Raw genomic sequence first — 72089 nt, 5'->3', positions numbered from 1 at the left:
CTTTTTATTACCAATTCCTTTGGGCATCTAGGGAATGGTGCTCCAGTACCTCACTTATTTTGTTGCCACTAATGTCTTATACTACCAATTAATATGCTAAAAAAAGTTCGTTAAATTGAATGGACTTGGAAATGTTGCCACCAAGTGTTTTCATCAATGGCCCTTTTTACAGCTGATATTGTTTGATCGGATCACAAGTAGACGAGGGAAACACATACCCGTTAAATGGATGGACTTTTTCAGATCTTTCGATCTAATGAAAGAAATTTACATATGAATGTGATCGGAGATGACGAAGAACACGCGGAGAGCAGCAACTTTTGTATCTGCTCTGAATGCTGCAAGAATGCTGTGAGTGCACGTTAGGAAACCAATCTTGGGTCTTCAGTCGAGTTTAAATCTCGTCTTTCTAGCGCTCTTCCAATAACGGTCAGTAATGACCCCGGTTACACCTGTATTTAGCATTGTGCACTTGTGATCAACAAATACACTTCTTAAAGGAGTAGTTCACCTTTAAAAAAAAAACTTTTGCTGATTATTTACTCACTCCCATGTCATCCAAGATGTCCATGTCTTTCTTTCTTCAGTTTCTTCAGGTTTTTGATGAAAACATTCCAGGATTTTCTCCATATAATGGACTTCATTGGGAACCAAACGGTTCAAGGTCCAAATGAGAGTTTCAGTGCAGCTTCAAAGGGCTTTAAACGACACCAGACGATGAATAAGGGTCTTATCTAGGACCCTTCGAGTCATGACTCGAAAAAAGATTCGTTCATTTTGATGAACGAGTTTTAACAGGAGTCACGAACGCGCATCACAGAACAGAGCAAGGCGAGCATTTGTGCTTATAAAACTTAAACTTTGTTATTTATTTTTGAAATGACCGATCGTTTCGCTAGATAAGACCCTTATTCATCGCCTGGTGTCGTTTAAAGTCAGAACTTTGAAGCTGCACTGAAACTCTCATTTGGACCTTGAACCGTTTGGTTCGGATTGAAGTCCATTATATGGGGAAAATCCTGGAATGTTTTCATGAAAAACCTTAATTTCTTTTCAACTAAAGAAAGAAAGACATCTTGGATGACAGTTCTAGTATCGCAGCTCTTTTGTGTAAAAGTAATTACCTGAATTATTCTTGATTCTGAATGGTTGTTGAATATGTCAAGGTTCAAGACCAGTTTTTCTGAATTGTTGCAATATCAATATTCGCATCCATATCTGAAACATGGAATTTCTAATGATAAATAAAGTGTATGAATTACTTGCAATAGCTAAGAAAGAGTAATGTGTGTATGCTTGCTTTTGACAGACAGAGTCCACCTTTACTAGAGAGAAAACTGAATGAGTAGAGCTGCCTTGTCAGTAGATATAGAAGATGAATACCTCTGGAGAGCCTGCTAGCCTACCTGCTGTTTGCTGTTTGGTCAGGAATGTTATAGTGCAGCCCAGGAGAGCGCAATAGTATGTATATATTTAAAAATAGATGTATACATCAAAGTGCATTCAAGATGTCTGAAATCCCTTGTGGTGTATTCTTTTGCCTCTCATTCTTTCTTTCACATTCAATTGCCCTTTCTCCATTTCTTTGGTCCTAGAAGAGCTAGAAGTTGATGTTTGAATGCTTTGTTGGATTGCGCATCTTGATTAGCGCCACACATGAATAAGGTTTGTCGTTGTGCAGGGAATGATGGAGCTGACATGAATGTATCCTTTGATCTGGAATTTTAATGACTGCCTCGAATGGTTTTATCAAGGTATGCCGTCAATGAGGCACTCTTGGTTTCCATGTCAGACTGGTCAGGTATGTTCGTCCTATTTATCTGTGGTGCCTTTTGCTTGTTTCAAATCACTACAGCTGTGGTAATGCTGGACCGAGGAACTCTCCGGCTGATTGGACATTTCTTGGCCCTCGATACTGTGCCTTGGCTACCTCCTTTGAAAATTCAACTCATTTTGGAGATACGCAAGCCTCGACTGTCTGCTGATGAGATTCCGATTCCCTTGGGAACCAGTATTTACACAATGTGTGTGTGTTGAGCATTACTGTAAACATGATTTATGTGTGGTAACGGGTATATGCTACAAATGCTTAGGTTATTGTAACATCTTTAAAGGGTTAATTCACTTTGAAATTAATGTTTGATATGTTTTATCTTACCTCGAGGGCATCCAATATGTATGTCTTTGTTTCCACAGTATTTTCAATTTTGATATTTTTAGGTCAAACCGTTATAGTCAGTCATATAATGCAGGTATATGGGGTCCACCTCAAAAGAGCATGCACAGAGAAGTCAAAATTAAACTTGATTTAATGACTCATAAATGTAAGTACTGATGGCCTAATACACGAAAAGAGCGGTTTGTGTGAGACAACAAACAGTATTTTTTAATCGTTTTTACCTCTTGTAAGCACAGCCACAAAGCGCCCGCGCCCTCAGATCACTTGGACATGGCTATGATTATAAGAGGTAAAAACGATATAAATACTGTCCGTTTTCTCACACAAACCGCTCGTTTCGTGTCTTAGGCCATCAATGTGTACTTACATTTACGAGTCATTAAATCATGTTTAATTTACACTTCTCTGTGCATGCTCTTTGAGGTGGACCCCATAGGTCTCCATTATATGATTGACCTGAAATACTGTGGAAACAAAGACACCTACATCTTGGATGCCCTTGAGGTAAGCTAAAACATATCAAAAATTAATTTCAAAGTGAACTATCCCTTTTGTTTATAAGATCTATTTTCTCTACTTGATCATTAAATATAACTTTTGATGCAAAAATGAAGTCATCAGTCAACATATTTTCCTTCTGTTGGCATTTAACACCTGCTTATTTGTGTATATGAAGTGAAATTTACCCATGTTAAAATGTCCAAGCAGGTATAGATACAGTACATAATGCCACGTTGACAGGTCTGTAGTTTTTTCTTTCCTTTTATCCTTGTCTGTTTCATAGCATGTAGCCATTCAGAGGACAGAGGAAGGTGTTTTAATGGCTCTTTATCATCATATCCACCCTGATGAGAAACGGTGAAAGATCATATATGTAATGTCACATTTCTACCGCTCTGGCTGTGTGTGCAGGTGGAACAATATAAAGACAAACACATCACACACAGCCCTCTGCCCTCTGGTGCATCATGGGAGAGGAGAGGGGCTTCAGGGCGCACCTCCGTCGCTTTAGGCTGTCCTTGTTAGGAAGCTGTCAATCAAAAAGAAGACCCGGCGAACTTGCCTCAGCATGTTGTAACCTTCTGGAAGAGAGAGAGATTGAGGAGCGTGTATAATATATATTTCCTGAGGAAGCCGATTTAAGAACAGTCCTACTCATTAAGCACAGGTTTAAGATGGGGAAAAAGTGGCTGATGACCCTTTAAAGGGCGAATGACGGGGTTCATGCCGACATGTAAAAAGCACAGGTCATCTTTTTCACCTTAGTGGCAAACAGGCAAAATTAGTCAAGGTAAGTGAATAGACACGGTCATGGATGCACACTGCCATCCAGTGGTGGAGGATGGAGATTCATTAAATCATTTAGGCCTTTTTATTTCTGGTATCAAGCTTTTAAGTGAAGGGTCTAATATTTACTGTGTTTGTCTGATTGTTTTATTGTAGTTTATAAAAGAAAAATAGAACTGAAGACATTTATGAACGTTTGCAATTTTAAAGATGCATGTCAATGGACAAGTTATGTTGCATGGGACGTACTGTATCAGGACGTTAATCCAAAGTCACCTGCATTTTTGATTGCATCATAGGCCTAAATATTATTAATATTTCATAAAATGTTACTAGAGGCATGAAATTGATGTTTTGTGTGCCTTTGATATGAGATGGTTGATGTTTTTTGCTTCTATCAAAAAGTAAATGAACTGAGGTACCTACGTTAAAAATAGGTGTTGAACAGCTGTATTATGGGATTTACCTACATGCTTGGATTGTAATATATATATATATATATATATATATATATATATAAACACTCAGAAAATGTCAACAGTTCGAAATTTTTGTTCCTTTCATACATTTTACTGAGTGAGGAAGTGAAACAACTCCTGTCCTCACGTCACCGCACAAGTTCTTGTAAATGAACGAGACTTGAGCTACTTTTGAAAAATAAAAATAACCCGTATTCAAATGGGCGTCCAGACATTTTTAACACTGTGGTAGATCTATAAAACTAAAGACATGCCACACATAGTGCTAGATATCACGCACTCACATCCATTTCCTAATGTCTATGCTGTACTTGCGTTCTTCTTGACAAGGGCGAGTTATAACACATAATCTACCACAACAAGAAAACAATACTTATTTTCACATGCTATTCACAGTAGATGCTTTCGGGTTAATCTGAATTCTGTTTTATAGCTAATCTACCACAACAAGAAAACAATACTTATTTTCACATGATATTCACAGTAATTTGATGCTTTCGGGTTAATCTGAATTCTGTTTTGAATGGAGATGCTTTAATATGAAGGGAAATATGTTCTGGATTTGATTTGTTTTAATAGTGAAATATATACTTGACAGTATGGTAAATGTCTAAAGCAGTGTTTGTCAAGACTCGCATTATATTACTCTTGCTCATACTATTACTTTTCATTTTACTATTGTTTGAAAAATTATAATATGCATAAAAAAGTGCGACATTAAATTCACCTCGAGTTCGACCAAAGCTAAAGTTTAGCTACTTGCTAAATGCTTTGACCAGTTTTGGGAGTATCGCATTACAAGTCACGCAAGCTATGTAATCAGATTTATTCGAGTTACTTTTTGTTTCTCAAAATAGAATAAAAATGTTTAAATGCTAGGCTAAACTTTAGCTACATTAACGCAAATATACTTTGTATTTAATCTCACGTTATTAACCAATGTCTTTGCTGCGGACCTTTGATGAATTGACCTTACCAATAAGCAAAAAATGACTTTAGATAAGCCACATTTGTGATTCATTTTTAAACTTTCTTCTCCTGAATAGGCTTTATGCACAGCTGCACTACTTCCTGAACTTCAGCCAGCTCCTTGTTTCCTGTATGCCATTATTGGCCAAACTTGATTAATTCAGGTGTGTCTGATTATTGTTGCCGTGACTAATGAGATCAGTCACACCTGAATTAAGTGCATAAAGCCAATTCCTATGGGCTCTATGCACGGCGTTATTTCCGGTGAAGGATTAAGGATGCTCGATAACTTCCGCCGATCATAGAGTCCAATGCAATACCGAGAATTTATATTGAATTTTATACTCCATGGTTATACTAATGAAACGTTAGTCACAAAAACAGATAAAACAGACACCCCTCGTTGTGTTTATGCTTCTTTTTAAAATTATATTAAATAAACATAACTATATATAAAATTACATCTAAACGTATGTACGTTTCGTTTCAAAGACGGGAGGACAGTAAATATTGAAGACTCTGCCATAATCCCGTTTTCTCCGGTTTTCCTCCGCTTTAATCTACACAACCGGAAATGGACGAGCATCCTTACGTCAAATGCGGAACTTATGCGTGCATTTTTTTTTTTTTTTTTTTTTTTTTTTTTTTTTTGCAAGTTTATTACAAACTCTCGTGGAGACAACATCAAAAAAACAGACCAGGCATCAACAATATGCAGATTGACAATGAAAAATAAATAAATAAAATAAATTAAAAGTAATACATAAAACAAGGCATAGTTTTCAAATAAATAATGTGTTACAGGATCAAAAACTTTTCAGCAGCATAACATACATCTTCTACAGTTTGTTTAGATTTCTTTACAAGGTTCAAGGAGGATAAAAACATAGAAAATTCATTTTTAAAACAGTTTACATTTGGCAATTGTTTTTTCCATTTATTTTTGTGAATGTGGTATTTACCCATAATGATGATAAGGTTAATCAAAATTGAAAGGTCCCTTGTTATTTTGGAATTATAAATTAGAATATCTTCGATGGTAAATTGTTCAAGTTCACTAATTTTATTTTTCAACCAGCTGTGGACATCTTGCCAGAACTTCCTGCTAACTGAGCAAAGGAAGAATAAATGTTCTGTTTGTTCTGGGTGTTCATGACAAAAATAGCCCATTATCCTGCAATCCAGAACGGCAGCACAGTTGAAAGTTTGTGTGAGCTGCGCCCTCTACAGTACAGGTATGAATCTGCATTTCCTTCAGTTTTAGACTTATTCATATTATCATCATCAAAAAACAAACAAGCTAGTCCAGCCCAGGTGAGAAAAAGTAATGCAAAAGTAACATAAATCATTACTCTCCATAAAAAAAGTAACTAACACAATTAGGGAGCAACAAAATATTGTAATGCATTTCTTTTAAAAGTAACTTTTATTTTAAAATATGTTATTAAAAAGCAAGTCAAAGTAAAATACATGACTACATGACTTTGCAATGTATAATATAGTATATTAATGCATTAGATTCATGTCTGTATTAGTTTTCATATGATACAATACTTTATATTTGATAAAAATGATACTCCATGACTGCCATATTTCTTCTTTTGAGAGAAGTAATCTGTATCATAATTTGCTGGCGCTCAGTTTTTGTGGGCGTCCCAGCATGCGTTTCACACCTTGTCATGACCTCATTCTCCACCTGACCTCATAAGAATGCCAGCTGCATTGCCAGGAACTTCCAGATGTCTTTGTTAGGTAAGAAATGAAGTACAAAATAAAAGCCCCCGCCCCCATCGGACAACATAAAGATCTCCACATTGTCTGTGGGATCAAATAGCTGTTCATAACAACTTAACACTTTCACTTTCAACAGTGGAAATCCAGAGATTTCACCATGGAGAAGCAGAGCAAAGAGGAAGAGTGCAGGGTTTGTGTAATCTTGTGGTGTGTTGTTTCTCAGGCCTGCCCCTTACGCTCATAGCCTACTGCAGCTGCTGCACACTCAGGTCACACCTCTTTATTTCCACTCACTTAAATGCTTCGTAGTTTAAAAATAGCAGAATTCATCACAGCTGCCGACACATCAGTGATCAGTGCGATTCTTTAAATAAGAATAGCCAAGCTGGCATAGATCATCAGCTGGACTTACAATGGGGAAATATATATATATATATATATATATATATATATATATATATATATATAAAATAGTGTTTTTAATATGGGCCGGTTTCACAGGCGGGGCTTAGACTAGGCCTTAGTTCAATTAGGACATTTAAGTAGCTTTCATAAACGTGCCTTAGGGGGAAAAACAAAACATTACTGGTGTGAATCTTGAGACAAAACCATGGCACTGACATATTTTAAGATATTTCGGTTAAAAAAGTTCGAGCATGCATTGTAGTCTGGGACTAGCTTTGGCATTGTTTGTGAAACCAGAATTGGGATTCTGCCATTGTATGTACTGTACACAACGCCATGCCCCTGAGATGTTTATGCAAGCAGGCGGTACACCATTGTGTGGACCAGTGCCAGACAGCATGAAACATGATAAATATGGTTGCAAGTGCAGCAAAGATTTCTTTCAGGTCAGAGGGCTGGTTCTGTCCTGAAGCAGTCCCTCCAAAGGTTGAAAGGTCTGAGAAAAACAGGGAACGGCAATCCAGCAGAATTAATTGGTACATGTGTAATTATTTTATCTGTCCACACAACAGCTTTCAGCCCAGGTTAGACCAATTTTGATCAAATGACACTTAGCTTAGCATGTGTGCTAAAAGTAGCCTACTGTTGAATTGCAGTGTTCTTCTCATGCGTTTTACAGCTGAATATTAGTTCACTTAAAAAAAAAAAAAAAACTTTAGCTGATAATTTACTCACCCCCATGTCATTCTTTCTTCAGTCAAAAAGAAATTAAGGTTTTTGATGAAAACATTTCAGGATTTTCTCCATATAATGCACTTCAATGGGAACCAAACGGTTCAAGCTCCAAAAGACAGTTTCAGTGCAAAATGTTCAAAGGGCTTTAAACGATTCCAGATGATGAATAAGGGTCTTATCAAGCGAAACGAGCGCTCATTAAAAAAAAAAAAAAAAAGTTTAAGTTTTATAAGCTCAAATGCTCACCTTGCTCTGTTCTGTGTGACTCTCCTGTTTGAACGTGTTTATCAAAATGAATGAATCTTTTTTAATGTCATTTGGTTCATTCAACGAACAAAATAAACGAGTTGACTTGGGAAAAGATTCGTTCTTTTTGATGAACGAGTTCGAACAGGAGAGTCACAAATGCGAGCAAGGCGACCATTTGAGCTTATAAAACTTAAACTTTGTTTTTTGTTTTTTAATGAACGATCGTTTCGCTTGATAAGACCCTTATTCATCGTCTGGAATCATTTAATGCCCTTTGAACAGTTTGCAGTTTGCACTGAAAGTGTCTTTTGGACCTTGAACTGTTTGGTTCCCATTGAAGTCCATTATATGGAGAAAAATGCTGTAATGTTTTCATCAAAAACCTTAATTTCTTTTCAACTGAAGAAAGAATGACATGGACATCTTGGATGACATGCGGGTGAGTAAATTACCAGCAAAAGTTTTTTTTTTTTTCTTTAAGATTATTTCTGTCAAGGCGCTCACACTGAAAGCTAAACGATCTAAACTAAGTTGTACAAAAAAAGGCTGTACAAAAATGTCTGATAATTTCTATTTTAATGTTTCTGTTGCAACCTGATGTTATAAAGATTTGATCTAAACGTTGTTGCTTGTGTAACTCATCACACATTTTTTGAGCAACAGACATAAATGATACCTCAAACCACACAGCTCGTTGAGTAGAAATGCTAATATTTAGCTTAGCGATCAGATTAGCAAAGCATAAAATACCTGAAAAATCCAAATTCATTGCCTGATTTAAAATCCCTCAAAATGTCTTTACGTCTGATATTGTAATTCGTCCTTTAGTTTGTTAATCTGACTGTGAAATAAACATTACCTGCGTTTGGCAAACTAACAGCACATTGTACTAGCTTAGCTTACTGCTAGCCTGCTAGTTTAACTTAAACCCCACCCAAATTTAGCCTATTAATAGCCTATTCATTTGTGTAATGATGTTCAGTGTTTTGTTTTTTATACTCGCGAGATTTGCTACTCGTGTTTTCTTCTGAAAATACTTTTGGTTTATTGTTAAGCACACAATCAACAACGCTGACCTTCCATGTGCTAGAAAAAGTTGCTTTAAGGTGTCAATGTTACATTGGTTTTTACACTTGTAGTGGGTCTATAGGTAAAGTTTTCTTGCTTCACACCACCACAGAATTACTCATCTGCAGTTTTTAGAAATGAGGGTGTGTTTACGTGTCTGATTCTGTATCTTATTTTGCATGAGAGAGAGAAAATACAGACTTCCGGAAGTGGTTGATCTACCTTTGAGGCAACCAACTACCCACCGCCTACTATTTGATTGTAGACCATGTCTGTTTTATGTCTGAGGTTTTATTCCTTGTTTTACACTTTCATATCGTATTTTTTCTTCCATTTGGCCAGATGTAATGTGTGTTTTATTTTTAAAAAAAGCTCATTTCAAGTGATGCCGTTTAATAAACACTCCCTCATCAATGCAGATATATTTAGCCCATGAACATTCACATAGTACTTGGTATCAATGACACAAGTTTTAACAGGAAGTTGATTTTTCAGTCTCGCATCGGCATTTCAGCTTTTCGGCACGCATCTTCTGAGTATTTAAGTGATGTGAGCGACAAAAAAAGTGGAAGAAATGATTCATTTTGCCTATGGTTTCTCTTAAAGTAGTATAGAGAAGTTAAAAAAAAGAGGAATTCACACACACACACACATAATTATCACTGTACTTTAGATGCATTGTATTAGATTTGGTCCTGAATCCTGATCTTAAATAATCAATCTCTTTGATAATCGGTCCCTCAAATATTTGAAGTCCATTACTCTGGTGTCTGTTAGTACAGTCAGTAGGTTGTCTTTTTGAGTTTTCATCTTTGCACGTCTCTTTGTCTCTGTGCTACTTCCTCAAACGGGCGGGAAACCAAAAAAAGAGAGGAGAGAAAAAAGAGCAGGCAAGGAAGTGGTATCTTGCAGCGCTGCCTACATGCAGAGGGCTTGGAAAGTGAGAAATAGTCGAGAAGCAACGCTGCTTAAGTTTTGTAAGCCACGCAAGAGAAGAAAATTGAGTTGGATGTCACATTGAGTCATTAAGGTTTACTGCGGGTAATAAAATATCAATATCACAATGTTTAATGAAACTTTTTAGTGAGTAGGCTACATGAGCTACTTTTCACAAAACAATCAGATTAGTTTGGTATTTTAAGCATCCAATCAGTGCATAAATTATGCTTGTCATACAAAGAGATCTTAAAATACAATATATGGATTGCATCATACTTAAGTTATAGGGTACAAACGGCTAAAGGAACCACCGCTTTTGTACCGTATCGTTTTTCTAAAATAGTTACAGTGTGAAAAACCCATTAAAGACTGTTATTTTTTGGAAGCAATGGTAAAATATATAATACTTGGTGGTTTTACGAAACGAGGAGGCAGTCACATTACTGGGTTTGGAGTTTATTAAGTTACTGTCCTTTTCAGACCATAGGTCAGATTCTCTATATAGGATTGCCGCATTTATCATAAAGGTCACAGGCACGTTAAAAAAGACAAGAGTGCCGCCTCGCTCACAGATCATTAGTTTGTAACCAATCTAATCTAATTTCGATCAACCCAGGCTGATACAGTAGATCATGACTTATGTGTGAATATTTGCTTTTATTTCGTCCTCGTCAGGTTCTCACTGCCATCTCACTGATCCCAAAATGTATTTAATCACTCCTTTATCCCATATTCTATAATGTTCCTTGGTGTAATTTATCTTCCAAAAATCCCCAAAAAATTTACAAGGCACTTCCCCTAGAGAAAATGCCCTTCTTTTGGTACAGTATGTTCACTAAGGTTATTAGTTGGCCTTAGTGGACATCCCAAAGTTCACATGACAAAGTTGTTCTAAAAATGTAAACATTTTTCATTTGTGGTTTTGAAAATTCTGAATATACAGACAAAAACGATCCTCATTCACTCGACAGATCCCCGTTCTTATTCCAAAGCGCCATATAGGACGCTTTTGCAAAAGCGTAAATATCCAACGCACATGGCACCCTTTAACGTGAAATGAGACGCAGATATATTTGGGCAGAAGGCGCCCCCTAGTGGTCTAACCCTTACCCTGCACCTTACCTAAACTTAACCATAACCGAAGCGTCTCATTAGACGTTAAAGGGTGCCATGTGCGTTGGATATTTACGCTTTTGCAAAAGCGTCCTATATGGCGCTTTGGGATGAGAACGCGTTGATAATTCATGCCAGGCCAGTCGGCACGTAGCCTACGCACATATAGACTGAACACGTAATACACATGCGCATAACGTCATTACTTTTACATATTGACGTTTTTCGAGTTTACTTGGACAACACAGTTGTCTTGTTGCCAAACGGACAAAACGGATTTGGTTTTCTCAAACCTGATCACGCAACTATAATATAACGCGTAAAAAACGTCTGTTTCTTTCGATGGATGCACATGCTGGCTTCCTAACAATACATCACAACAGCGATACTCATTAAAACACGAACAAAACTGTCAGTCCTTGTAAACTTTGTTCAATGCGAGTGCTGTTTGCTCGAACATGACCAGGTAATTGCGTCATCATTATTCGGGTGTTGATCGGTCGCGAGCACAGGTGAGAAATGAACTGCACACATTGTGTTAAACTCATGTAAGCCTTTCCAATTTAAACATTCAAGAGCAAGACTTGAAAGAGAACTTGCACGTGCTGTGATAAGATTTGTGTGTGCGCGTGTGCGTACATCGAAGCGCGCAAACCTGGACCAATCATATTATTTTTTTATTTATTTTATTTATTTAATATGGACATAACAATAACATTGGACGAACCAGATGCATTGTTTAAAGTTTAATAGCACATGTGCTAATTTTCAACACCTGTCCATAGGGACTTTTAGTACAGATAAAAACACATTATTAAACAAACAAAAAAAAAATCATTAGACATGGGAACAACTTTGGCCCGATTTCAGCCACTGTTTAAGGTCTCTGGTAAAGATGTTAATATTCTTCTGACTCAAATATTGAGTCCTCTTTCAAGTCTTATGCTTGAATGGACAAATTCACACACAAAATATGTCCGTCTTGATGATTATCCTAGCAGTCTGTTATGCCTTAAGTGAACTTATACAGCCGAGAAAGACAACACATGTAATAGTGGCAGTGTTTTGGATCTGTACATTGTCTTAAAGTGACAGCAACCTAATATCCCTGCTATCTGTGTTTTTAATGTTAACAGGATCCAATGCAGTTTTTTTAGATTAACTGAACAGATTTAGAGTTATTGAAATGGTTATATGACTTCTTTCGGGTTGAATGGTTGCCGTCTCGCCGTTTGCGGGTGTGATATGTCCCCATTGAAACATCTCGCGGCACGGATGTACCAATACAAAGGGTGGTTGCCTCAACATGTATTGTGCCATTTTCTGATAATTGTATACAGTAATAATAAGTATTATAATAAATAACAATACATTTACACAGCCTTCGCACGATCAATAATAATACAAACAAATGTTCTATTTAAAAAAATTGAGTTTCCTTTGCAACGCCTCGTACGCATTTAATGGTTCTGGTAGGCACGTACGCAGCAGTTCGCGGCTCGCGTGATTCTTCAAACTACATGAGCAGCAGGTAACGTTTAAGCTAATACAGAAAATTACATTTAATCTACCATGCTACTCTAAAAGTTGCAGCGGCATGTAACTTATACTTAACTATCTATAATACAAGTATAACTCGATTTCAGACGCATTCTGAGTGACAGTGTCATTCGTTTTTATCCAAGGCCATAGCAAGTGTTATTAGCTTAGGGAAGTAATGTTACATCTAGTTAAATGAAATCTTAAGTCCATGTCCAACTCTAAATTGTAAGGAATTTAGATCTTTGATTTCATAGTAGGCCTAACGCTTTACAATAAGGTTAATTTGTTCGTTATTCATGTATGAACCATGAGCAACACATTTGTGACCGTGTTTGTTAATCTTAGTTAATACTACAACTGTTAGGCTTATTTTTTTATTCATGCTGTCACAGTCATTGCATTAACTAATGATAAAAAATACAACTTTTGATTTGAATGTTTTAGTAAATGCTGAAATTAATATTAACGAAGATTATTAAATGCTGTAGAAGTGCAGTTCGTTTTTAATTAATGAAAACTTATTGTAAAGTGTTATTGATTCGTGATAGCTAACACGTTCATACATGTAATACATACATTAAATTTACAACATCAACAAAACTAAAAATGATTTTCCCATAATTACCTTCTTGCTTCTCACTGTTTTGTTTGGTAAAGTAAATAATATTAAGTAACCATAATTTCCCTATTTTCATTTGATGTATTATGCTTTCTAATTGCCACTGCATATATGGAGTAAAATTTATAAAAATTTAGCAAATGCTGTCTGACTAATTTAATTTATTATCTTTGTATCTAACAATTACGGCTTCATTGATGACATTTACTTGAATGGTTCACACATTCAAGAGAAGGTGATTTTAATTCAAAATCTTTTGAAGATGCTGCTCACTATGAAGGCAGGTCGTCAAAAGCAAAAGCAAAAATGAGACAATTCTCTCATTTCCCATTTGAAGGACATGACACAGTACAAGGCGAGAGATGTGTGGCGTAGATGAAAATGCAACTTCCTGTTAAGAAAGGGCCTTAACGCAAAGCTGAAGGGGAGAGTGTCTCTGGCACTGCTCTGCTGTCTCAAGACCCAAAAAACAGCTTAAGGATTTTTTTGGAAGGTGAACACTCACCGGCAACCGGACCGACTGATTAGACGCATAAGAACACGTAAGATTACATGAAAACAGAGCAAGAGAGACCAGAAAGCCATTACGCATTCTAATGGTTAACCTAGATCTGTGTCTTTTTCAAATAGGACATATGGTGTCTTTGAACCCTTGGATATGGCGAGATATTTTGCACTAGGACCCTTGGTTTTGGTCCTATGCTTGGTCCTATGTAAGTACAAAATTGTATAGGTTTTTATATATAGACATATATACATTTTTACTGGTGAATGTGTGTTTATATGGCATGTGTGTACTATATATGTAAATATACGTTTTTTTATTTGGCATTTTGTGACTGATTTTGAGAATTAATGGTGTAGATTCATTCATAGTTTGGTCCAGTTTTTGTTTTGTGTAATATAGCACATCTCTCTGGATAGTACATATAGTTTACTGAATCTCATTTACAATCATAGTCATAAGTTAAGTACTGAATTGGGGAATGAGTGTGTCCTCGAATCTTGACGGATGTCAATGATGATTTAAACCTTGGTGAGGAACAATTTATTTGAAGTGTTTATATCTGGAATTATTAGCAGTGTTATCGAGAATCGCTTTCAACGTTGACCAAGAAGGGGAATTTTCTTTCGACTGCCAAAGTGAGAAGTTGTTGCTTTGTAAAACATCAGAGTGGAGGCGAAATATTTCAAAAGAGCGCTTTGCAAAATGTTTAACTGGAATTTTCAGAAGGGTCTGTGGCGGACGGGACGCTTGCGAGGTGTGTTGGGCTCTAGTTTGTGTTACCTGGTAAAGGAGCTGTCAAAGATCAGGTTGCTTTGGGTGTGTCCCCTCGAGCTTGCTTGAGGTTCTGCTAGATGTGAACGATGTAGAGGCCGAGCTGTCAGTCAATCAAGCCACATTTTGATGCGTGGTGTTGACAATCTATTTGTTATTTTATTGAGTTCTGTTCTGCTGTCTTAAAAGTAAAGGCTCTTGGGTTGTTCCTGTGAAGAATCCTTTTTGTATCCAACCGAGACTTTTTTTTTTTTTTTTTTTTTTTTTACAGTTACCTTGTTACATGTAGTTACTATTGTAATAACTACAAGTTATGCATAATTACATGCAACTAACCCTATACCAAAACCTAATCATAACCATATAGTAAGTACATGTAGTCAATTCTACACTGACAATGACACCTTAAAATAAATCTATTTTTGTACATTTAGTAAAATAATGTAATAATATAATACAATACAATATATGTACATTTTTAATTGTAAATTATAGAGGTTTAATAATATTTTTATTAATGTAAATGAATAAGTAAATTCATATGAAATTACTATCCATATAATATAATAAGGTTTTCTTAGTAAATAACACTTTTTTGAAAATATTAATAAAAAAAATATGATTTTATAATATATTTGTTTATAATATTTTCAGCAAATTCATATTTGATTGCGGTATATATAATATTGTATAAATGTACATACACTGTAAAAAAAAATATTTCAGAGATTATCACAACATTTTTTTTCTTTTGTCAAATCAACTTAAATAATTTATTTAGCTCAGATAACATTTTTTTTTTAGTTTTTGATGATTAAATCAATCTCCTTCATTGTATTAACTCAATTTTCCATTTCAATCAACTTAAAATCAACTTATTTTTTTTAAGTTAAACCAACAATATTTTTTTACAGTGATAATCTAGATAATAAGGAATGTTCAGGAATAATAAGGAATAAGGAAGTAAATTACATTTTATTGAAAATATTATTATATTTTTTTCATCGGACTCTCTTTTGGGTGTCACGTTGCGTGATGCTCTTGATCATGATGCTTTGCTGCACAGGCCTCTGACCACTTCCTTGTTCCATTTTGAGCCGTTTTCTATGCCTCGTAAATTTGCCGGCTAAAATGGTGCTCGCGAGACTTGCTGAGGTCTTACCGTGCTGCATCTTAAATGTCTTTTGACTAAATATAAAAGTGTTGTGGGTTGAGACCGGATGAGAATCCTTGTGACTGCACTGTACATGCAAATCGCATAGAAAAGGAAGCCAGAGATCGAAAGATGGGCCTATATCATATGTGAGACTGAGGCCTAAGAGTTAATGCTCAGGGGAATATTCATGAAATCAGTATTTGAAATTGCTTTTCAGGCTTGTTTGGATGTCTTTATTTGCCTGTAGTTTTATTTAAAGGGTTAGCTCATCTGAAAATGAAAACTCTGTCATCATTTACTCATCCTCATTTCGTTCCAAACATGTATGACTTTCTTTCTTCTGTGGAATGCAAAAGAAGATATTAGGCTGAATGTTCATGCTGCACCTTTCCATACAGTGAAAGTTAATGGTGACCAAAGGCTGTTAAAGGGATAGCTCACCAATAAATAAATAAATTCTGTCATCATACAAACCTGTTTCTTTTCTTTGAGTTCGTTTCGTCTGCCGAACACAAAGGAAAATATTTTGAAGAATGTTGGCAACCAAACAGTTGATGGACAGAATTTATTTATTCTTGGGTGCACTATCGCTTTAAGCATTAAAATTACTAAATCCATTTTAGTTCATAGTTAGTAGTTCATAGCGCTATATTCATACAATAGGTTTTTTTTTTTTTTTTGTGAGGAACAGACCAAAATTTAAAGTAGTTCACTTTTTAAAAAACTTTTGCTGATAATTTACTCACCCCCATGTCATCCAAGATGTCCATGTCATTCTTTCTTCAGTCGAAAAGAAATTAAGGTTTTTGATGAAAACATTCCAGGATTTTTCTCCATATAATGCACTTTACTGGGAACCAAATGGTTCAAGGTCCAAAAGACAGTTTCAGTGCAAACTGCAAACTGTTCAAAGGGCTTTAAACGATTCAAGACCATAAATAAGGGTCCTATCAAGCGAAACGATCGCTCATTTAAAAAATAAATAACAAAGTTTAAGTTTTATAAGCTCAAATGGTCGCCTTGCTCTGTTCTGTGTGATTCTCCTGTTTGAACTCGTTCATCAAAATGAACGAATCTTTTTCTGAGTCAATTCGTTCGATTCATTCGTTAGATGAACCAAATGACTCGGAAAAAAATTTGTTCATTTTGATAAACGAGTTCGAACAGGAGATTCACGTCACAGAACAGAGCAAGGCGAGCATTTGAGCTTATAAAACTTAAACTTTGTTATTTATTTTTTTAAATGAGCGATCTTTTCGCTTGATAAGAACCTTATTCATCGTCTGGAATCGTTTAAAACCCTTTGAACAGTTTGCAGTTTGCACTGAAACTCTCAGTTGGACCTTGAACTGTTTGGTTGCCAATGAAGTGCATTATATGGAGAAAATCCTGGAATGTTTTCACCAAAAACCTTAATTTCTTTTCAACTGAAGAAAGAATGACATGGACATCTTGGATGACATGGGGGTGAATAAATTATCAGCAAAAGTTTTTTTCAGAAGTGAACTACTCCTTTAAGTCTTAAAATAATTAAATCCACATACAAATCTCTCTAAATGTGTGTCCCATTTTAAATGGACTTTTAGTGGGTGATGCTTTTTGTGTCATTTCCATCACTTTAAACATCCAATATAGCATATTTGTGTACTATCAACAAATGAACAATATACTGTAGATTTAGAATGATATGCAAGTGAGTAAATGATGACAGAATTATCTTTCTTTGTGTGCGAAATCAATAGTAATATGAATGATGCAAAACTGATTTATATATATAATATATATATATATATATATATATATATATATATATATATAATATGAACAAATCAACCTGTCTCCTTTGCACCAAAAAAGTCATTCAAAGGGGCAAATCAGGTCAAATGAACTCCTTCAGTTATCAACTGCACATTACGTGTGAAACCACAGAGGTAACAATTAAAGAATTGTCTCCTGCTCAGCGTCTCGCATTAAAATGACTCGTATAGCTTCTTAACGTCCAATTTCTGTGTAAAAAAGTTGCTGCTTTAAGTACAATCAACTTGAATGTTCATGTCATTTCAACTTAAATTACATTAAACTGACTTGTCAGACATTAAGTGCACTGTATCGTCAAAACCCGATTTTCTTACATTTGTTCGATTGTTTTGTCATTGAATTAGTGTTGAATTCATGTCAGCATCTCATGAATGAGGCCGTTAAAGGCTTCCGTTTAAAGCCATATAGACGCATGCTTGATCTCTGCGGTAACTTTGTCACATTGCATTGACCGAAAGACCCACCTGCGTTATTTTGGGTTGTGGCGACTGCTTGGGGTCATTTGTCAGAAGAGGAGTTTATTGTTTTATCATTAGAATTTTTTTACAAAACAGAAATTTTTCAGAAAACCATTTTCTTGAATGCAATTGTAAATATATTTTCACCTATGACAATAAATGCAATTTTTTTAACCACTCTGTAAAAATGAATATGCTTTATCTAATCAAAAAAAAAAAAAAAAAATGTGGCAACAGATTACAAGCAATATTATTAATTAAATATAACAAATTAGAATTGAGTAATAATTTATCAAATTAATTCATTAAAAGTTACTCATTTGAAATGAGTAAAACTTACAACAACAACAAAAAAAAAAAACATAAATTGAAGTCACCATTATGGTGATCGGTGTTTGTTTTAGGTTTGTTTTAAAATGACGGTTTTCTCCTTCAGTGATTCTGCTTGTTAACATCAGGTGTCTTCAATGTGTAAAATAAAGAGTTCTTAATTAATCTTTGACGTCTGTCTGTTAGTGAGATATTTTTGTTTTTTGTTTTTTGTGTAAACTTTACTCATTTTAAATGGTTAATGTTTAAGGAATAATTTGATGAATTATTACTCAATTCTAATTTATTAAATTTAATTAACACGTTGCCTGTAATCTGTTGCCACAATTCTATTGATTAGATAAAGCACATTCATTTTTATAGTGTATGTAACTTTAACTAATGGGAGATACATGTCGCAACTTTGGTGTTAAAGTTAAAATAGTTGGTTTTAACTAGCATACTAAGAACTTTCATTTTATGTACTGTAGCTTTATGGCCTTTATTTTTTTACCAATTCTACCAAAATATCAATATACAAAAAATATGATAAACTTAAGTCAAATTATGCCTGCATTGAAATTGCATATTTTTTTTGTCAAAACGATGAAACGTATATAAAACTGAAAAGCATCTTTTACAATGTGGTGAAAGAATTTGAAAGTTTTAAAAAGGAATTATTTGAACGTTCATAGTCTAAACATGTGGATTATTGGGCCTTCTGTCTTAAAAACGAATCCGTATCGCCATTATTACTGAATCGACTTGATATACATTGTTTTAGAAGTCCATGTTTGTGGATGTAGTGCAGATTGGAGGTTTCTATAGCTCTTTAAAAACAGGTCAAACATCATCTTGCAGGAGATTTAGGTTCAGACTTCCCTACGATCACTGTTATCTGTTTGACAAGGCAGTCAAAATGAAAAGATTTAAAGTTTTTAAAAGGAATCCTCTGAAAACGAGATGGATAAAGCAACAATAATGATGTTTAAAGTCATTATTCTCTTGCTGCCATGTTCCATGTAATGGGTGGACCTGCTAAAACAGCCACTCTCAAAATGCACGCACCTCGAGTTGTGAACCAAGTCGAGCAAAACCACATCCGGCAAAGAAAGTAAGTGAAAAGGACTGACGCTCTGACGCTTCGAGAATAAACGCCAGTTAAAAGTTAAGGAAAGATATTTGGAAGTTTTTTCAGAATGCTAAAAGTGATATATCTCGGGTATCTTAGGGTTGCAAATCACCAAATCAATGGTATATCTTGGCCTTACATTAGAGCAATGCACTGATAGGCAATACCTATTTAGACTTGCAATGATGTAGTCAAAAGAAAGCGAGCTACATAGAAATAATTAGCATATCTATAGATGTATTATTATCTAAAGCACGAGTACATTTGAGCCTTCCCCCTTCCGCATTCGTTCTGTATATGAGTGACACGACTGTACATCGGCGAACAGAATAAAAAAGAAAGCAAAGTGCCTGTGCCTTGAGAAGGGGGAAGGGGTTTTGTCAAGCTACAGGAAGCTGTGGTTGAGAAACTGAAATAGTTTGTGTGCGCTCTGCGTTTCCATGGCAACCAGGTCGCACCACGTACAGACCAACTCCCTTCCCTATGTCCTGACCGAAGCCAATGGTTTTACACGGTGCCAGTCTTTCACTCGGTTTCAAAGAATTCAACTGCTTAAATATATTGTGTGAGTGTTTCGGTGTGCGATAGTTGACTTGTTTCTGAATTAAACAGCTTTTTTTCTTCTCATTTTTTTGTTTGGTTACTCTTTATTTTGATGGGCCCCTTTAGACATTCTCTTGACTGTAAGTAACACTGTACTACAAGTCAACTATTAGTAGACTTGTTAGGTGCTCATGTTAGTTAAATAAGTTGACATGTTGCAAACTTTCTTACAGTCAGTAGAATTGGAAGCATCACAATAAAGTGTAACCATTCATTTTGCTTGGTACCAAGATGTAAAATACAGCCTGTCTTGGTAAATAATTTAAAATATTGTCATTGATAGTTATGCTGTCGAGTTTTAAAGGGCAAATGTCTACACATTGCCTATATCATCTTGGATTTTTTTCTAAAAGAAGTTTCAAATGTTAAAACTGAGATTGGCTTCTACTTTTACCTTTTAAGATATTGGTTTCATCAACAGAGGTTTAATTTGAAAGTGTACATTTTGCTAGAGAACATGCTTCATTGGTCTTTTGTATATGTTTGTAGTGTTTGTATTTATGTCCTGTAGTTGACTTAAATAAAATAACCTTGCTTTTTCCTTTAGCCACAAGCCCCTCACCCACATGCATGACTTGTAAATAAAAATATTTAATGTAATTTTTGTAATTTCACTTGTTGTGGTTAATACTGATTTTGGTTTATTAAACTTTATAAAGACTGTTTTTGGATCCAGATTAAACTATATGATTATGTCAAATAGGTCCCGCTGAACCAAACACCGAATCTGTCACTACAGGTAACCACCCAACACTCATCACCACCCACAGCAGACACACACTCCAGCTTTACCTATGAACTCTGACCTCCATCCTTCTATCATTCTGCATTGCAATCTCACCACCCAACACTATCTCTGTCCTTCAAACTCACGTCATCATTGTGGTAAACAGTAACTGCAGTCATTGATTAGTATTAGGCTAATCTAAATCAATTGGATTTTATTTTTTTATTTGAATTATCTGTAAATGTAATCGTACTGCCAACAGATGTTTTGTGTTTTGGTGAGGTCATGATGCAGTAGTTTCAGTGCAATCACCCTTTGATTCCTAGAAATAATTCAATTAATTAAAAGTTCAGTCGCATAATGTAATTCTTATTCAGTTAATTAATAAAGTTTCATCTTACATTTTCCACAGTTTCACCAGGAGGTATGTGGGTTTTTTTTTTTTACCCATGTTACTTTTTACCCATGCTATTCCTGTTATGCCAGTGATGCTTTCTGTCGATTAAATCTATTGGTAGTGTGTGTATGTGTGTCAGTTTTTCTTTTAAATGAGCTGTACTTTTGGGTCAGAAATACATATGTGAGAATGTGATGTGCTGAGATATATTTTCACAAAATACAAGTGTCAATCTATCATTACAGTCACTCCCACCACGTCATCAGACACACCTGCATCTACCCCAGAAGGTAACGCTGACAACACCTCATCAAACTCACTCCTGCATTATTATTATTCCCTCACGCACAATCTCTCACACTCTGACCTCCATCTTCCTATCATGCCGTGCTACAAGCACACCATCACTGAGCAAGAGGTGTTATCTATCTATCTATCTATCTATCTATCTATCTATCTATCTATCTATCTATCTATCTATCTATCTATCTATCTATCTATCTATCTATCTCTCTCTCTCTCTCTCTCTCTCTCTCTCTCTCTCTCTCTCTCTCTCTCTCTCTCTCTCTCTCTCTCTATCTATCTATTTATTTATTTATTATGCTCTCATTTAGTGAATTATTTATCCTTTCATTTGTTTGTTTGACCCAAGCGAGCCCTTTTAGGCCACACCAGGCTTCACATTTACGATCATTTTGTATTGTTAATAATAATTTTTGTTTATCATAAAGATCCTGTGCTCAAACGACCCTGAAACCATGAGATCTAGATTTATGCACAGATTGCACATGGCAAGTTCTGCAACCATTAAAATACCAAATACCCCAAAAAATAAATAAAAATTGTAACTTAAAAATTAACACTTGACCAATCACAACAGACTGGGCTCTCTGACCAATCAGAGCAGAGTAGACCAATCACTAAAGACTGGGTCATCTGACCAATCAGAGCAGAGTAGACCAATCACAACAGACTGGGCCATCTGACCAATCAGAGCAGAGTAGACCAATCACAACAGACTGGGCCATCTGACCAATCAGAGCAGAGTAGACCCATCACAACAGACTGGGTCATCTGACCAATCAGAGCAGAATAGACCGATCACAACAGACTGGGCCATCTGACCAATCAGAGCAGAGTAGACCCATCACAACAGACTGGGCCGTCTGACCAATCAGAGCAGAGTAGACCAATCACAACAGACTGGGCCGTCTGACCAATCAGAGCAGAGTAGACCAATCACAACAGACTGGGCCGTCTGACCAATCAGAGCAGAGTAGACCAATCACAACAGACTGGGTCATCTGACCAATCAGAGCAGAGTAGACCAATCACAACAGACTGGGCCATCTGACCAATCAGAGCAGAGAAGACCAATCACAACAGACTGGGTCATCTGACCAATCAGAGCAGAGTAGACCAATCACAACAGACTGGGCCATCTGACCAATCAGAGCAGAGAAGACCAATCACAACAGACTGGGCTATGGTGACCAGACGTCACAAAAAATTCTGGACAGTCCCAAAATCTAAGCTGTTGTCCCTGAATCCATCCCTAATTGTCCTGAATTGAGTAGTTTTTTTCTGATAAAATATTTAAAATTGTCGTGGAGGTCTTTTTCTACCGTAGTTTCTCTTCTCGTTGTTTCTCTTTTTTTAAGTTCTACCGTAGGCGCGAATTTAGATATGCATTGATAAGCTCATTTCCATTGATTCGTTTGGTTGAGATGGCTGGAACCCCAACACACCGCTAAAAAGCAAAAATGTCTCTGCAGGTCCCGGGAGGACTGGGTGGGAAAGTATCCATGTATCCATAGTGGGCCTAACAATAATATATATATATATTCAAATGATACCCATTTCTAGAATTTCTTAAGCATCATTTCTCTTATATCTATACATTCCTCTGTAATCGTTTTTTAAATGATGAATTACATATGTGTTCTGACAACCCGGTCTCATCCCAAGACGTCATATAACTGACGTTTTCTTGACGTCTTTTGACCATACGTCAATATTCGCCTTTTTAGGGCCCCCTTAAACGTCGGTAGATGAGGTTATGGGATCCTAACTCTACCCCAGACCTAAACCTAACCCTAAACCTAACCCGACACCTAACTGACGTTAGTTGTATGACGGCCCGGGATCGCCATCTACCAACGTTTAAGGGGGCCCTAAAAAGGCGGATATTGACGTATGGTCAAAAGACGTCCCAAGACGTCAGTTATATGACTTTTTGGGATGAGACTGTGTTAGTTCTGACAGCATATCAAAAAAATATGAAAACATGAAAAAAACATCGCAAAATGCAAATAATAAAATGCAACCAGCCACATAATTGTGCATTTAGTAAAGCCCTTTAAAAAGCAGCAGAAAACCCTTCTCTTTGGCACAAAAGTGGTTCTGTTGATTCTCAGATAATTAATCAGTTAATTAATAAGGGTTTATCTTGCACTTTCGAAACCGAACAGTAACGGTAAGTTTCACTTTATGCGGATACTGATGCCTGATTTGAACTTATGGGTCAGAAATATAAATGATATGCTTGTCAATCTATCATTACAGTCACTCCCACCACGTCATCAGACACACCTGCATCTGCCACACCTGCACCTACCCCAAAAGGTAACGCTGACATCACCTCATCAAACTCACTCCTGCATTATTATTATTCTCTCACGCACAATCTCTCACACTCTGACCTCCATCTTCCTATCATGCTGTGCTACAAGCACACCATCACTGAGCAAGTGCTGCTATTCATTTATTTATATTTTATTTATTTATCATCTGAGACCCAAGCAAACCCATATATGCAGGCTTCACATTTAATATCCTGCAATACAGTAATATTAGTCATTTAATTTTGTTAATCAAAAGTTCAGTTCCTGTGCTTTAAATTAGCATTTGTTTAATTCATTCATTCATTATCATAATATAATATGCATTTGGTAATACTGAAATCTGTCCTGGGAACATTCCCGCACTCAACCCGTACAAGTGACCTACAGGGTACATGAAGGTGAATGTAGGTGGTCTGGTCTTCCAGTAATCGTAGATCCCATACTGGATGAGCTAAAATGATCTTGCTTTTCCCTTTAGTCACAGGCCCCTCACACTCACCCACCAATCCAGAAAACTCAATTTCACCCGATGAAGGTAATGATTATCTTCTTTTTTGAATTACTCTCTTGCAGTAAGTGTTTTATAGTCATTCGCAAGTAAGATTTTTCAAGGTGATAAAAGCTGAAATCTTTTTAAAATATCATTTGGAAGGTAAGAATACATATTGAAAAATTATATCAAAAACAATTATCACATATATCTATTAAAGTACCTTTTGTTATTTATATGCAACCAATAAAGTTTTGGTATTTTTGTGCAAATTCATATCATTTAATATCGCTAAGCCTTGTACAATATTGAATGTTAAATATCAATTCAATAAAATTCAGTACTTAGTAATATTTTAATATTTCATTAATATTTGCACACAATTATTTCATATTTTAGTTCATCTTTTTTTTTAATCATATCTATACATAAATGCAATATTTTGTTTGATCAAATGATCATAATCATGCAGGGACCAGTTCTTTCACACCAACCTCACCCCCAAGCAACCTCTCGCTACAAAAAGACACAGGTAACAGTGCGTTTAATGTTGTATTACATATTTTTTATTCATATATCTGTAAAAAAAAAAAAAACCAAAAAAAAAAAAAAAACGTATTTATGAGATTTAATTTGATCAAAATATCATAATCATGAAGGGCCCAATTCTACACCGAACCTGTCTCACACATCAACCTCACCTCCACGCACCTCCTCACAACAACCAGACACAGGTAACAGTGCGTTTAATGTTGTATTACATATTTTTTATTCATATATCTGTAAAAAAAAAAAAAAAAAAAAAAAAAAACGTATTTATGAGATTTAATTTGATCAAAATATCATAATCATGAAGGGCCCAATTCTACACCGAACCTGTCTCACACATCAACCTCACCTCCACGCACCTCCTCACAACAACCAGACACAGGTAACAGTGCGTTTAATGTTGTATTACATATTTTTTATTCATATATCTGTAAAAAAAAAAAAAAAAAAAACGTATTTATGAGATTTAATTTGATCAAAATATCATAATCATGAAGGGCCCAGTTCTACACCGAACCTGTCTCACACATCAACCTCACCCCCACGCACCTCCTCACAACAACACAACACAGGTAACAGTGCGTTTAATGTTGTATTACATATTTTTTATTCATATATCTGTAAAAAAAAAAAAAAAAACGTATTTATGAGATTTAATTTTATCAAAATATCATAATCATGAAGGGCCCAGTTCTACACCGAACCTGTCTCACACATCAACCTCACCTCCACGCACCTCCTCACAACAACCAGACACAAGTAACAGTGCGTTTAATGTTGTATTACATATTTTTATTCATATATCTGTAAAAAAAACCAAAAAAACGTATTTATGAGATTTAATTTGATCAAAATATCATAATCATGAAGGGCCCATTTCTACACCGAACCTGTCTCACACATCAACCTCACCCCCACGCACCTCCTCACAACAACCAGACACAGGTAACAGTGCGTTTAATGTTGTATTACATATTTTTATTCATATATCTGTAAAAAAAACCAAAAAAACGTATTTATGAGATTTAATTTGATCAAAATATCATAATCATGAAGGGCCCAGTTCTACACCGAACCTGTCTCACACATCAACCTCACCCCCACGCACCTCCTCACAACAACACAACACAGGTAACAGTGCGTTTAATGTTGTATTACATATTTTTTATTCATATATCTGTAAAAAAAAAAAAAAAACGTATTTATGAGATTTAATTTTATCAAAATATCATAATCATGAAGGGCCCAGTTCTACACCGAACCTGTCTCACACATCAACCTCACCTCCACGCACCTCCTCACAACAACCAGACACAAGTAACAGTGCGTTTAATGTTGTATTACATATTTTTATTCATATATCTGTAAAAAAAACCAAAAAAACGTATTTATGAGATTTAATTTGATCAAAATATCATAATCATGAAGGGCCCATTTCTACACCGAACCTGTCTCACACATCAACCTCACCCCCACGCACCTCCTCACAACAACCAGACACAGGTAACAGTGCGTTTAATGTTGTATTACATATTTTTATTCATATATCTGTAAAAAAAACCAAAAAAACGTATTTATGAGATTTAATTTGATCAAAATATCATAATCATGAAGGGCCCATTTCTACACCGAACCTGTCTCACACATCAACCTCACCCCCACGCACCTCCTCACAACAACCAGACACAGGTAACAGTGCGTTTAATGTTGTATTACATATTTTTTATTCATATATCTGTAAAAAAAAAAAAAAAAAAAAACATATTTATGAGATTTAATTTGATCAAAATATCATAATCATGAAGGGCCCAATTCTACACCGAACCTGTCTCACACATCAACCTCACCCCCACGCACCTCCTCACAACAACCAGACACAGGTAACAGTGCGTTTAATGTTGTATTACATATTTTTTATTCATATATCTGTAAAAAAAAAAAAAAAACGTATTTATGAGATTTAATTTGATCAAAATATCATAATCATGAAGGGCCCATTTCTACACCGAACCTGTCTCACACATCAACCTCACCCCCACGCACCTCCTCACAACAACCAGACACAGGTAACAGTGCGTTTAATGTTGTATTACATATTTTTTATTCATATATCTGTAAAAAAAAAAAAAAAACGTATTTATGAGATTTAATTTGATCAAAATATCATAATCATGAAGGGCCCAATTCTACACCGAACCTGTCTCACACATCAACCTCACCTCCACGCACCTCCTCACAACAACCAGACACAGGTAACAGTGCGTTTAATGTTGTATTACATATTTTTTATTCATATATCTGTAAAAAAAAAAAAAAAAAAACGTATTTATGAGATTTAATTTGATCAAAATATCATAATCATGAAGGGCCCAATTCTACACCGAACCTGTCTCACACATCAACCTCACCCCCACGCACCTCCTCACAACAACCAGACACAGGTAACAGTGCGTTTAATGTTGTATTACATATTTTTTATTCATATATCTGTAAAAAAAAAAAAAAAAAACGTATTTATGAGATTTAATTTGATCAAAATATCATAATCATGAAGGGCCCATTTCTACACCGAACCTGTCTCACACATCAACCTCACCTCCACGCACCTCCTCACAACAACCAGACACAAGTAACAGTGCGTTTAATGTTGTATTACATATTTTTTATTCATATATCTGTAAAAAAAAAAAAAAAAAAAAAACGTATTTATGAGATTTAATTTGATCAAAATATCATAATCATGAAGGGCCCAATTCTACACCGAACCTGTCTCACACATCAACCTCACCTCCACGCATCTCCTCACAACAACCAGACACAGGTAACAGTGCGTTTAATGTTGTATTACATATTTTTTATTCATATATCTGTAAAAAAAAAAAAAAAAAACGTATTTATGAGATTTAATTTGATCAAAATATCATAATCATGAAGGGCCCAATTCTACACCGAACCTGTCTCACACATCAACCTCACCTCCACGCACCTCCTCACAACAACCAGACACAGGTAACAGTGCGTTTAATGTTGTATTACATATTTTTTATTCATATATCTGTAAAAAAAAAAAAAAAAAAAACGTATTGATAAGATTTAATTTGATCAAAATATCATAATCATGAAGGGCCCAATTCTACACCGAACCTGTCTCACACATCAACCTCACCTCCACGCACCTCCTCACAACAACCAGACACAGGTAACAGTGCGTTTAATGTTGTATTACATATTTTTATTCATATATCTGTAAAAAAAAAACCAAAAAAACGTATTTATGAGATTTAATTTGATCAAAATATCATAATCATGAAGGGCCCATTTCTACACCGAACCTGTCTCACACATCAACCTCACCTCCACGCACCTCCTCACAACAACCAGACACAGGTAACAGTGCGTTTAATGTTGTATTACATATTTTTATTCATATATCTGTAAAAAAAAAACCAAAAAAACGTATTTATGAGATTTAATTTGATCAAAATATCATAATCATGAAGGGCCCATTTCTACACCGAACCTGTCTCACACATCAACCTCACCCCCACGCACCTCCTCACAACAACCAGACACAGGTAACAGTGCGTTTAATGTTGTATTACATATTTTTTATTCATATATCTGTAAAAAAAAAAAAAAAAAAAAAAACGTATTTATGAGATTTAATTTGATCAAAATATCATAATCATGAAGGGCCCAATTCTACACCGAACCTGTCTCACACATCAACCTCACCCCCACGCACCTCCTCACAACAACCAGACACAGGTAACAGTGCGTTTAATGTTGTATTACATATTTTTTATTCATATATCTGTAAAAAAAAAAAAAAAAAACGTATTTATGAGATTTAATTTGATCAAAATATCATAATCATGAAGGGCCCATTTCTACACCGAACCTGTCTCACACATCAACCTCACCCCCACGCACCTCCTCACAACAACCAGACACAGGTAACAGTGCGTTTAATGTTGTATTACATATTTTTTATTCATATATCTGTAAAAAAAAAAAAAAAACGTATTTATGAGATTTAATTTGATCAAAATATCATAATCATGAAGGGCCCAATTCTACACCGAACCTGTCTCACACATCAACCTCACCCCCACGCACCTCCTCACAACAACCAGACACAGGTAACAGTGCGTTTAATGTTGTATTACATATTTTTTTATTCATATATCTGTAAAAAAAAAAAAAAAAAACGTATTTATGAGATTTAATTTGATCAAAATATCATAATCATGAAGGGCCCAATTCTACACCGAACCTGTCTCACACATCAACCTCACCTCCACGCACCTCCTCACAACAACCAGACACAAGTAACAGTGCGTTTAATGTTGTATTACATATTTTTTATTCATATATCTGTAAAAAAAAAAAAAAAAAAAAAAACGTATTTATGAGATTTAATTTGATCAAAATATCATAATCATGAAGGGCCCAATTCTACACCGAACCTGTCTCACACATCAACCTCACCTCCACGCATCTCCTCACAACAACCAGACACAGGTAACAGTGCGTTTAATGTTGTATTACATATTTTTTATTCATATATCTGTAAAAAAAAAAAAAAAAAAAACGTATTTATGAGATTTAATTTGATCAAAATATCATAATCATGAAGGGCCCAGTTCTAAACCGAACCTGTCTCACACATCAACCTCACCTCCACGCACCTCCTCACAACAACCAGACACAGGTAACAGTGCGTTTAATGTTGTATTACATATTTTTTATTCATATATCTGTAAAAAAAAATAAAAATAAAAAAATAAAAACGTATTTATGAGATTTAATTTGATCAAAATATCATAATCATGAAGGGCCCAATTCTACACCGAACCTGTCTCACACATCAACCTCACCTCCACGCACCTCCTCACAACAACCAGACACAGGTAACAGTGCGTTTAATGTTGTATTACATATTTTTTATTCATATATCTGTAAAAAACAAAAACAAAAAACGTATTCATGAGATTTAATTTGATCAAAATATCATAATCATGAAGGGCCCAATTCTACACCGAACCTGTCTCACACATCAACCTCACCCCCACGCACCTCCTCACAACAACCAGACACAGGTAACAGTGCGTTTAATGTTGTATTACATATTTTTTATTCATGTATCTGTAAAAAAAAAAAAAAAAACGTATTTATGAGATTTAATTTGATCAAAATATCATAATCATGAAGGGCTCAATTCTACACCGAACCTGTCTCACACATCAACCTCACCCCCACGCACCTCCTCACAACAACCAGACACAGGTAACAGTGCGTTTAATGTTGTATTACATATTTTTTTATTCATATTTCTGTAAAAAAAAAAAAAAAAAATTATTTATGAGATTTAATTTGATCAAAATATCATAATCATGAAGGGCCCAATTCTACACCGAACCTGTCTCACACATCAACCTCACCCCCACACACCTCCTCACAACAACACAACACAGGTAACAGTGCGTTTAATGTTGTATTACATATTTTTTATTCATATATCTGTAAAAAAGAAAAGAAAACGTATTTATGAGATTTAATTTTATTAAAATATCATAATCATGAAGGGCCCAGTTCTACACCGAACCTGTCTCACACATCAACCTCACCTCCACGCACCTCCTCAGAACAACACACCACAGGTAACAGTGCGTTTAATGTTGTATTACATATTTTTATTCATATATCTGTAAAAAAAAAAATGTATTTATGAGATTTAATTTTATCAAAATATCATAATCATGAAGTGCCCAATTCTACACCGAACCTGTCTCACACATCAACCTCACCTCCACGCACCTCCTCACAACAACCAGACACAGGTAACAGTGCGTTTAATGTTGTATTACATATTTTTTATTCATATTTCTGTAAAAAAAAAAAAAAAAAAAAACGTATTTATGAGATTTAATTTGATCAAAATATCATAATCATGAAGGGCCCAATTCTACACCGAACCTGTCTCACACATCAACCTCACCTCCACGCACCTCCTCACAACAACCAGACACAGGTAACAGTGCGTTTAATGTTGTATTACATATTTTTTATTCATATATCTGTAAAAAAAAAAAAAAAAAAAACGTATTTATGAGATTTAATTTGATCAAAATATCATAATCATGAAGGGCCCAATTCTACACCGAACCTGTCTCACACATCAACCTCACCTCCACGCACCTCCTCGCAACAACACACCACAGGTAACAGTGCGTTTAATGTTGTATTACATTTTTTATTCATATATCTGTAAAAAAAAAAAAAAAAAAAAAAAACGTAATTATGAGATTTAATTTTATTAAAATATCATAATCATGAAGGGCCCAGTTCTACACTGAACCTGTCTCACACATCAACCTCACCCCCACGCACCTCCTCACAACAACACACCACAGGTAACAGTGCGTTTAATGTTGTATTACATATTTTTTATTCATATATCTGTAAAAAAAAAAAAAAAAAAAAAACGTATTTATGAGATTTAATTTTATTAAAATATCATAATCATGAAGGGCCCAGTTCTACACCGAACCTGTCTCACACATCAACCTCACCCCCACGCACCTCCTCACAACAACCAGACACAGGTAACAGTGCATTTAATGTTGTATTACATATTTTTTATTCATATATCTGTAAAAAAAAAAAAAAAAAAAAAAAAAGTATTTATGAGATTTAATTTGATCAAAATATCATAATCATGAAGGGCCCAATTCTACACCGAACCTGTCTCACACATCAACCTCACCTCCACGCACCTCCTCACAACAACCAGACACAAGTAACAGTGCGTTTAATGTTGTATTACATATTTTTATTCATATATCTGTAAAAAAAAAAAAAAAAAAAAAACGTATTTATGAGATTTAATTTGATCAAAATATCATAATCATGAAGGGCCCAGTTCTAAACCGAACCTGTCTCACACATCAACCTCACCTCCACGCACCTCCTCACAACAACCAGACACAGGTAACAGTGCGTTTAATGTTGTATTACATATTTTTTATTCATATATCTGTAAAAAAAAAAAAAAAAAAACGTATTTATGAGATTTAATTTGATCAAAATATCATAATCATGAAGGGCCCAATTCTACACCGAACCTGTCTCACACATCAACCTCACCTCCACGCATCTCCTCACAACAACCAGACACAGGTAACAGTGCGTTTAATGTTGTTTTACATATTTTTTATTCATATATCTGTAAAAAAAAAAAAAAAAAAAAAACGTATTTATGAGATTTAATTTGATCAAAATATCATAATCATGAAGGGCCCATTTCTACACCGAACCTGTCTCACACATCAACCTCACCTCCACGCACCTCCTCACAACAACCAGACACAGGTAACAGTGCGTTTAATGTTGTATTACATATTTTTTATTCATATATCTGTAAAAAAAAAAATAATAAAAAAATAAAAACGTATTTATGAGATTTAATTTGATCAAAATATCATAATCATGAAGGGCCCAATTCTACACCGAACCTGTCTCACACATCAACCTCACCTCCACGCACCTCCTCACAACAACCAGACACAGGTAACAGTGCGTTTAATGTTGTATTACATATTTTTTATTCATATATCTGTAAAAAACAAAAACAAAAACAAAAAACGTATTCATGAGATTTAATTTGATCAAAATATCATAATCATGAAGGGCCCAATTCTACACCGAACCTGTCTCACACATCAACCTCACCCCCACGCACCTCCTCACAACAACCAGACACAGGTAACAGTGCGTTTAATGTTGTATTACATATTTTTTATTCATGTATCTGTAAAAAAAAAAAAAAAAAACGTATTTATGAGATTTAATTTGATCAAAATATCATAATCATGAAGGGCTCAATTCTACACCGAACCTGTCTCACACATCAACCTCACCCCCACGCACCTCCTCACAACAACCAGACACAGGTAACAGTGCGTTTAATGTTGTATTACATATTTTTTATTCATATTTCTGTAAAAAAAAAAAAAAAAAAAAAAACTTATTTATGAGATTTAATTTGATCAAAATATCATAATCATGAAGGGCCCAATTCTACACCGAACCTGTCTCACACATCAACCTCACCCCCACACACCTCCTCACAACAACACAACACAGGTAACAGTGCGTTTAATGTTGTATTACATATTTTTTATTCATATATCTGTAAAAAAGAAAAGAAAACGTATTTATGAGATTTAATTTTATTAAAATATCATAATCATGAAGGGCCCAGTTCTACACCGAACCTGTCTCACACATCAACCTCACCCCCACGCACCTCCTCACAACAACCAGACACAGGTAACAGTGCGTTTAATGTTGTATTACATATTTTTATTCATATATCTGTAAAAAAAAAAATGTATTTATGAGATTTAATTTTATCAAAATATCATAATCATGAAGGGTCCAATTCTACACCGAACCTGTCTCACACATCAACCTCACCTCCACGCACCTCCTCAGAACAACACACCACAGGTAACAGTGCGTTTAATGTTGTATTACATATTTTTTATTCATATATCTGTAAAAAAAAAAAAAAAAACGTATTTATGAGATTTAATTTGATCAAAATATCATAATCATGAAGTGCCCAATTCTACACCGAACCTGTCTCACACATCAACCTCACCTCCACGCACCTCCTCACAACAACCAGACACAGGTAACAGTGCGTTTAATGTTGTATTACATATTTTTTATTCATATATCTGTAAAAAAAAAAAAAAAAAAACGTATTTATGAGATTTAATTTGATCAAAATATCATAATCATGAAGGGCCCAATTCTACACCGAACCTGTCTCACACATCAACCTCACCTCCACGCATCTCCTCACAACAACCAGACACAGGTAACAGTGCGTTTAATGTTGTTTTACATATTTTTTATTCATATATCTGTAAAAAAAAAAAAAAAAAAACGTATTTATGAGATTTAATTTGATCAAAATATCATAATCATGAAGGGCCCATTTCTACACCGAACCTGTCTCACACATCAACCTCACCTCCACGCACCTCCTCACAACAACCAGACACAGGTAACAGTGCGTTTAATGTTGTATTACATATTTTTTATTCATATATCTGTAAAAAAAAAAAAATAATAAAAAAATAAAAACGTATTTATGAGATTTAATTTGATCAAAATATCATAATCATGAAGGGCCCAATTCTACACCGAACCTGTCTCACACATCAACCTCACCTCCACGCACCTCCTCACAACAACCAGACACAGGTAACAGTGCGTTTAATGTTGTATTACATATTTTTTATTCATATATCTGTAAAAAACAAAAACAAAAACAAAAAACGTATTCATGAGATTTAATTTGATCAAAATATCATAATCATGAAGGGCCCAATTCTACACCGAACCTGTCTCACACATCAACCTCACCCCCACGCACCTCCTCACAACAACCAGACACAGGTAACAGTGCGTTTAATGTTGTATTACATATTTTTTATTCATGTATCTGTAAAAAAAAAAAAAAAAAACGTATTTATGAGATTTAATTTGATCAAAATATCATAATCATGAAGGGCTCAATTCTACACCGAACCTGTCTCACACATCAACCTCACCCCCACGCACCTCCTCACAACAACCAGACACAGGTAACAGTGCGTTTAATGTTGTATTACATATTTTTTATTCATATTTCTGTAAAAAAAAAAAAAAAAAAAAAAAAACTTATTTATGAGATTTAATTTGATCAAAATATCATAATCATGAAGGGCCCAATTCTACACCGAACCTGTCTCACACATCAACCTCACCCCCACACACCTCCTCACAACAACACACCACAGGTAACAGTGCGTTTAATGTTGTATTACATTTTTTATTCATATATCTGTAAAAAAAAAAAAAAAAAAAAAAAAAAAAAAAAACGTAATTATGAGATTTAATTTTATTAAAATATCATAATCATGAAGGGCCCAGTTCTACACTGAACCTGTCTCACACATCAACCTCACCCCCACGCACCTCCTCACAACAACACACCACAGGTAACAGTGCGTTTAATGTTGTATTACATATTTTTTATTCATATATCTGTAAAAAAAAAAAAAAAAAAAAAACGTAATTATGAGATTTAATTTGATCAAAATATCATAATCATGAAGGGCCCATTTCTACACCGAACCTGTCTCACACATCAACCTCACCTCCACGCACCTCCTCACAACAACCAGACACAGGTAACAGTGCGTTTAATGTTGTATTACATATTTTTTATTCATATATCTGTAAAAAAAAAAAATAATAAAAAAATAAAAACGTATTTATGAGATTTAATTTGATCAAAATATCATAATCATGAAGGGCCCAATTCTACACCGAACCTGTCTCACACATCAACCTCACCTCCACGCACCTCCTCACAACAACCAGACACAGGTAACAGTGCGTTTAATGTTGTATTACATATTTTTTATTCATATATCTGTAAAAAACAAAAACAAAAACAAAAAACGTATTCATGAGATTTAATTTGATCAAAATATCATAATCATGAAGGGCCCAATTCTACACCGAACCTGTCTCACACATCAACCTCACCCCCACGCACCTCCTCACAACAACCAGACACAGGTAACAGTGCGTTTAATGTTGTATTACATATTTTTTATTCATGTATCTGTAAAAAAAAAAAAAAAAAACGTATTTATGAGATTTAATTTGATCAAAATATCATAATCATGAAGGGCTCAATTCTACACCGAACCTGTCTCACACATCAACCTCACCTCCACGCACCTCCTCGCAACAACACACCACAGGTAACAGTGCGTTTAATGTTGTATTACATTTTTTATTCATATATCTGTAAAAAAAAAAAAAAAAAAAAAAAAACGTAATTATGAGATTTAATTTTATTAAAATATCATAATCATGAAGGGCCCAGTTCTACACCGAACCTGTCTCACACATCAACCTCACCTCCACGCACCTCCTCGCAACAACACACCACAGGTAACAGTGCGTTTAATGTTGTATTACATATTTTTTATTCATATATCTGTAAAAAAAAAAAAAAAAAAAAAACGTATTTATGAGATTTAATTTTATTAAAATATCATAATCATGAAGGGCCCAGTTCTACACCGAACCTGTCTCACACATCAACCTCACCCCCACGCACCTCCTCACAACAACACACCACAGGTAACAGTGCGTTTAATGTTGTATTACATATTTTTATTCATATACCTGTAAAAAAAAAAAAAAAAAACATATTTATGAGATTTAATTTTATCAAAATATCATAATCATGAAGGGCCCAGTTCTACACTGAACCTGTCTCACACATCAACCTCACCTCCACGCACCTCCTCGCAACAACCAGACACAGGTAACAGTGCGTTTAATGTTGTATTACATATGTTTTATTCATATATCTGTATTCTGTTATTAACTGAAAATTTGTCATATAAAATATCTGTGGACGGCTTGAATTTATTGGTTGAATGAGGCATTTTGGATTTAGTGAATGAACAAATTCGAAGTGATATAACAAACTAGACTTTTGATGAGTTTTTAAAACATCGTTTAGAGAACCTAAACATATGAATGCATCAGGTTGCATTGATTTGTATAGTTTTTCAACCATTCTTTTTTTGCATTGTGATAATATTATTTACATTTTTAGGATATATATTTTACAATACAAATCATCTCATGCATCTTATACAGGACTGTGTAAAAGTATTTATATGATAAACAAGGAAAAGAAAAAAAGGAAGGAAAGACTAATAATTCTATAATAATAATAATAATAATAATAATATCAATATCATCATCCCTACTACCACCCTCTTTGATAAAAATGTATAGCAATAGTGATAAAATGCAGATTATAAATGAAATAAGAATACAGCTTATCAAATATTACACATCCAGAGCCAGCATTTTGAGAGGTCTTTTGACAATTCAGGGCCGTGGGGAGCTCGTCCTCACATCATTGCACATATGCGCCGTGCTTTCAGTTTCGGTTTTCAATTCGATCAAGTGTTTATGTTCTCTTCTCTATATTGGATTATGAAATTAATAAACCTCCCCTTTCAATCAGATTGAAATTTAGGATCGAATAAGGTGTGATTGAGCAGCCTATTCGATAACTAATGTATTATTTGGGCACAATATACACAATAACAGCCTAGCTGTTCTGTCATCCCAGACCGGTGCCAGCGCTTCCACCGGGCCGCGCGCGGGTGTGTGTTTGTGTGTGTGTCCATACCTGGTCCATACCAGACACACAGCCAGTCTCCGTTCAGAATCGATTGGTTCACGGAAATTGGTGGTCTTGTTTTTAATATGTGGCTCCAGAATCGCTAGCAAAGCATCAAACTGTCCCACTGACATTCTGAGGTAAATTTTGAATCGCTCAGGATAAATTCGCAACTCCTTCATAAGGTGGAACTCCTTCCTCTCGGCGCAATTTCAGGATTGGATGGACGTAATAAAAATGTTTCTCTTTCTTCTCTTTTCAATAAGAGAGAGGGCAAAAATCATCCTCACTGCTTGACGAATCCATTTGGTATTTTTGCGTTTTTTCCAGCAAACGTTTAATAAATACGCAACGGACTCGGTGTGCAAGGTTTCTATGCGTGACGAATTTTTAGGCTGACGAACACGAAAATACGCATACGAAAATTTCGTACTCAGTGTGCAATGGCCTTTAAGTCATATAAATACTTTTGCATATTGTTGCGCTTATAAGATAAACTTGTAACCATTATCATTTAGATGAATTATGTAAACCTGAATACAGCCAAAGTACTCTCACCCGCATGCAAGCATTTATTTTTGTGAAGCAATAGAGTGAGCTAAATGAGTTTGCAGTACTTCAAATGCCCGGGTCAGCGAGTTTTAACTCTTTTATTGTCACTTATCACCTCAACAACATTCAGGGAGCGTTACCACCTTACCTACAATCACCACCACACTTCTCACCTCAAGTCAATCCAACTCAACCTTACCCCCACCCACCACCAGTCTCACCATGGGTAACACCACGCTCTCTGTACACATCTTTACTGCTTATTGTGATCAAATTCCATGATTAACTTAATTATGTGCTTTTCTCAGGTACCTCTGAAGACCCAAATAAATGTGAGTGTTTGTTTATTGCACCTGTTGTATGAAGTCAACTGCGATTGTGTTGTTCAGGACATATAGTTATTAATTTGTAAATGTTCCTACACACTTTCACACAGGTAAATACGACCTTACGATGAAAGGAGCTGGAGAAAAAGCTTACGAGTTGAATATCTATGGCTCCCCTAACCGAACGTACAATATCACGTTAATGGATAAGAACGGAATTGTGAAGAAAATATCATCTGAAACTGGTCCCGTTGAAATACCGTTTGAATGGTTAGAACCTTGCACTAATTACACTGTCAGTGTAAATGGTTGCGACCCCAACACAACAATGACTTTTACTTCCAGTGGTAAGTGTGTTACACTGGCAGTTAAAACACTACTCAAACAGCAAGCTATGGGACATACTGTACACTGACCTCAAAAAAAAAAAAAAAAAAAAAACACACACATTTGGACACTTAAGTCACTCTTAAACTTTTCTGGTTTGATCATAGTTGTAAAAACATAAAAATAGGCTACTGGTTTGACAATTAGTAACTTAAAGCCAAACATTTTTGAATGTGTTTTTTTTTTTTTAAGTATCCAAATACTTTTTGGGAACTTTGTATAATTTCTTTTGACAGATTGGAACAAGAACACACAATGTATATGTCAGCTCTTGAACTGCCCATTTGCATTGATTTTGTTTTGTTTGTTTTGGTTTTTACACAGAAAAAGGAAAAAGTGATCCCAATTTTTTTGTGACAAATGTGACCGAGGAGAAAGTATGTTTTAAAGGAAATTTCAGTGATAAATGGAACCTGATTAAATGTTTTGAAATAAATGAGAATGACTCTTGCAAAGTCAAATCGGACGACATTAAATTGGACACATGTGTCTACCCAATAAAGGTCCTTATGCCCCCAGGTTTGTATTCAATAAACTGAATGGATGTATCATTATAATTAATTTGTCATTATGAAAAACATTCTCCATTTTTAAATAATACTAATAGTAATACATTTTTACAGCTCTTTAATCACAAATGTCTCTTTTTCACATCATGAGTTTGAATTTGAGTAGAACCGGCCACAGTACACGGGAAGCCGAATTAGAATTGAAATGATATTAATTGCAAAAATAAATTTCTAGAGCATTTCAATCACTGGAAACTCCCCAGATGTTCTGTTTTTAAACAGTTTAAACATAGTGTTGTGATCTCAGACCTGCATTTTAATCAACTGGATGTTTCGGTTTCAGTCAAACCTAGAATACACTTCAATGAGACTATTCCCTCTCAGTTCGAATGGATTGATAAACCAGAAAAATGCAATGCTTCATTTACGATCACTTGCGGTAAGTGTCATTTGACAGTAAGTAATGGAAATGTTTCAACGATGCTGTAAAAGATGATAAAGCAGATTGATAGTAATTGAGCAGATTATGGATGAGTTTTCTCCTCTTTTTTGTCAGATGGGAAGGATACTTATGGTTTAAATCACTCCGTGTTATTATTACCTGACAAAGAGTATTCCTGCATTGGAGAATACAGTTATGAGAATAAACCCATCAAGAGTGAAATTCACTCCTTTAAAATAAAATGTGGTGAGTTGCTGAACAGGCAGGTTTGGTTCAAAGTTTGTATCTTTGCATGTTTTTTATCATCCCTTTAACTTGTCACAACAATTAGTCATTTCTACTCAGACTGTATTCAAAGTGGTCATAAATGTGCAGTGAACGTATCACTCTCAACTTGTACCTCTTTAACTTAAAGGCACCAATTAAACTTGAGTTCATAATTTTAGTTTTCAAAGCTTTACAAAAAGAAGCTAGCTAGGTATTAAATGATAAAACTTTTGAAAAGAAATCAAAAATGTATCATTTTATAATTTGCCTTGGACAGAATATTTGTTTTGTTTTTCTCTTACAGATTGGAAGAATGGAACTTTGACACATAAGTCACACAGCTCCTTTGTTATATCCTGGATTTCAAGCAATTATAAATGCTCTGGGATTGAATGGACCGATTATACAGCCAGCTGCATCACCGATAATGGCCATCCAATATCTTGTATGAGTTTACTCTTTTAGTTAATCCAGTTAAGCACCATTGAAATGTGGTGTTCACATTGTAGGCATATTTTCTGTGTAAATACTCTGAGGACTTTTATGATATAAGCAGTAGCAGATTGTTTGTCTTATAGAAATATGTTTGTCTTTTCAGCGAGAAACTGTGCACAAAGTAAAAATGCCACGGTGTGCACTATTGAAGGTTTAGAAGCATATACCAAGTATGCGTGCACTATTATGGCAAAGATCATCAATCAAACCAGTCAAACTGGTTATGTAATAACCCAACTTAAAAATACAACAGATTCTACCTGTGAGTGTCTTTTTTAAATATCTCTTTCAATATGTTTGCACAAATCATATAACATTTTGTATTAATTATTATTATTTCAGCAGAAAATTATAATGTTCGTGGTTATTTCCTAAATATGAAGATATGTATTCCTTATCAGCCTTCCCCCCTTATTTTCAGAAAATCTCTAATATGTACTGTTAATAATTCAGTCTTTACAATCAATTTATTGCTGATGTCAGTTTATTAAATGTTAATTGTATGTAAATGTGTGTCTAAAATGTGTTTTGTTGCACTGTTGAATAGATCCTGTTTTCAATCCCCAAATTAATATCAAATACCCTACTCACAATTCTATTCAAATAAATTGTGAAAACGTGAAAAAGTGGAATGGAGGAAAGGGAAATTACACAGCTGAAATCAAGTACAATGGAATAACCACCCAATCTACAACTGAGACTTGCCAGTTTTCCTTTGAAGATCTTTACTACCTTGCAACATATAATGTTAAGGTATTTAAATCCCGCTTAATGTCTTTCAGCATCTGTCATTCACGTATGCCAAAGATTTACATATGTTGGAATTGCAATTTTTAGGCTGGTAGGATTGCAATGTTTTCATTTGTGTTTCACAATGTGCATTTATCCATTTTAGGTTATAGCCACGAATAAAGAAGGACACCGGTCTTCCTCCTCCGAGCCTAAGGAAGCTCATACTAAATGTAAGATCAACTTTTTTCTCATTCTGACTCACCTAGAGGACATATTAGCCAATTGAACATAAATTATGCCATTTTATCTGTTAAATGTATAAAAATGTTCAAAGTACAATAGTGGATCAAAGTGTATCAAAAAATTAATCAAAGTTGTCCTAAGACAAGAACGGGTTTGTTCAAAATTCATGCATAACTTTGTTCTTGATCCTCTTCAAATGTTGCTGCACTCGGTAATTGTTTTGTTACATTGGCCAATTTATTCAAATGAACTGCTTTGTTTTCTGCAAACAAAAAAGATAAAGCAAGTATTTGGCTGGTCATGTGATCATAACTTTTTTTTTATTAAATAACAATAATAAAGTAAATAAATTGCAGATTGCGCCTTTTTAAATGTGTGAAATACTGTAAACAGTATTAAACCTAAGTTCATCCTCAAATACATTCCTTCTTTAGACAACGACAAGGCTGTCATTGGATTCCTGACGTTCCTCATTGTTGTGACATCGATTGCGCTGCTCTTCGTGCTGTTCAAAATTTACCTTCTCAAACGAAAGCAGTGAGTTTTACAGTTTCTCCCAGCTGCTCTCTGAACTCTGTTATCACAATGTTTTCTGTACGCCACAAAATTAAGCACAGCTTTAAATGTTTCTGATGGGATTTCCCACCACAGGAAACCTGAAGATGAAGAGATTCTTCTTACACGTATGTCCTATCAAAGTCAATTCATTGTATTTTAAAAAAAAATTGATTTGAGAAGAACTCATTATTTTTCCGTCTCCTCATAGAACCCCTGCGTCCAGTTGAGCCCATCTACGCAGACAATTTAATCGAAGCTTACAGGACCAAGATCGCAGATGAGAGTCGTCTGTTTATGGATGAGTTTCAGGTGATTCTTTATATGATACATCTATAGTATCTGCAAACTGCTGTTGAAATATAATGAGAAATGCATTGAGATTCTGCTTCTCCTCAGAGCATTCCCCGAATCTTCTCCAATTACACCGTCAAAGAGGCAAAGAAACCGGAAAACCACTCCAAGAACCGCTACGTTGATATTCTGCCTTGTAAATATTCATAACAACATCTGTTACCCACAATTCCTTGTAGTTTTCAATCTGACAATTGATCGTTTTACGCATTGATTTGCAGACGACTATAATCGCGTTCCTCTCTTAACTGGAGGAGAACGTGACTACATCAATGCCAGCTTTATCGAGGTGAAGTCGTATAAACGCACATATTTCAAAGCACAAGAATCATTTTCACAATTTCTGACGTTATAATTTATATCAATCAATTATTCTTCTTCCCATACAGGGATATCAAGAGCCAAAGAAATACATTGCAGCCCAAGGTATAATTCCTCTTATTAGACAATAGCGATCTTAATTATTTGTATTATTGTGTTTCTGTTCAAGTGAAAATAATAATAAAAAAACAGTAGCGATCATTCTAAATTGTGATGGGCTGAGGCACCTTCAAAGCGGCCAATGAACGCACACTTTGACCCCACGTTGAATTATCACTTTTGCTTGGCAAACTTAAAATGCAGGGAAATTGACTACGCCAACAATCAAGATTATTAAATGGAACAATGATCTGAGGTTTAAATAATAGCTATATTTCCATTTTTGTTTTCCAGGACCCAAGGATGAGACTATTGAGGATTTCTGGCGAATGATTTGGGAGCAAAAGTCATCCATTATTGTCATGGTCACCCGTTGTGAGGAAGGAAACAAGGTGAGTGGTTGTGTTTGGTCTAGTTTGTATTTATTTACTATTATAGTATTTATTAATATTTTGAATAAGCCTTCGAATAAGCTTTTGAAAAAAACGTTTGCTGATAATTTACTCACCCCCATGTCATCCAAGATGTCCATGTCTTTCTTTCTTCAGTCAAAAAGAAATTAAGGTTTTTGATGAAAACATTCCAGAATTTTTCTCCATATAATGGACTTCAATGGGAACCAAACGGTTCAAGGTCTAAAAGACAGTTTCAGTACAAACTGCAAACTGTTCAAAGGGCTTTAAACGATTCCAGACGATGAAGATCGCTCATTTAATAAATAAATAACAAAGTTTAAGTTTTATAAGCTCAAATGCTCGCCTTGCTCTGTTCTGTGGCACACGTCTGTCACTCTCCTGTTCAAACTCGTTCATCAAAATGAACAAATCTTTTTCTGAGTCATTTGGTTCATTCAACGAACAAATTGACTCGGAAAAAGATTTGTTCACTTTGATGAACGAGTTCGAAGAGTTTGCACAGAAAGTGTCTTTTGGACCTTGAACCGTTTGGTTCCCATTGAAGTCCATTATATGGAGAAAAATTCTGGAATGTTTTCATCAAAAACCTTAATTTCTTTTTGACTGAAGAAAGAAAGACATGGACATCTTGGATGACATGGGGGTGAGTGAATTATCAGCAGTTTTTTTGTACCTAAAGGGAGTATTTATTTTATTATATTATTTGTTCATTCATTTGTTAGTTACCAACACAACATTTCCAACAAGTTTTTCAATTTAATATTTATAATTTATCTTAGTTACCGAAAACTATTAGTAGTAGTTTTTTCTTTACCTTTTTGTTAACAATAACAACAGTCTTTGCTTCAGTCTCAGTTTCATCCATCTTCATCATAAAGACCCTGAAAGTAAATGATACCCACTGACTGCTGCTTGTTTGTCCTCTCAGATCAAATGCGCTCAGTACTGGCCATGTCTGGACAGAGAGACTGAGATTTTCGATGACTTTGTCGTGAAAATCCGAGCTGAGGAACACTGCCCTGATTATATCATTCGCTATCTGGTCCTGGCCAATGTAAGTGTGGTCTGGACATTCTTACGTGCTTTATTCAGACGGTTTTAACTTATTAAAGTGTGTGGGTGTGTACAGAAGCGAGAGAAAGCCCCAGAAAGAGAGGTCACTCATATCCAGTTCATCAGTTGGCCTGACCACGGAGTGCCCGGAGACCCCAGCCTGCTTCTGAAGCTCAGGAGAAGAGTCAACTCCTTCAAGAACTTCTTCAGCGGGCCCATCGTGGTCCACTGCAGGTGAGACGGGACCGTAGACATCACTATCGATTAAAAAGGTATTTGTCTAAAGGGTCAGTTGGAGTTGATGAATGTTAATGTGAATGTTGGCATGTCGTCTATAGTGCAGGTGTTGGCCGCACAGGAACGTATATTGGCATTGACGCAATGATTGAAAGTCTCGAGGCGGAGGGAAGAGTGGACATCTATGGATTTGTAGCGAAACTACGTCGCCAGCGTTGCCTCATGGTTCAAGTGGAGGTGAGTGAGACTGCAGGGGGAAAAGTTTGGTTAGGAAAACTCAGTTTGGTCATATAAACTAAATGATAAACCTAAACTGGGCTAAATATTAAGAGAACATGCAAAAATTATATTTCGATTGATATCTAAATGTTATTTGTATAAATGAAACATTCATTTGGTTAGTTCACCTATAAATGAAAAAATGTACTCACCCTTATGTCGTTTCCAAACCTGATGTCGTTCATCTTCAAAACACGAATGAAGATCTTTTAAGTGAAATTGGAGAGATTTCTGTCCCTCCATTGACAGCGATGCAACGACCACCTTGACGCTTCAAAGCGTTCATAAAGAGATCGTAAAACTAATCCATATGAATCGAGCAGTTTAGTCCAAATTTTCTGAAGAGACTCAATCGCTTTGTAATGATGACGACGAGCATCAAAAAGATGTGTTTTGAAGACGAACAAAAGTATTATGTGTTTAGAACGGCATGATGGTTTTCATTTTTGGGTGAACTAGTCCTTAAACATTTATATTTTTTGCCTTAAAAAAAAACATAAATAAAAACATACATAAAACACATGTTTTTTTTATTATTATCTATAAAGAAATCTAGCAATATTGGGTCCATTTTGGTCTCAAAGTCTTGCCAAATGTTTTATCTTTTTATTTTTTAAATATGCTTTATTTCACACTTCAAAAATATGTGTTAAACCATGAATGTGATAGTTAAAGGAGTAGTTCACTTTAAAAAAAAAAACTTTTCCTGATAATTTACTCGCACCCATGTCATCCAAGACATTCATGTCATTCTTCTTCAGTCGAAAAGAAATTAAGGTTTTTGATGAAAACATTCCAGGATTTTTCTCCAATTAATGCACTTCATTGGTAACCAAACGGTTCAAGGTCCAAAAGACAGTTTCAGTGCAAACTGCAAACTGTTCAAAGGACTTTAAACGATTTCAGACGATGAATAAGGGTCTTATCTAGCGAAACGATCGCTCATTAAATAAATAAATAAATAAATAACAAAGTTTAAGTTTTATAAGCTTAAATGCGGGCCTTACTCTGTTCTGTGATGCACGTTAATGACTCTCCTGTTCAAACTCAAAATGAACAAATCTTTTTTCGAGTCATTTAGTTAATTCAACAAATGCAATTATAAGCTTATAAAACTTAAACTTTTTTTTTTTTAAATGAGCGATCGTTTCGCTTGATAAGACCCTTATTCATCATCGGGAATCGTTTAAAGCCCTTTGAACAGTTTGCAGTTTGTACTGAAACTGTCTTTTGGACCTTAAATCGTTTGGTTCCCATTGAAGTGCATTATATGGAGAAAAATCCTGGAATTTTTTCATCAAAAACCTTAATTTCTTTTCAACTGAAGAAAGAAAGACATGGACATCTTGGATGACATGCGGGTGAGTAAATTATCAGCAAAAGTTAACTACGTTAACTAAGTTAACTAAGTGAACTACTCCTTTAAGTCTGGCAAAATTGAATTGTTTGGGTGACAAAATCTCACAAAAAAAAATCTTTTGTAGCACCCTTTGCTTTACAAATTAATTCATATTTAACCGTGTGTGTGTTGATTGTTTCAGGCCCAGTACATTCTGATCCACACCGGTCTGATAGAGCACAACCAGTTTGGAGACACAGAGCTCTCATTGGCTGAATTCCACTCAGAGCTCAACACCCTCAGACGTAAAGATGGAAGTGAACCCAGTTTGCTTGAAATGGAGTTCCAGGTTTGTCCTCCTATGATTGTCACCTAGTTATGGACACTGAAGTGTTCTGTATGTGTATTAGATTATTAATGCAACATGCTTTCTTGTTGTTTTTTCATAAAGAGACTCCCCAAATTTAAAAACTGGAGAACATTCAACACAGGAAGCAGCGAGGACAACAAGAAGAAAAACCGCTACTCGTCTGTTATCCCATGTGAGTGATCAACACCAACTTAATTCATGTTACAACATTATACATCACATTTACAGAACATATACACCATATTATTTATTCTGAGTAAACAGCAAACACTTCTGTTGCAGATGACTTTAACCGAGTCCTGTTTAGACTGGACATTGAGGGCAACCAGACCAGTGACCCTGAGGATGAGGAAGACTATTCATCAGATGAGGAAGAAGAATCGAATGAATACATCAACGCTTCATTCATTAGTGTACAAAAATTGACTTTATATTATCTAATATATAATTTTTTTCAATTACAGTAATTAGAATGTTAAAAACATCTTACTTCCTTTTTTTGAATAAAAAGCTTTATTTCATTCTTATATATTTGTGACTTAGTTATATACGATTTATGAGAAAACCACCCAGATAGCAAACTGACATTGAATCAACGTAGAAACATGACATCGAAACAACGTTGATCTGACATTGTTTTGCTCATCGAATTAACGTTGAACCAACGTCAGACGCGTCATTCTTTCAAAACTAACGGAAAATCAACTTGAAATCAACGCGTTGTTTCAACGTTATGAAAGCAAACCAATTTTCGATTTTCATTAAGCTTTGATGAATGCCGCGTCTGATGTTGGTTCAACGTTAATTCGATGAGCAAAATCAACGTTGTTTCAATGTCATGAGAGACGTCGTTTCCACGTTGATTCAATGTCAGTTTGCTGTCTGGGCAGGTAGCAGCCTAATAGTTGATATGGAAGTAAGTGATTATAATATGTTAAACTCAACCAAATATGCTTGTTATTGCTTTCCAACAGGGCTACTGGTGTCAGAAGAGTCTGATCGCTGCACAGGGGCCTTTACCAAACACAACAGAGGAGTTCCTGCTCATGCTGTATCAGCAACAGGCTAAAACACTGGTCATGCTCACCGACTGCCAAGAGGACGGCAAGGTACGACCTCCCACAATACCAGACTGAGATAGATGGATGGATGGATGGATGGATGGATGGATGGATGGATGGATGCATGCCCAGTTTTTCAGGCCATATCTGTATTTTTTTCCAGGATTTTTGCAGTCAGTACTGGGGAGATGAAAAGAAAGTGTTCGGAGAGATGGAAATTGAGGTGAAAAAGACAGAAAGCTTCCCAACATACGTCAGACGGCACCTGGAACTACAGTCCTCAAAGGTAACCAAAGTCTTTGTCCTCGCCATGAATATCTGTCGTCATTAAAGGGTTAGTTCACACAAAAATGAAAATGATGTCATTAATGACTCACCCTCATGTCGTTCCAAGCCCGTAATCCCATTCATCTTCGGAACATAGTTTAAGATATTTTAGATTTAGTCCGAGAGCTTTCTGTCCCTCCATTGAAAATGTATGGACGGTATACTGTCCTTGTGCAGAAAAGAAATAAAGACAAAGTAGTCAAAAGATAAAATCATCAAAGTAGTCCATGTGAATGTTTTGAAGCATCGGAAACACATTTTGGTCCAAAAATAACAAAAACTACGACTTTATTCAGCATTGTATTCTCTGTGTAAACAATAGGTCTTACTTTTTGGGTGAACTAACCCTTTAACTGCAGACATGTTTTCTGATACATATGAAGTAATTGATCCATCTTGGATCCTATAATACTGTAGAAGAAAGAGATCTTGAAGATGGATCAGTACCAGTTCCTGAAATGGAGAAGTGAACTTCCAGAGAACGCTCAGGAGTTAATAGAGATGACGAAGAACATCAGAGAGAACGGCAATTACGACAACAGCAGAATGAACCGGAATGTCCCTGTAGTGGTGCACTGCAAGTGAGTCCCAATACCAGAGGCTTTTCTTTCCTAGATGGATGGATAAATGCATTTCAAAATTTCCTCTTTTTTTTCCAGCAACGGATCGTCGCGCACCGGAATCTTCTGTGCCTTATGGAATCTCATGGACAACGCATTGACAGAAAAGTTGGTGGACGTCTTCCAAGAGGTCAAAAACTTGCGCAAAGAGAGGCAGGGAATGGTGGAAACATTCGTAAGTTTTTGCTCTGTAAATAAAAACAATAGATTTATCTTACAATTGCACCAATTATAATTTTCAAAAACTTCCATATATTCATCCCATAATTAAATTTTTTATTTTCACTCTGCCACAAGAATGGGCTTCCTTAAAATACAGATATGTTTTCACACACAAAAAAAGCATAATAGGCCATTTTCATGGCCATTTTATCATGTTCTATGAATCACATGTACATATTTTAGCATGGGCTAATTCAAACCATAGCCTATCTTTGATAAATGTTAAAATAGTGCTTTAAATAGGTTTCAACCAAAAATTAAGTGTAGTTGCAAACATCTCACAAAAGTTCTTCAAAGATCAATGAACAGTCTATCTTTAGCTGCTCGTTCAAAATGCTCAAGTAGTTGTCACCTCTCCTCAGGAGCAGTATCAGTTCCTCTACGCGGCTATTGAGGGCGCTTTCCCGGTGCAGAACGGCTCTGTAAAGACACCAACTGCAAACGACACCGCGCAGATCGTCAACGAAACGACGGCGCTACTCGTCGAGCCCAGCAGCACTACCGGTGCTGAGGAGAAGAAGGTAGAGGCAGACAGCAAAGACCCAGACAAAGCCCCAGACAGCAAAGACCCAGATAGCAGTGAACAGCAAGCCTCGGAGAGCAGCACTGCAGCGGCTTCACCAGCAGAGGGAGACAGCGAGAAAACAATAACAACCGAGGGCACCACCAACGGCCCTGCTGTCACCGTCGAGGTTTAAAGGCTCAAACGTTTTCTCAGCATTTGACACCAAGTGTCTCAAAAAGATTTATTTTTTTTTTAACTAGTGGTTATTATGCTTTTGATTTCTTGTTTTACATTAGAGTTTGACTGTACATTTGAGAATTCAGGTCGGATCAGATGGATCCGTTACAACGTAAGTTTCTGCCTCAGGTTAAAAAACGTTTTGTATAATTATGCTGTTTGTGTGGAATCTGTGCATATCGATTATGTTTATTCACACGTGTAAAGGTTTTGCTTTATGATCTGATTTTTAGGCTATCAAATTGCGTTTTTGAATGTATTGTAAAATAAGACCTTACAAACGATGTTTTTATTTTATTTTAGTGTTGTAGTTGTTTCAAAGCACAATCTTATTGCATCTACATGATAATGTCAGTGAGCGTTGAAATTAAGGCAAAGGTTACTTTGCACTACATGGCTGTCATCAAACTTATTTTTCACTGTTTTTCTCAATCGCTCAACACACGTTTATTTTTAAGCAGATGTAACTTATCGAAAAATAATAAAAGATGGCTTTTACAATACTACTGTTGTTTTTTAATTCATTATAATTAATTGTCATTATCAAACAAACTTGGCCTAGAAAAACCGTATAGGCTAATAGTAATATGCTTAAGTTCACTTATAAAAAAACTTTTGCTGATAAATTACTCACCCCCATGTCATCCAAAATGCCCATGTCATTCTTTCTTCAGTCGAAAAGAAAGGTTTTGATGAAAACATTCCAGGATTTTCTCCATATTATGGATTTCAATGGGAACCAAGCGGTTCAAGGTCCAAATGAGTGTTTCAATGCAGCTTCAAAGGGCTTTAAAGAAAACCAGATGATGAATAATGGTCTTATCAAGCGAAAAGACCGTTTCAGATAACAAAGTTTAAGTTTTCTAAGCTCCAATGGCCGCCTTGCTTTTGTTCTGTGATGCGATCGTGACTCTCCTGTTCGAACTCGTTTATCAAAATGAACGAATCCTTTCCCGAGTCAATTTGTTGAATGAACCAAATGACACGAAAAAAGATTTGTTCATTTTGATAAACGAGTTTTAACAGGAGAGTCACGAACGCGCATCACAGAACAGAGCAAGGCAAGCATTTGCGCTTATAAAACTTAAACTTTGTTCTTTTTTTTAAATGAGCATTTGTTTCGCTTAATAAGACCCTTATTCATCGTCTGGAATCGTTTAAAGCCCTTTGAACAGTTTGCAGTTTGCACTGAAACTGTCTTTTGGGCCTTGAACCGTATTACCTTATTGGTAACCTAAGGCTTTATATGGGGAAAAATCCTGGAATGTTTTCATCAAAAACTTAATTTCTTTTCGACTGAAGAAAGAATGACATGGACATCTTGGATGACATGGGGGCGAGTAAATTATCAGCAAAAGTTTTTTTTTTTTAAGGTGAACTACTCCTTTAAAAACAAGATTTTATAATACAAACATGAGCCACAAGATGGCGCTTGTCAACAAAGAAGCGAGTACAACAGACTTTATCAAGCTTTTTCTAGAATGAACTATGGCTATAGGCTACGTTTTAAATACAAATGTCTTTGTGATTCGTAAATATGTTAGTTACTGTCACTGAGGATATCATATTTTTTTATGATTAGTGAATGCATTTAATAATATTTTAATATAAATGTGAATGGGAGTAGGCCTATAAAGATTTTTTTTACTTGTTTAAAAAAACAACAACTCAAAAATACAGTGTAAAGGGGGTAAAAATATATATATATATTTTTATAGAAATTATGGTTTTGTTGACTGAGGTCTCTAAAAAAATTATTTGTCTCACTGACTTATTCATTTTCCCCATTCGGGAGATAGAAATGGTCTTATCATAACACACTGGAATAAAAAAGTCATGTTAGTGTAGGCCCAAATCCAGTTGCTAATTGTATAAAATGAGAATTTAAAGCTGAATTTAGCTCACAATTTTGATATAGCGTATCAAAATATAATTTTCCACTTAAATATAAACCTTGCATTGATCTAATTATGCTTGCAGCAATTTTGACCTTTAACTGTAAATACGTGCTAAAGCTTGTACGATTATAAAGGGCAGCACGAGGTGAACGTGAGCGGGTTTCGCTGTCTGTTCGGGTCACAGAGGGAAATTCCCTTTAAATAAATCATCAGTGAATCTGCGGAGCAGCATTTGCATTCAGCTGTCACGTGTAACTCCACCCAGCCGTGCAATTACCATACCATCTTCCTTGCAACATTTCTGACGGATGTTTCCGTCTTTGAACATATACTGTAGGTTTGTGTATTTGTTTCAGAATCAGCCTCTGGGCCACTGTATAGGGTATATCTGGCCTTATGCTCTCTGTAATTAGTGTGTTTCTCTGTTTCGCCTCTAATGAGCACTTCAAGCTCACACTAAATATAGCAGATAAGTTGAGGGATGTTCAAATGTTCTCTGCGGTTCCTCGTTATGCATGCTAACATGCTAATGGCCACGCTGCATGTTTGTAACGGCCAGAAAATGCATGAATAGACTATGAGCGAAGGGCTTTATATTTAATGCTTATTCACAGACACTTTACAAGTTCCTCCTTTTAGGACTTTAAGGCTCAAACACTGCATTTATAATGAAATAGGTTTGTTTTAAATGCACACAAACATGATCTGAGATTATTATGTTTCATTTTTTTTTTTTAGCGTCACGTTTCGAGTAGGATTTTTTATATTTTTTAGTTTTCTTTTAGTTGAAGCTCATTACATACAGTTTAAACAAAAATTCACGAACAAAAAAATGATTTTTTTTCTAATAATATGTAACAATTTTGGTTAAATTGTTATGCTGTATGCTCTTTGGTATAGTAGCTAAACTGTTGTTTGTTAGTAATAGCCTATAATATTTATGCTATGTCTTATTAATTTTCTAGTAAACCATTTATTTTTCTTTGTTTGTTCATTTTGTTAGTCTTCTTGGAAGAAACAAACATCACTTTCACTTTAGATTGTAATTAAAAAGTGTAATGATATTTTTTTTTTTTATGGTAGCGTCAACAAACCTAATTTCTAAGATGTTTGCATTTAAACATGTTTTAGGCTACAAACATGCCCCAGATAGCACAAGTGTATTTGATGTAATATTTACATCTGGAAGACGTATTTTTAAGAGTGTTTTGCTCATCTGCAATACGTTTATAGGACGTCTCCTGTCAGATGTCAAATAGGCGTTTAGAACATCTTCTAAACGTCTATTTGACATCTGACAGGAGACGTCCTATAGACGTTATTGTTAGCAGGTCTTTATTCTAAATAATGATAAAAATTTAAACCAACCTAAAAGCCTGTTCACACTAAGAACGATAACTACAGCCTAAATATAACTACATGTAGCGTCTACCAGCGCTGCAGGTTTGTCGTCTGCTGCTTTAAATGCTCGTGCAGGATGGATCCTGATTGGCTGTCAATGTTTTCATCCTTCATCAGCTGGAAAAAATAGTTCTGAAAGTGATATCGTTCCTCCGTGTCATTATTCATAGTTGTGGTGTGAACTCTGCCATTCTTTTATATTTAAAATGATTGATATAACTGTATTTTTATCGCTATTGTCCTTGTTGTGAATGGGCCTTAGGACACAGGCCTACATTACACTCTTTGGACATATCAAAGATTCATTCATAGATGGATCAATGACTATAAATGTGCTGACACACATGTGGCCCCTTCAGAGACGTCCCGAGACTCAGATTCAGATGGCCAGGCCTCAGGTGACGCTCTGCTCCACAGCTGGAGACCCATAACATCAGTAACAGTATCTGACTGTGGAGATGATGAGCAGGTCTGCCTTTGAGGGTGCGCACTTATACCCCATTTTACATTCAGATGGATGAAGTGACCCGAGAAGACACAGTAAGTCTGCTTCGACATGATGGAGCTTGCAGCGAGTGTGTTTCAAGGTTTCTGCGCGAGGTGTGCACGTGACCGTCCGAGACGGCCCAGCCCCAGACTGAGTATTCTAATGCAAACAAGGTCTCTGAGCACACAAAGAGGCTACATATCTCATACAAAAGATGTGTTGAGCCCGGACACAACCCACACAGTGTCCAATGTCCTCATACAGTCATGTTTTGTCTCTCTCTCTCGTTCTGTGTGAGTCTTGAGTGGTACAGGCCTGGAACAATGAGGAATTCACACACTTAAACACATTTGGTGTTTTAGTCTCTTCGGATCACGTCTGTTATGATGTGTGAATACAAGATGAAGTTTTCAACGTTTTAGTCTTGTCCGTTTTGAGCAATTTCATATCATATGAATTATTTACGCACCTGTAAATGCATAACACAATTTTTTGAAAGCCTAAATCAAATTGTTTTAATATTATTGGTGAGGCATTTAACATTACTATGTTTTTTTTGGACAAGGTAGTTTTTGGACATTCAATGCTGTGTACAAAAGTACCATTATTTATTTATTTTTTATTTTTTTGTACATTAGAATCATGTTAAAACCATGCTATGCAGGGAAATAGCATACAGTACAACAATGCTACTTGAATTTGGCAAATATTCACTTAAAAGTGCAAAAGAATTATGTTTTATAGTACATAGCACATATAAAAATGCAACGCATTCTCATCCTTTAACATCATATAGAACGCTATATGCAAAAACGGCGCTATACTACGCACATGGCACCCTTTATCGTTAATATAACACGCGCTGTGAGGGCTAAGTTTAGGTGTGGGGTAGGGTCTGCGTGTCATATTCACGCTAAAGGATTTATGACGTCTTGGGTTCGCGTGTTATATTAACGATAAAGGGTGCCATGTGCGTAGTATAGCGCCGTTTTTGCATATGGCGTTCTATATGAGAAAGGGCTGAAAAATGGTACGGTAATACCATGGTAATTTGATATAAACAATACTGAAATGTATGCAAAAGCATAATTTTGGGACATTTATGGTATTCTGTGAAGTAGAACACCATTTACTGAATGCAAATTTATTTGAATTATTGTGCAATATATATTTTTAGGGACGTTTGTTTTGTGGTACTGTGGTGTGCCATGCAAACACCATTTACCATAAGTGAAAGCCATTTTGTTTTGTTATATGCGGTTATGTTGTTATGCCATTTTTTGGACAGTTTGTTTTGTGCTAATATGGAGTACCATGTACACAACAATTATCATGAACGACAGCCATTTTGTTTGTTTTTTTGGACACTGTAACATGCAAATACCATCATATTTTGGACATGCCATTTAATATCACATACCATAAATGACAGCCATTGTTTTGTTGGATACGGTAACATGCAAATACCCTTTTTTTGGGACATGTTTTGTTTTGTGGTACTGTGGGGTACCATACATCAATTTACATAAAATGTATTTTGTGTAAGAGACGACTCAACGCAGGCGATACGTTATGCCCTAAATTAATATGATTAATGTATTTTACCATGTACATTCTGAAATGCACTTTCTGTAAAGCTGCTTTGAAACAATATGTAGCCTATATTGTGAAAAGCGTTATGCAAATACATTTGAATTGAATATTTATATTTTTAAATATTTCAGGACATTTTTGTGGTCATATGTGACAAATCAGTTACAATTTAATGGTTATTTATTATAAATAATAATAAAAATGAAAATTATTAATAATAATTATTATTATTATGGCCAAGCATGATGAAAAGATGTGTGTTTTGCCATAGTGAAATCATTGCTGTTATGTTGCGGCCCTTACAGCCTGTATACAAGACCTTTTCAATTGAGTGTGGCTCACAGGACATCACGGCAGTAAATGATACATGTGCTGGACTAATTCATGATTGTATGTGTAGTGAATGGGTGTGCCTGGCAGGGCCACTGTCCCAAATAACTGTGACGCTCTATTGCATGGCTCATTGTTGCGCGATAACACAGTGCCGGGATGAAAGACGCCCCCACCCCCTGGAACACCAATCAGATTCCACGTTTCCAGCATATAATTCCCCATGTAGGGGCCATTTATGAGGCATTATGGGAGCACTTTAAAATCTCATTAGACGGGACAGCTGCACTTCGATACTGCATGCTGCTTTAGCCATTTCTATTATTGCTGCTGGGGATAGCGCTACCCCCTCTGTTTTGAGATGAGCCCCATTTTGGGAGCTTAAATGGAGCTAATTGTAAGCTAAGTCAAGAGTGGCGTCTTTGCAGGCGGCGTGATACATAGTAAAAACTGTAATGCCGCAGGCAGAAACAAGGCAGTAAAAAATGATTTATCTGAAGTGTTTGTGTACGTACAGTGAGCAAGGGGTCTTGAACATGCAAAGAGATGGAAAAAATATAATTTTTAAATTCACCAGCAGCATGTGAATTAACATTTCTTTGAATAATTAGCATAAATATTATGAATCAAGCTCTCCTCAACTCACTGGTGGTTTCATAATCTCATAATTGCAAAGGGCAATCCAAAATTAAGTAAGAAATTGGTCAAATAACAAATATTATAGACATTTTTTGTATTTCTATTGAGCCTGAAATGCTAATAATCTAAATTGCATTGTAAAAATTGCAAATATGAAATTGTTAAGTCTTTTTTTACTTATTATTAATTGTTTCACATAAAATAATATTTTTGACAGAGCCAGTTATTTTAGTACATTTTTAGTTTAGCTGACAAGTCGTTTTTACAGTATGACAGACAATACCTAAAATGAAATGCACTAAATAAATATATTGTTAAATAATTTAATATAATATATTAAATAATATGTAATTTGATGCTAGTGTGTTTTCTAATAGATTAGAAAATACTAATCTATTAGAGATAGGCCTACTGTATTTTGTGTAGAGAAGTAAATTTATAATTATAGTGTAGCGTCACTAAATGTGATCAAGAGGAAGTGACATCATCTTCGGTCTTCAGAGGAGCAATTCAAACTTGGTAAGTTCTGAGTTAATATTCATAATGTCGTTTTGTCATGCGAAAGCTTGATAAGATTTGCCATTGTCACGTAAAATAAACAGTGTTTTTGAACTATTTACAGAAACGTCATAGCATAGCCTATGGTTGCTAGTGCTAATGCTAGTCTGTAGGCTATAGTAAAACAACAATTATCTTTTGGGAGTGTTTTTATTATTATTTTTTTACTTACTTATTTATTTATTTATTTATTTATTGTTATAAATAGTGAATTTATGTCAATACAAGTGCAGTGAGGTTTCTTAGTTTTTATGTTGTTTGCGACAGGGCTGCCAGTGCCAGATTCACGCAGTTGACACACGTTAGTGAAAACAATCATCGAGGAGCGAAGAGGACAGAGGCTCTGACAGACAAGACAGAGGACAGGTTACTTTTGCGTTTCAAAGTCTCAGCTTTCAATTTCCGTAAGTTTCATTACGAAGTTCAAACAATAAAATACCGTAGAAGACTTTAATCTAGAGTGACGGCCAGCGTTTAAGCGAAGAATTCAAAATAAACATTGAATATCCGAGGGTATATGTTGAACCAGTAGCCTACAACTTTCTGAAATGATTTATGTCTCGTGTAATCGCGCAGTCACGTTTCGACCTCATAAAGACGTTAATGCTTGTAAACAATGCCATTTAAGGTTACATTTACCTCAGAAAAGCCATTCAATCTCGATAAACTCTTAGTTATCGAGAGAATGTACTCCAGGGAGTTAGCATTTAGCAAAAAAAAAAATATGCACTGTTAAATTCCAAATTCATTATAGGCCACCAATTTGTACTCTTGAGTCATTAAAAAGTGATTATAACCTTTTTGTAAAACCAGCCTTCTATGTAAGCAGTGGGCACGATCAGTTGTTAACCTTTAAAGGGTTAGGTCTAGTTCACCCAAAAAGCGCATTCATCCATTATAAAATTCATAGGACTCCAGGGGGTTAATAAAGGCCTTTTGAAGGGAAGCAATGTGCTTTTGTTAAATATCCATATTTATAACTTTATAACTGTAACCACTTATATGTGAAGTGACAAAAACAGCACTGGCGATAGAGCAAAACAAACCTCTGGTCACAAATTAGATGTCTAAAATGAGAATTTTTAAAAAGAAATGTTGCAGGAGCTTGAGTTTGTTGCCTAGCCCTGTTTGTTTGAATGGCGTCTACTCTCACCTGAGTAGACTTTAAAAAAAAAAAAGGTACCATTCACTCTCATTCATTATAAAGCTGGGAAGAACCAGGATGTTTTTTTTTTAAACATAAGTCCAATTTGTCTAAGAGAAGAAAGTCATATACTCTGAGGATGGCTTGAGGGTAATTAAATTATGGGATCATTTTTGGGTGAACTAACCCTTTAATAATACATCAGCTGACAGAACTCCATGTAAACATTTTTTTTTACCATAGTATATTATTTTTCCTTGAGAAAAAAAAATAATTTAGGCTATATCTAAATGAATTGAGACCGAAGCGAGTTTGGTAAAATGTCTTACTCCTAGCTGAACTCAAAAGTAGCATGGGTTATGACAAGATAGAAGTATGGTGAATGTATAGGGCTATATCATTTTCAATAAGTATATTTTTAGAAATTATAAGTCTGCGGTTGCATTTCTAAACTAGTTGGCTAAAAAGGTCCATTTTCTTTGTATTTTACATTTCAAAATAGCAATCCCTGTTCTGGGAATGACATTAAAATCTCTATATTTAGTGTTGACTTAACACTCGAAAATAAAAAAAATATTGCTTTTACTCAGGGTTGAAGGAATGTTGCCTGTATTGTATAAAGGTTTTGTGTAGAACAAATCCAGTGAGAGTGCTGTCGTTGCGTTAGCTTCAGATGGGGGTGAGCACACTGGTGTTCTCTGTTCACACCTGATATTTTTGGAGCTCTCTTGTTCCAAATCATGAGGGGGAAAAGACGGAGAGATTTTTTTTTTTGTCAATGTTTATGTGGAAAGCTCAGCGCTCAGATTCTCCTGCCATCTGAAGCCAGTGAGAGAGAAGAATTTGGCGGAGAGTATTTTTAAACCCCAGAGAAACCTCAAAGGCTGTACTTAGAGGGGGTCAGCCGAGGCAAGATGGAGGCGCGCCATACAAAAACCTCCCAGGCAGATGAGCCTTTCAGAGCCCTTCTGCTACTGATGTCACAGTCAGGCCTACCTGTGACACACACTCTTATGTTTTTATGCTATATAATGCAGCAGGCCCAAGCCACTCTTTTTTTTTAAAGTACAATTTTGTTTAGATGTACTTTTCATAGTGGCAGATTTAGTCAAGCGGGTTTGATTTAAGCTCAAAGGGCGACATGTATGTAATAAGGATTATCTGAGTGAGGAGACATACTGTGATCGCTACTGCAGCGTGAGACACGTTTAGGATATTGGAGCAGACGTTCTCATAACGTCACATCAGATCATTCCCTCTCACGCTCAGACTTGAGGAAGAGAGAGAGAGGAGTGAGATGACGACGTGCTGTGTGAGGGAAGCTACTTTTTTTCAACAGCTATTTTCATGCTTTCAATCAAAATGTACCCTATTTACTTTCATTATAGACTCTCTTGGTGTTATTGATGAGATTTATACACATACAATTTTATTGTAATTTATTTACATTTCCTGATACAATTCTGATTCAAGCTCTTGATTCGGTTTTGATTCATTCCTGTTACAATGTCCATTTAGAGATGAAAGAAATTATCCTCCTCTCATACAGGAGAAATACTATAACAAAGTTGATTATCTTTTGTGAATAAGGATTTTACAAAAGATGTCCATGTCATTCTTTCTTCAGTCGAAAAGAAATTAAGGTTTTTGATGAAAACATTCCAGGATTTTTCTCCATATAATGGACTTCAATGGGAACCAAACGGTTCAAGGTCCAAAAGACAGTTTCATTGCAAACTGAAAACTGTTCAAAGGGTTTTAAACCATTTCAGACGATGAATAAGGGTCTTATCAAGCGAAACGATCGCTCATTTAAAAAAAAACAAAAAACAAAGTTTAAGTTTTATTAGCTCAAATGGTCACCTTGCTCTGTTCTGTGATACGCCTTTGTGATTCTCCCTTTCGAACTCGTTTATCAAAATGATTGAATCTTTTTTGAGTCATTTGGTTCATTAAACGAACAAAATGAACGAGTTGACTCTGGAAAAGATTTGTTCATTTTGATTAACGAGTTCGAACAGGAGAATCACGAATGTGCATCACAGAACAGAACAGATATCTTGGATGACATGGGGGTGAGTAAATTATCAGCAGAAATTGTTTTAAAAATGAACTACTCTTTTAACTGCAAGTTAGAGTGAACACTTGGAATGATTTAATTATTAGGCCATCTGTTTTTTTATGCTTTTAATCATTATATTATATAGGCTATCTATTTGTTGCTTGCCTTTTAGTCAGAACACACGATTAGAATTAAAAGAGAACCAAAGCACATTGTTGCAGATGTTCATTATTAATAGATCTTCAAGCTATAAGTGACCCAGATTGCACAGAAATGCATCCATATGTGCCGCATGCCTACGCATCTGAAAGAACACGTTATCTGCATGCTCGCCGAGCAGTGACCTGTGACAAGAGCACGTGAACTGTGTCGTCCAGCTGACATTCTTCGCCATATGTTACTTTTAGGCACGCTAGATGAATTTGTAGCTAACCAAACACCACTTCGGCGTAACGTCAACTTCACGAGGGACATTAAAATCCATTAGCGTTTCGTTGACTCGCATATAGATTAGATTAAATTTGGACGTGCGGTGGCTGTGTAAAAAATTGCATTAAATATTTTTCTCACCATTCATACAGTAGAGTATGAATGAGAAAGAACTAATGGCTGGGATTTAAGCTGCCCGCTGACGGCTCACAGTAAGAGTTATGATCCATTTACCTTGGAGTATTTTGAATTAAAAGCCAATAATGTGTGTGCTGGGACAATCCAAGAAAGTACATGAAATGACTCTTGTGCTCAGTGCCTGCAATTCTGCCAAATGAAGTACATTTTTAACATAATGAAAAAGGTTGCATTAAGTAAGTTGAGCGATATAGTCTGGGAAACTGATGCATGTTGAGATGACGGTATGCAGATCGGCACACATGATGTGATTGCGATCATAATTACGCAGTTCAAAACCAACCTAAAGTTCCCAGATAGCACAAGGCTATTTGATGTGCTATTTACATCTGGAAGATGTATTTTTAAGAGTGTTTGCTCATCTGCAATACGTCTATAGGACGTTCCTGTCAGATGTCAAATAGACGTTTATAAGATATCAGTTTAACGTGCATTCTAAATCATTACATCTTAAAGACATCTACTAAACGTCTATTTGACATCTGACCGGAAACGACCTATAGAAGTATTGCAGATGAGCAAACAGTCTTAAAAATATGTCTTCCAGATGTAAATAGCCTTGTCCCAGATAGCACAAGTGTATTTGATGTAAGAAAAGGAAAGGTGTAGCCATTGTATCCTCAATTTGGTCGAGGGGTCCCAACCCAGATAGCACAAGCCGATTTGATGTAATATTTACATCTGGAAGACGTATTTTTTAGAGTGTTTGCTCATCTGCAATACGTCTATAGGTTGTTTCCTGTCAGATGTCAAATAGACGTTTAGAAGATGTCTTTAAGATGTAATGATTTAGAATGCACGTTAAACTGACTTCTAAACGTCTATTTGACATCCTTGACGTATTGCAGATGAGCAAACACTTTTAAAAATACGTCTTCCAGATGTAAATATTACATCAAATCGGCTTGTGCTGTCTGGGTTCGGACCCCTCGACCAAATTGAGGATACAATGGCTACACCTTTCCTTTTCTTAAATAAATGTTTCCCAGGGCTTCTAAATATGTTTAAACAAGCCAGAGCCAGACCTGAATGCAAATGGCCTGCAATTATGTATAAAAATGCGTGCAGGTTCCGTCAAGTGGAGTTGAGCGGCAGTGGTTAGCATTGTGCGTTTGAACAGATTCATTCAGTAGACTTTCAAAAGCAAAATGATTTACTTTTGGAAAAAGTAGGAACAGGTTCAGGGTTTGATTAATGTACACAAGTGACAAATAAAATACTGCTCAATAGCGTTGGTAAATCTCTGCCGTGCTACCTAATACTCCCAGCACTGGGCAACGTAAACACAGCTGTTTAAAACACCCTGCGCGCGCGCCCGTGAGGTGAGGTCACGTGGACCTTTCCCTCTGTTTCCTCTCGTTCATAAATTCCTTTAAAAACGCTTCATTAATGGTCCTAGGACGAATGTAATGACACGTAATTATAGCTATATTACCGTAAAACTAATTAGGCAATTATACGCGAATGCAAATACGACGATGCGAATTTTACACAGCAGTCAGATTAACGTCAAAGTCGCTGTCAGGCTTGTCAGAGCCTTCAGCTCCGTTTACCACATCTGGCAGTCAAAGCCACACATAAGTTCGTCTTTTGGACAAATAATTATTCACAGGCATTGACGAATCTAAAGCAACGTTTGAACAAGTGTCTGTCCTGATAGCCGTGAAGTGCCTTTGGCTCATTCTCATGGAGTGTATTAATACGAGATTCAAGTAGCTCTCAAAAACTTACCCAGCTAAATCAGCTATTTCCAGTTGATGGAGCTTCTAAAAATGTAGAGCTATGAGTTGCTTTTAATGTATTCTAGCTGTGCATAATCGGTGAAGGAGAAAATACCAACCTAATAGTGATGTCTTTAATACTAAGTGGAAAAAGCACTATTTTTCCTAGTCGTACCCCTTTCAAATTCTTCTTAAATGAATTGTTTGTGTCCAAACCTGTATTTTATTGGCAATGGAACACCAAACACCAGCCTAGTTATTGTGCAAAATGTCTTTGCTGCTCTTTTCCATACAATAATTAGGGACCACACAAACTAAGACTTCAGAGGACTATAGTGCATATTGTTTTATGCTTTTATGGTCCTTTTTTGTCATGTTTGGAACCTGACCACTCCCCATTCACTTTCATTGTATAGATAAAAGTGAAAAGGAAATGATCTCCTGCTAAATAACACTTTTGTGTTTTACAGAAGAAAGTAAATCAAAAGGGTTTGTAAAAACATGAGAGTAAGCAATTTTGTCTTACTTTGTCATTTTTAGAGCCTGACTGCTTCAGTCCTTATTCACTTTCATTGTATAGAAGAAGAAAAAAGCGAAAAGGAAATGAACTCCTGCAAAAAAAAAAAAAAAAACTTCTTGTGTGTTTCACAGAAGAAAGTAAGCCACAAGGGTTTGTAAAAACATAAGAGTTGGCAATTTCCATTTTGGGGTGTACTATCTCTTTAAGACCACAGTGACTACCTGGACCCGTTCATAATTCTGGTGGGATGAGTATTAGCAAGTTTACACTTGTTTATAAAGGGAAATTTATTTTCAATCCTCTCTCAGGAGTAAACACAAGACTCAGCAGGCCCTGACGCCAAAAAAGAATATCAAACTAATTCAAATAAACAGCATGCCGTCCAGCAGAGGTCAAGCAGGTTTAGGTCAACTCTATTGCTGATGCTCTAGACGCAACGTGTGTGTCTGAGGTTCTGTAATTTAATTCATATATGTTCCGATGTGAATATACTTGCATTTCTAATCAGATTTTGTGGGAATTATGCCTAGAGCATATGGCAGCCAAAGTAAAACCACATATACTTTTACAGTATCACACCAGGAAAATAAATATTGCTGTTTCATTTTAGTTGGTTGTTTTTAGGTTATTCGCAATGTGGACAGCATGCATTCATGTTATGTTGTGATTCCGTATCAAAAAGCTGATGGATTTTTAGAAAAAAAAATAATAATTTTTAGCAAAAAATACTGTGGTGGTACCATATGTGATAGTTGTTTATTATGTATCCATATAAAAGTTACATGACATGCCAAAACACTTTAAATGTAGCAAATGTTAAAAAAGCATGAAGTTATTGGGACACTATGTGTTTTCAGCTTAGTTTCTTTAAAAAAATATATATAATATAATAGAAAATGTCTTTATTATTGTTGTTTTGTTGTTTGTTATTATACTTCCTCTGTTGGGGTTAAATAGGCTGCGCTGACAGATGAGAACAAAATTTGAACTGTATTTAGCTGGATAAATGACACTAAATTTGGTGAACAATGAGCTGCTTATAATTCATAATTGATGAAGTTTGACACAATTATTGAACTGAATTGAAATCTAAATTGAGCTGAATATTGACACTATTATGTTCGATAGTGCTACTAAAAATTTAATTTGTTGCATAATTGGTTAGTTTGACAACATTAACACTGGTGACCCTGGCAAACAAGTTTTGCATCATTAACATTTTCTCTATTTTTTGTAAAAATATGTTCAGTTAGTGAAACGAAGTTCATGTTTTCCGAGTAAAATAGCTTGTTTAATTCTAAATTCCTCAAGCAATGCTTTCTTGAAGCTATGGTCCTTTTTTTTCCGGAATGGCAGACTAAATAATTCGCTGTTTAAACTCTCCTTCAGCAAATTTATAGCACTTATAAGTAATTGTATTACTTTAAATTGCCTTGTCAGGAGCGGACACATTGGCTTTTAAGATTATTTCTTCAGAGTCGACAGGTTTGATTTGAAATATGTGTTTAATAGCCTGCGTCTACTGTAAACAAGTTTTGCTGACCATCCGAGTGCGATTGAGCTTTGCTAGTCTTGTTGCATCACTCATATTTTGGTAATATGCTTTCCAGTCTATTAAAACAAAGAAAGGATTACAAATTGACACCAGATATAAAACTATGTGACCCCGTGTACAGCATACGCGTCTCTGATGTGCCGTATGGCTACAGGGCTCTCGGGAGACTTGTTCCAAGTTATTTATGATTCAGGAATTAATCTCACTTAGCGCAAGCTCCCGAAGAAGTGATGGTCTTGAAAAGCGGAGAGGGGGAGGGCTGCGGCAGGGGTAGGGAAGAGGCTGAAATGCGATTCAAGACTTATTTAAATCCCCCTCGTAGATTAGAAACCAGTTTGACAACCCTTTCACCACTTGCGATATCTGAGGGTTTTTTATGCCACGGCAAAAAGGAGGTAATCCATTCGGAATTTACAAATGATTTGAAGCAGAGCGGGAGACAAACTGCACTGGCTGTTTCCGGAGAAATATTTCCATATTAGTGATAATTTGTCAACAGAAATGCAAATAAGGGCTGCATTTGAGCCATTGTACAGCTGAATGGCATATTTTCCCATTGTTGGGGCTGAATCGCCCAAGGCTTTTCTTCCTGGGGCTCATCAACATTTCAAATATGGATTATTATTTATGGCTGGGGATATATCATTGGCATATAGAAGTAAATAAGGAAATATTGTGGTGTCGTGAAATAATATAGGGAATGTATGGCTCGTCTAAATGAGCTGTAATGGATGCATTGTTGTGGTGGAGGCTCAGCTGTGGGATTTTGCTTAAAATGGTGTCTGCACAGACCTTACGTAAAAAGATATAAACATTTATTTTATTAATAAATGCCCCTAGGCATTCTGTTCATCTGTGCAACAAGAAATAAAAAGGCTTCACAAAAGCCCCAATTAAATACAAGGTTTCAAATCGAATTAATTTCATCATGAACTGATTTTACATCTTTGATTGCTCATTATGAAAACGGCAAATCATGAGCTTATAAATTAAATCATCAATCTTGCTACGGTACGTTTGAGCCATAAGCGCAATCCAGTTAGATCATTATGTTTGTTTGATGGTTGGTTGGTTGATTGTCCATTCCAGAGATTATGCAAATATATGACATTTATATATTTTCATGTATTTTCTTTTTTATAAGCTTTGTTGATGAGAAAAGATTGAAATTTGCATTTGGAAATATCGAAATAATATCGAAATATTGAATATATAGCAAATATCGAAATGTGCATTTGGTCGTCTCTCATGGGCTGTTTACACGGAAAACTTTTTGTGCATTTTTTTTCCGGGGTGCGAAAACGCAAGCTTTTGAAAATGGGATTTAAAGTGCAAGTTTTTGAAAACAATATCATTATCGTCTCTATGTAAACTACGAAAATGCAAATTTGTGAAAACGGTTATGTCATGCTTATTACGTGTTTAGTTTATAGGCTCGTAGTGTTTCTTTATATAGTGAGTGACATTGCCATCTACTGGTCTGGCATGAATAATATACAATTTTTAGTTTTCGCGGATCTGTGTCAACGGGCTTCACTTTGACAATGTTGTCATTTGTTCAATTCGAATTTATTTGTATAGTGCTTTTCACAATATTGTTTTAAAGCAGCTTTACAGAAAGTGCATTACAGAAAAGTTTACTATCCAATGTTACTAGACCTAAGTGATCTAGGTGAGTTATGGAAGACAAGTACCCTGGTGCTAGGCCATGTAATGATTTAAATACAAAAACTAAAATTTTAAACTCAATTCTCTGTTTGACTGGTATCCAGTTTAGAGAAGTTAAGATCGGAGTGATATGATCGAACTTACGACTACCTCAACAGTCTGGCGGCAGCATTGTGTACTAATTGAAGGCACCCGATGGATAATTGGTTAGTTCCAATATAAAGTGAATTACAATAGTCGATTCGTGAGGTGATAAAAGCATGAATCACTATTTCAAAATTCTTTGGAGAGAGAAAGGATTTCACTTTTGAAAGACGCCGTAGGTGGAAAAAAAAACAGGTTTTAATGACAGAGTTAATTTGTTGATCAAACTTAAGGCCTGAGTCAAACACAAAACCTAGATTTTTTTGCAGATGATGTAACAGGTAGGGATGGCTGACGCGAAACAGACGTTCCGAAGCTTTGCGAGATCCCGAAGCAAAAATGATTCGAAACACTGATCCGAAGCGTGATTCAAAACACCCACGGTCACGTGACAAAGGCTAAATGAAGCTTCTAAGTGTTTCATCAGGTGGAGTGCTCCGCCGAATCAGGGTTTGATTGATAGGTCGGTCGGGAAGGATCGCGTGAGCAAAGTGCACACAGAATGCCTATTCTTAAAGTCTTGTGCTGTTTTATGAAGGCAAAAACCCATATAATGGTTTCGATTTTAGTTCATTGGCAAAATATAACGCTAGAGACAATGTTAGTTTATACTTTTTACATCTCATGTTCGGCAAAAGCCAGGCTCGAACTCGAGGCCGAGCACATTAATTGCTCTTTCAAGAACTACGCACTCTACGATCTACGCCACTGTAGCTGTTCGTGACAGGCCTGTTTTTGCTCAAAAGACCCCCCATACACACATACAGTATATATATATATATATATAGCCTATATATATATATATAACGTATTCATGTATAACGTGTATAACATACATGTTGTCGATTTAGATGATTTAGAAAAAAAGAGTTTCGAAAATTCTTCCTCTCCTATTGCAATGAATGAATGGATTTTTTCCTCAGGGAGACTACAATACACTACCTGATGTGATACTGTAGTAGATGGTTGCATAGTTATAATTTTCTCTAGTAAGGAAAGAAGTCATTAAGTCATTACTGCTGTGCTGTTTGAAAACGTCCAGTGTTGAAGTTTTGTTTTTCGTTAATTTAGCTACTGTTTCGAATAAAAACGTTTGTTTTCTTCTAAGTTTGTTGAAAAATAAGCAGATCTAGCAGTTTTAATGCCTTTCTGTATGCAATAGTGCGCTCTCTCTCTCCACGAAATGCGAAAAACTTCTAATTTTGTTTTCTTCCAGCTACGCTCCATTTTACTGGCTGCTCTCTTAAGGGCCCAAGGACAAGCAGTAGCATAAATAATAAATGCTACAAATTAAATAAACAGTGTTTTTCATGTTTTTCAGGTAGGTCAAACAGTAGTTTATTAAGCTGCTGTCACTTTAAGACTAATGCACGGATACAATATACTGTTACACTTCATATAATGTTTTGGTGAAAGATTTTAGTCTGACATAGGTCTGTTTTTTTTTTAAACATTACAAATAACTATTGTTTCAGATGGTTCAGAGAACACTCAAATGTAACATTCCCTAATGTTTTCTGTACTGTTCACATACCACCCATTATGAGAACATTCATAGGCCTAGATACTGTTTTCAACACTTAATGGAAATGTTAGCAAAACATTTGTAGAGCAGATTTTTGTTAGCTGGGATATACCAGCCAAATACTATATGGAAATGAAAAAAGTTTGGCTTTTTCCTGTGTATAATATATTTAGAATCATCAGTTATTTGGAGCATAAACGTACTGTGTTCATTTGCTTATGTGTGTGTGTGTGTGCGTTTCACTCTGACTGAGCAAATGTGCTCTTCACAGTCTTCTGTCGGTCACCCTCGTCAGCTTGTCTATCACTCGCGTTCCCTCTTTTCTTCCTCTCTTTCCCCCCTGGGTGAATGTTGTCGTTCTCATATTGGTTAGATGCCAGCTTCCTCAAACACACATTACATGCCAGCGAGCTTCGGGGACGGCTGCGCCACGCCACAGTGGCCTTAAAAGTGTGCCTTACGTAATTGCCAACTGTCTCGAATCATTAGGGGCAGCCTTTAAAAAATACATGTTTCTGCCGACAGCTGCGTACTCTCGACTTTGCCTGCCTTTCAGATCGGATTTGCTTTAGAGGTTCCACTCAGTTATATTTAACCCAGGGCACAATGAGAGCTCTGGCGGCAAGGACCTCTGCTATCTGTTCCTTTCTCCTTCATGAACGAAACAAAGGGATTGTGGGTATTAGGATGTTCTTATTCTCTGAATTTGACCAGGCACGGCGGCGTACTAGTTCGGGGTCAGTTATCCGAAGCCGGCAAATCTAGCGTTAGCATTAGCATTCAAGTAACTTGAACGAAAGCTGTTGTTTTATGCCTAAGCAAATCTGAAGAGATTTCAAAGAGGCCACTCAGCGGTCATATTTTTAGTTATTGTCCTCATACTCTTTGCATAGGGAGTAGTCATCGTTTTATGTAATAATTAAAGCCGGCTGTGTGTTTGTGCGTCTAAGCATGTTCTGTGTAGCATATGAGTGATGAGCACACACTCCGACAGCCATGTCACATCCTGTAAGAATGGGGGCAGTTTAGACGCAGCTGCCCCGCAGACACACTCCCACAAACAACACACGCACACATCTGTGAGCCAAAGCGAGCGTGCAAAAATATCTGTTCTACTTTAGTCTCATATTGTGATGTGTTTTATTTATTTTTTTACAAAAAATTGTATAATCATTATTTGGTGGCTTTTACAAATAATTATGGTAACGCTTTACAATAAGGTTTCATTTGCTAACATAATTATAAACAACAGAATTATAAATAGTTATAAATAGTATATTTTTGTGCCATAACTAAAAATATGTTATTTAGGTAATTTTTAAGTCATATTAGTGGTTAAACATAAACATTAAAACATTTGTAGAATTTCTAAACCAGAAATTAATATAAATTGACTATATACTGTGTGTGTGTATTAATTTCTGGTATATATATGTGTGTGTGTAAATATAAATTAAAATGTGTGTGTGTGTATAAATTAAAATGCTTAATATGCAATCATATCAAAAAACCCTAGATTTTTAATACAAATGATAAACAATAACTTAATGTAAATTGTTAATATATAATAAAGTTATGTATATTTTTTATATATAAATTGTACAAATACAAATATGTTATTTAATTAAATTGTTATTATTATTTTGGGTAATTATTAATCATCAATTCTCATTGTTAAATAAAGCATTAAAACATTTTGTAAAATTGATCAAATCAGCCTTATATATATATATATATATATATATATAGAGATATAGATATAGATATAGAGATTAATTTGTTATTTTAGGTAATTATTATTGTTATATAAAGCATTCTAGCTGTCTAATTAATATATCTCTATGTATTTGTTTTTTGTGCATTTAAATTAAGTTATGGTAACTGCAAACTAAACGTTTTTCTATCAGCACATAGAGATTGTGTTTAACATTCCATTATAGAGATTCTTGTTTTATGTCAAGTGGCTCAGACATGTGGCATACCTGTTTGAAGGCTAAATACACTGATGCACACTTTGCTTCAGTTATTTTTGCTTGAAGGCACCTACCACAGGAAGAGGTGCTCAGTCAAATCCGAAGGTCACACAAAAGGGGCCCCTCGTTCCCAGGGTCAGATGATGTCACCAGGCTGAGACAAAGGGAGGTGTTGGGCAGGTGGCGGCCTCCGAGATCTCTGTGTCATTTTCATTCACCACAGGGGCGAGTGGTGGCCGTGAGAAAGCAAAGGAAGATCAATACCGTTCAGCCCGAGGGGGCCGCAGGCAGCCCCCCAAAAATGATGTACACACATGAGAGTAGGTGCTTTTTTTTGACTATACACAATTTTTAAGATGCAGTCCTTTATTTGTTTGTTTTTATTTTAAAAACATGAACTATATATATATATAATACTTATATATATATTTAGAGAGAGAGAGAGAGAGAGAAAGAGAGATATCATTGATGATTTTTCCATTAAATTTGTTTATTATTTTTCAGCAACTAGACATGAAACCTTTGCTGCTTGCGGGGGAGTGTGAAAAACATCTGACATTTTTTCGTCACTTTTTCTTGAGTGAGCTGTGGAAAGATTTTTTTCAAGACACCTGTTTGTAAGTGAAGATCTTTTCTCAGCCTACACACATACACAACGAAGTAAACAAGAAAACAAACTTGCATAGAAACAAGATGTTGTTCCAAAAGTCAAAAAATTCCACCACATTCTCCCCAAAATTCCTCACATTCCATCCGCAAAAATGTTCTTTTCTCCCCCATCTTTATTGTTGCATTCTCATAGTGTCATTTTATCTTTGTTTTCATTTAATAGCCACAGTATCTGTGCTTATTTATCTTTTGCTCAACAGCTGAAAAAAAAGAACCATAATTGACCATTAATCTGTTTGCGATTCATCTTATTCTGCCAGTGCACCTTCCATGTTTTGACAATGGCTGAACAATTGTCATGCTAAAGAGGTCTCTACATATGAAAATAGCATCTAATTATGGGTGAGGGGCCTCGGATGCATCAAAATGACAGAACGCCTCCCTTTAGCAAAGGGCTAGTTTTATAGCGTTCGAGTCGTAGCGCTATTAGCCCTTGTACGCGACAATGAAGCAGCTAACAATAGAAGGTCCATTATTGCACTTGTATGTTTGAGTTGTCTCTCTCTCTCTCTCTCTCTCTCTCTCTCTCTCTCTCTCCGCGCTCTAAGTAAGGGGAGGCGAGGCGTACTGCTCACAAAGGCACAGGGTCTGGTGGGAATAAGGGGGTTGGCTGGTTAATCACTGGCCTTAAACTACAGGAAGTTGTCTATTCAAAGAGCCCCTCGGGCAGCAGCACAAACCTTTAATCAATGCTGGGATGAGCCCAGCCTGGTGCCGAAGGCTGGGACGGGAAGCTGGCGTGGTGCTTGGTTACTCCCAAAAGAAAAATTGAAACCCCCATTTTAAAGATCTGTATTTGAACGACATGAAGTATTAGCGATTTTTCGCGTCAAGTGTTGTTCATACTAAACGTTGGGTTACAGATTTGGACACATCGTATGGGTTGGGGTGTATTTATGCTATAGACATGAGTGTTTGCTTAAATTATGTGATCTTTGTGGATCATGTGGATTGGTCATGTTGACCAACAGAAAGATGCTTGGTTTGAAAAAGACTTTATACATTTCTACACTATTCACAATAGACGATGGTCTTTTATATTTATGAATTTTTGCCATCATTTTTCAAATGTGACTGTATCTTTAAAGGGATAGCACACAAAAAAATCTAATTTTGGTCAACATTTAAGGAGCTTGCACATTGAGTCCGTATGCGTTTTTTCGTATTCGTGATTTGGTGGCTCTGAATTGTCAAAAAAACATTCAAACTTTGCTTGCTACGGATGCGAAAAACCCAGAAAATTAAACCCGATCTGATTTTTTTTTTTCATGACGGACGAAAGTTTCGGAGGCAGTGTGTAAGCGTGATTGACGTAACTTGAGGTCGTATTAATTTTATTAACGTGCAAAAATTTTGAAAAAACGCAGAAAATTAAACCCGATCTGATTTTTTTTTTCATGATGGACGAAAGTTTCGGAGGCAGTGTGTAAGCGTGATTGACGTAACTTGAGGTCGTATTAATTTTTTTAACGTGCAAAAATTTCAGACGCGAATTTCGGACTCAGTGTGCAAGGACCTTTACTCACCCACGGTCATTACAAATCTGCATGACTAGCCCTCTGGTGCAGTTCGGTTATTTTTGACTGAAAAATTGTATGTTTAGTTATTTTTTTTCTTTGAATTTTTACTTCATCAGAAAGGTACGAAATTTGGTAAAGGTTTTGACACTTTTAATATGATTTGAAAAGGTTAAATGGTGCTGAAAGTATAATTCTTACTTGTACTGTTCATGGTCAAAAATGACCACATGAATGAGGGTTAAACGTTTTGTTCTGCGCACAAACAAAATCTTGCTGAAAGCTCATTTTTTGAGATATCAACTTCAAATTTGGGACACAGCTTGTTTAGATTTATGTCTTTGATTTAAGTTTTAAATTCAAAATCAAATTTCAAATTTGATTTGAATTTAAGTTTTAAAGTAAAATGTGTTTTGGAATATATATATATATATATATATATATATATAAATTTAAAATGGTATTTCTGTGCATTTTTCATGACAATGAATGGAAAATTGAAAAACTTTTCCCAAGTTAACTTTTTTTTCACTTCAGCAATAATTTTCCATGTTGTCTTTAAAAAGACACCAAACTCAAGTCTTTGGGCAAAAGCATCCAAGATTTATGACCGTTTAAATTGGAAATTTCATTTTCAGGTCTATGTTCAAGAAATGAATTTGAACTACTGCATTAATATAATTTAGTACCATAAATTCCCATAAAATATTAAATTAATAATATCTTCGAACTAAAATGTAGTACAATTATTTCATTCATTTTTTGAACGCCGTGTGAACAATACCTGAGGGCTAGGCTACTTCTTCATTAATCTAGACTTTGAAACATCCACAATAGCGTTTTCAAGCATTTTCCACGTTTCCTCTTCCATCGAAAGTGACCCATCGAAAAATGCTACAATCATCTTACTGCGCATGCGTCAAAAGTAATAAAAGCTCACTGAGATGATGCCAAGAGACCAGACATACAA

General features: G+C 35.6%; 1 protein-coding gene across 11 annotated transcripts; it reads left to right on the top strand.

Moving 5' to 3' along the window:
- The first annotated feature begins 13672 nt into the window (after positions 1 to 13672).
- ptprc (protein tyrosine phosphatase receptor type C) lies at positions 13673 to 49591 on the top strand. 11 transcript variants are annotated; one of them, XM_089116597.1, is made up of 36 exons: positions 13673 to 13860; positions 13949 to 14031; positions 20777 to 20812; positions 21213 to 21224; positions 21443 to 21487; positions 23763 to 23822; positions 24300 to 24356; positions 24784 to 24843; positions 37823 to 37918; positions 38001 to 38024; positions 38129 to 38365; positions 38730 to 38924; positions 39258 to 39353; positions 39471 to 39602; positions 39928 to 40068; positions 40222 to 40380; positions 40666 to 40871; positions 41014 to 41080; positions 41528 to 41630; positions 41745 to 41776; positions 41860 to 41960; positions 42048 to 42138; positions 42224 to 42291; positions 42392 to 42428; positions 42717 to 42814; positions 43767 to 43892; positions 43968 to 44125; positions 44230 to 44365; positions 45949 to 46095; positions 46198 to 46288; positions 46399 to 46529; positions 47091 to 47225; positions 47341 to 47463; positions 47922 to 48085; positions 48164 to 48299; positions 48709 to 49591. In XM_089116597.1, the coding sequence occupies exons 2-36, from the start codon at positions 13977 to 13979 to the stop codon at positions 49042 to 49044; spliced, it is 3891 nt and encodes a 1296-aa protein (XP_088972723.1). In that variant the 5' UTR covers positions 13673 to 13860; positions 13949 to 13976; the 3' UTR covers positions 49045 to 49591. The 11 variants fall into 11 exon arrangements, with proteins under 11 accessions (XP_088972723.1, XP_088972727.1, XP_088972730.1 ...); XM_089116601.1 differs by lacking the exon at positions 21443 to 21487 and having other exon boundaries at positions 13674 to 13860; XM_089116604.1 differs by lacking the exon at positions 24784 to 24843 and having other exon boundaries at positions 13674 to 13860.
- Positions 49592 to 72089: the final 22498 nt, after the last annotated feature.

This window comes from Pimephales promelas, chromosome 2 (genome assembly GCF_988280905.1).
Source record: "Pimephales promelas chromosome 2, fPimPro1.hap1.1, whole genome shotgun sequence".
Taxonomy (NCBI): domain Eukaryota; kingdom Metazoa; phylum Chordata; class Actinopteri; order Cypriniformes; family Leuciscidae; genus Pimephales; species Pimephales promelas.
Note: the sequence above shows the minus strand (reverse complement) of the source record. Positions and strands in the feature narration are given on the sequence as shown.

Excerpts from the sequence above, each read along its gene's own strand:
- ptprc (XM_089116597.1), top strand. The coding sequence starts at position 13,977 with ATGGCGAGATATTTTGCACTAGGACCCTTGGTTTTGGTCCTATGCTTG. Across the intron at positions 44,366-45,948 it reads GCCTCATGGTTCAAGTGGAG|GCCCAGTACATTCTGATCCA; the intron begins GTGAGTGAGACT and ends TGATTGTTTCAG. Across the intron at positions 46,530-47,090 it reads TCAACGCTTCATTCATTAGT|GGCTACTGGTGTCAGAAGAG; the intron begins GTACAAAAATTG and ends GCTTTCCAACAG.